Below are 72,089 nucleotides of genomic sequence, written 5' to 3' on the forward strand. Positions count from 1 at the left end.
TAATGTATCGGCTTATTCAGAATTTTGCTGCAAAAAACCTATAATTAAACTTTAGAATTGAAATATAATACATAACGAAGTAATTTTAAACCAAACAACATTGTTAACTTTAACTTCAAAGCAAACTTAAATGTAAATGTATCTACTAAAGCAATAGATATATCAATATGCTAGACAAGCTCTCCATTCCCGAAACTCCAAGATGCATCATGTAGCACCCCGACCTCTAATTATCATTATTAGGTTAATTAGAGAGTCATTAGCAGCGGAACCTAGAGGGTCGGTGCGTTATGGTCGTACTTCCCGAGTGGAAAGTACAAGGCTAACATAAATTCATAACTTAAACATATTATAACGTAAAGCATCATAATTGTCCATTTAATAAAAGACTAAAGTTGAAACTTAGAACCTAACATAGTTTAACATGAACTAAACCATAAGTGCTTTAAGAAAACTTATAACTAAACAACTCCTCACAGCTATGCCATCCCGTTATCATCATCAGTACCTAAAACATAAACAAAACGTCATGAGCCGAGGCTCAGTAACATAGTACTCTAACATCGTAAAACATTTCAATTCATTTTGTTAGCAAACAAGGAGGAGAGAAATAGTAAAACCATTTCATAAACATATATGATCGTTAAATAAATATGTATAAGCTTCTTCATTATCTTTTCATCTTATTTTATTAAATTGGTAACTTGGCGAGTATCACATATAGGGGCGTCTCCCTAAAAACGTACAGATAGGCGGCCACAACATAGGTGACACTTTCGGTACCCACATTTTATCAGAAAGGCGGTCACATCATAGGTGACACTTTCGGTGCCTACATTTATTAGAAAGGCGGCCACATCATAGGTGACACTTTCACTGCCCACATACTTGCCAAGAACCATCTTTCACTTTACTTTGTCATGTTTCGTTCCTTTTACATATCATAATTACATTACATCATTGTAATCATAATCATAAAACATCATTAAAATCATAGCATTATCATACTCATATTTTCATAAACATCAAAGTCATTTCATTTTATCGAAAATCATCATATTCATAAAACCTTCCATATTCCACAATCCATACATCAACAACGTAGTGCGAAATACCATAAGCATCATTAGAAAGGGATTGTGGGTGTTAGCAGTAGACATTACCTGGTACCGTAGTTACGTTTTATTTAGAGCCGGGGGAGGCTTGTAATATTCCTTCCTTAACTCTAATAAAGAATTGAATAATGAAATTTATTACTAATCAATTAGACGTTGCGTTTTTCTTAAACATTCTTTCATTATGCCGTGAGATTACCTATAAAATATTTTTAGACCTTCAAATTATACTTAAGCATGATTAACAATAGTTTTATCTTATAGTTTATACCATTACTTCTAACATCCTTTTATGATAGGAAAATGTTATCATCTTTGAACCTTAATATAATTAAAAGTTAACTAATGAGTAACATATACTATTACTATCAAACAACTCATTATTTCCTAAAGAAGCTTAATTAGGTGATACAAACTTGAATTATTATTATCGTTAATCTAATGACCACTGATATTTTATAATGCTAACCCCTAATATGCTTTAGAAACTAAAATTAATGATAAAAGCTTATCAAATTGTTCATCCATGACCAACCATCAATTTTTGCATGATTACTAAACTAGGTTGTTAGTTATAAAAAATATTAGCATTAACCTCCTACATTAGTAGTTAATAAACCTATGAAGTTATTTATACAAGTTTAGTGTTCTTAATACTCTCTTACAAAAATTTAGATTATAAGGACTAGTAATTAATTAGTTTAACCTAACCTTTTTAATTAATTCTTAGTATAATTATCAACCCAACTAATTTAATCTAAACCAAGTGATTTAATTAAAACCAACAAAACAGTCCACTTAAGCCCAATATATCAAAGCAACAAAATTAACTTAAGTGACTTAATTAAGTAAATCAGATTATAAGCCCAACATTATGTTTAACTTAATAAATTAAACGATTATTTCACCAAATACCCCCGACAAATCGCGAAATTCACAATATACCCTCAATGTTTCAGAAATGCACCATATACCCCTGACTATTCGAAAACGTGCACCAGATACCCTTTTTCGAACTGCCGTTAACTCACCGTTAGCATTATTTACAATTTTGCCATCATTAAACCCTAACCCTAAAATCTAACCCTAATCTCTAACCCTAATCCTTAACCCTAACCCTAACCCTAACCCACCTCCTACCATCCACCCTAGCCCCCACCCCCTCCCCACCCTAACCCCTCCCCCTCCCCCACCCTAACCCCTCCCCCTCGCAGACCCCACCCCCTCCCGTGCCACCGTCGCCGCCACCCCATCCCTTTCCCCTCTAACCCAGCGCAGCCCCCACCCCTCCCCTGCCACCGTAGCCCCTCTCTCATCCTCATCTTTATCTCGAATTTGAAGGGGAATTGAATTTCCGGCAACGGTTGGGGGGGGGAGGGAGGAAACGAATTCCGGCACCATTTGGGGGGGGGGGACTCGCGAATGCACCAGTTGGAGGGGGGACTCGAATTCCGGCAGCAGTCAGAGGGGGAGAGGGACACGCGAATTTCCGGCACTAGTTGGGGGAGGACTCGAATTCCGGCAGCAGTTGGAGGGGGAGGGGACAGGCGAATTTACGGCACCAGTTGGGGGGACTCGAATTCCGGCAGCAGTTGGGGGGGGAGGGGGACACATGAATTTCCGGCACCAGTTTGGGGGGGGACTCGAATTCCGGCAAAAGTTGGAGGGGGAGGGGAACACGCGAATTTCCGGCAGTAGTTGGAGGGGAGAGGGACCGATGGAGGGGGGCCGGTGGAGGAGAGGGGGAGGGGAGCGGTGCTGCGGCGGTGGGGGAGGGGAGCGGTGCTGTGGCGGTGGGGCCGGGAGGGGGAGGGGTGGGGGCTGGGGTGGGTGGAGGGGAGGGGGTGGGGGCTGCCAAGGGGTTAGGTTAGGGTAAGGAGAAGGATTTAGGGTTAGGGTTAGATTAGAATTTGGATTAGGTTAGATTAGAATTAGGGTTAGGGTTTAATGATGGCAAAATTGTAAATGATGCTAACGGTGAGTTAACGGCAGTTAGAAAAGGGTATCTAGTGCACGTTTTCGAATAGTCAGGGGTATATGGTGCATTTCTGAAACATTAAGGGTATATTGTGAATTTCGCGATTTGTCGGGGGTATTTGGTGAAAAAACCGTAAATTAAACTAACATAACTTAATAAAGTACTAAATCAGCTTTAATTTAACTCAATTAGCCCATCTAATATTGAGTAGCTTACTAATACTATAAAAAGTCAGATTTGAGCCCAATTAATAAACATGCAACAATTGAATTGGTTTAACTAAACAAATTTGGGCCTAACTACACTAATTAGCAATTGGGTAACAAGTGGACTAGCATTATAAGACTTGAAATCAGAATTTTAGAGGGAAAATGAAAAGTAAGGAGATGTTATACCTCTGCTCACTTGGAGCAGGGACGAAAAACACACGGCAGGGCCCTCGGGGGAACTCCGGCGAGTGATGCAAGCGACAGAACGGGAGGTCGGCGGCGATGGCAGCAGACCCGCGTCGGCCATTGGTCTTCGGAGCTCCGGCATCGGCGGAAATAGGAGTAGCAGCAGCGCGTGTAATAGAGGAGCGTGCAAGCAAGAGTGGTGGTGCCACATGCTGTGCAGCTCTAGTGAAGAACTGACGTGGGTTCGTCGGTCAGGGTGGTGGTGGTGCGAAAAGAAAGGTGGTGCACACAGTGGTGGTGGCTCGGTGGTGCCGAGAAGAAAAAGTGAGAGGAGAAGAGTTTTGTGATTTTTGTGGTTTGAGTTTGTGATTCAAAGCTCATTTTCTCTGTACATTTATAGACAAGTGTTTGGAGACAAAAATGGAGGTGGTAGATGATGAATGGTGGTTCAAATAGGGGAGGTTGGAGTAGGGAACAAAGAGGGAGTAGAGGGGGGTGGGTGGTCGGTTGACCGTGGGTTTTCTTAGGGGAGGTTTTGCCTCCCTTTTCTTCCTTTTTTTTTATTTGGTTGGTTTCCTTTTGGTTGTAATATAGGTTACTTACTAGTTGTCAATAGTAATCCTACTTTTCATTTACCAATTTTCTTAGAATTAATTAGTTTATTTAAAAGCTCAAAATATAATTCATAGTTAGACTTACTTTACCAAAACAATTGTTAAGTGAATAATTTAACTTTCTTAATCATTTTGTTAATCATGTTTTAAAATTTTGGGATATTACATCCTCACCCCCTTTAAAAAAGTTTCGTCCTCGAAACGTCATAAACGTAATTAGGTACAGAACGTCATGCATTTCATTCATAATATTTCTGAATCACATGTTCACATTTACATATCATTATATAAAGCATATAATAACTTTGCAGAATTGCAACAAGATCATTCAAGAAAATAGGTGAGGGTATTTGGATTTCATTTGCTCCTCAACTTCCCATGTTGATTCGGACGACGAATGGTTAGCCCATAAAATCTTAACCATAGGAATCACTTTGTTCCTAAGTTGCTTTTGTCTATGATCTAAAATCTCAATTGGTTTCTCTTCGTATGTCAAATCATTTCTTAGTTGTAGGGGTTCGTGTCTGATAACATGGCTAGGATCAGGCATATACTTTTTTAACATCGACACATGGAAAACATTGTGCAACTTATCCAAGTCTATTGGTAGTGCTAATGGATAAGCAACTTCTTTAACTTGTTCAAGAATCTCATATAGACCAATATACCTTGGACTTAGCTTACTTGTTTGACCAAATCTCATAACACCTTTAGTAGGTGAAACTTTTAAGAAGACGTGATCTCCTACCATGAATTCTAGTGGTCTTCTTCTACGATCAGCATAATTCTTGATTCTAGCTTGAATTAGGCGTACTTTTTCTGTTGTCTCTTGTATCAATTCAGGTCCAATCATTCGAGCTTCATCAATGTCACTCCAACAAATGGTAGATATTTTAATACTAGCTTGATAGTTGTTGTTGTATGAAAATTCAACCAATGGTAGATATTTTTAATACTAGCTTGATAGTTGTTGTTGTATGAAAATTCAACCAATGGTAGATATTTTTCCCAACTTCGTTGAAAATCCAATATACATGCGCTTAACATATTTTCCAGGGTCTGAATTGTTCTTCTGTATGACCATGACTTGCTGGATGAAAAGCAGTGCTAAAATCCAGTCTTGTGCTAAGAGCCTTTTGCAACTCTTTCCAAAACTTTGCTTGGAATCTTGAGTCACGATCCGATACTATAGAACTTGGCACTCCATGTAATCTGACAATTGTACTTACATACAACTTTGTTAGTTAATTTGTCCAGATTCCAATTGTTTCTGATAGCTATCTTCAACAATAACCCAAATCGAGTTGATGCCTCGAGATGATGGTGGTAATCCCATAATAAAATCCATCGAAATCGAGTCCCATTTCCATGTCGGCACATTTAATGGTTTTAGTAATCCAACAGGCCTTTGATGTTCAATCTTTATCCTTTGACAAGTCAAACATCTTGCCACAAATTCTGCAACTTCTTGCTTCATATTACTCCACCAAAATGTTTGTTTCAAATCTTTGTATAACTTATTCCCACCAGGGTGAATAGAGAAAAGGCTGTTGTGTGCTTCTTCTAGAATTTTCTTCTTTAATGTTTCATCATTAGGGACACAAATTCTTCCTTGAAATTTTAAAGTGCCATCATCCTGAATCCCAAATCCCGATGATTTTCCCTTTTTCACATCATCTTTTATCTTTTCCAACTCTAAGTCTCCAGTTTGTGCATCCTTTATTTCTTCTAACCATGTCGGCCTCAATTCTATTGCATTGCAACATGCACTTCCTGCACGTTGAATGATTTCCACTTCCATATTTCTTAGATCATCACCGATTGTCTTGGGTAGAGTTAAGGTTGTATTTAGGTAGGATTTTCGGTTTAAAGCATCACACAACAACATTGGCTTTACTAGGGTGGTATTGGATATCAAGATCATAATCTTTCAGGAGTTTCAGCCACCTAAGTTGTCTCAAGTTCAACTCTTTTTGTGTGAATATGTATTTGAGACTTTTGTGATCAGTAAAGATCTTACACGACACACCATAAAGATAGTGTCTCCGTATCTTGAATACGACTGCGGCTACTTCAAGATCATGAGTTGGGTAATTATGCTCATGTGGTTTGAGTTGTCAGGAAGCATAAGCTACAACTTTTTCATTTTGCATTAAGACACATCCTATTCCATGTTTAGATGCATCACTGTACACAACAAATTCATCTTTATTAGAAGGGAGTGTAAGAACAGGGGAAGAGGTAAGACGTTTATTTAATTCTTTGAAAGCTGATTCACATTCATCATTCCATTCGAACTTGACATACTTCTTCACCAATGGAGTTATAGGTAGAGCTATCTTTGAGAAATCTTGAACAAATCTCCGATAATAACCCACTAAACCCAATAAACTCCAAACTTCTGTGACATTGGTTAGTCGAGGCCCACTCCATTATAGGTTTTTTTTGTGGATCAACAGAGACTCCATTTTCAGAAATTATGTGCCCTAGGAAGGAAACTTCTTTTAACCAGAATTCACATTTCATCACCTTTGCATATAACTTCTTTTCTCTTAAGAGTTCTAGCACCATTCTCAAGTGTTCTTCATGTTCACTTGAATTTCTTGAATATATCAAGATGTCATCAATAAACACAACTACGAACTTGTCAAAGTAAGGTTTGAAAACTCGGTTCATCAAATCCATGAAAACTGCAGGGGCATTAGCTAACCCAAATGGCATCACTGTGAATTCATAATAACCATAACGGGACCTGAAAGCGGTTTTTAATATACCTCCATGTTTAATACGGAGTTGATGGTATCCAGATCTTAGATCAATTTTTGAGAAGATACTTGCACCTCTTAGTTGATCAAAAAGCTCACAAAATATGGGGCAATGGATATTTATTTTTGATGGTGATCTTGTTTAATTCTCGATAATCAATGCATAATCTCATACTTCCATCTTTATTCTTCACAAATAACACTGGTGCACCGCATGGCCACACACTTGGTCGAATGTATCCTTTCTCAAGTAATTCATCTAGTTGTGTCTTTAATTCTCACAACTCAGCCGGTGCCATTTTGTACGGTGCTTTAGATATGGGAGCAGATCCTGGAATAAGTTCAATACTAAATTCTATCTCCTTTTGTGGAGGCATGCCAGGTATCTCTTCTGGAAATACGTCGGATACTCACATACTATAGGAATGTCACTCAGTGAAGGTTCAGGCGTGCTTAGGTCTTGTACATGACAAAGGTATCCATGACAACCTTTTTCGAGTAGCTTGAAAGTTTTTTAGGTCGAGATAGTTTTTGGTTTAACCTTTCTTCTTTGATAAGAAACTTTACACCCATCTGGTGTTCTAAGGGTTATCTCGTGTTTGAGGCAATTTATGTCAGATATATATTTGGATAACCAATCCATCCCCAAAATTACATCAAAGTCAGCCAACTCAAACTGAACTAAGTTCACAAGAAATTCATAGGTTCCTATAAGGATAAAAGAGTTCCTATATAGGACATTGCATGACAGGGTTTGACCATTTGGCAAGGCAACATTCAACTTAAAGAATTTAAGGCATGGTTCTACTTTCAAGTATTTAGCAAATGTCGTAGACACAAATGAATGAGAAGCTCCGGAATCGAAAAGAACATAGACAGGCATTGAGTTGACAGGAAAAGTACCAGTAATAACGGTATCATCAGCCTCCGCTTCTTCTCTCTGCATCATGAACACTCGTTCTGCTTGTGGAGGTCCACGTGGAGGGTTTCTGTTAGTGTCGTGTGATGAGTCATATTAATATAGGCATTTCATGATGCATTTAGGTTGCATTTTAGGATCATTTAGTTGCATTCTTAGTCCATAATTGCATATTAGTTACTTAAGTTGAGAAGATATCACTCTTGTGTGTGTTTTCGGTGTTTTTGATAGTTTTCAGGTATTGAGAACACAATTGGAGTATTATTGGACAAGCTTAAGCATGAAAAGCATCTAGGAAGGAGCTAAGTCAAATGAGAAGTCCAAAGGGCATCTTCGAGTCAGATTGCAACCCAAACATAGCGGAAACATATTAAAAGAAGTATGGAAATTGAGTCATGTGCACTATTTTGATCCTAACTCATTATCCAGAGATCGGAAGTTAGTGATTCCAGTGGGGTTGGAAACTAGACTTGAAGAGCTTTCCAACGGTATATTACACGCCCCGATACGACTTCTAGTTTGCGAGATATGGTCTTTACAAGTTGACATTGTTTTGCAGGCCGAAAACCCGCGGCCGCGGATTATTCCGGGTTTCCTAGTCGAATAAGGCTTTATCTTTTGACGAATTAGACTCTATTTTTCTAGTTGTTTTAGGAAATAGAAAGGTATAAAGACTTAAGGGAATATTATTAGTTCCTATCTTATTTTCTTTTTTATTTTTTCCATCATTAATTCATTAAAGATTAGAACTTTTTTTTTCTCTCAATTAGTGAAGAACCCTAGTTTTATTTTTTCCCCAATTACATTGAATTTTCAATAGAAGCTTTGATTTTTGCAAGATTGGTTCTACAATTGGTAAATTTCTTTTCTCTTCTTATTCCTATTCAATCCTTGATTATTAATTCATGTTTGCTTATTTAATTATGAATATATTTTCCCAAATTATGATTGAGTAGTCTATTGTCTCTATTGCTCCACCAGAATCAGAGATGGCTCAGAGGCTTACTGACTTTTCCCAACCCTCTTTGGCTGAACTTCCCAAGAGCAATCAAATGCCTGAAATCGAAGCTGTAAATTTCGAGATCAAACCTGCATTGCTAAACATGATCGAAAGAAAACAATTTGGTGGTGGACCTAATGAAGACCCTAATCTACATTATCAGGATTTCTGCCAATATTGCTCTACCATTAAGCAGCAGGGAGTGACACAAGATCAGATTTGGGAGATTCTTTTCCCATTTTCACTTCGAGACAAGGCAAAGATGTGGTACAATGGGATTAATCGAGCCACTCTTGGGATCACTGATTGGAATACCTTGGCTCTAGCTTTCTACAGAAAATACTACCCTCCAGAGAAGACTGCTAGGTTGCGTAGTCAGATTACAAACTTCACCCAAGGGACTGATGAGTCTTTGCATGAGGCATGGGAAAGATTTAAAGATCTTCAGAGAGAATGTCCCCATCATGGTCTACAAAAATGGTTCCTAGTTCAGGGATTCTACAATGGTTTGGGAACAACTCGAGACTTATCCTTGACTCTGCAGCAAATGGGAGATTCATGAAACTAGAAATTGATGCTGCACATGATTTGATCGAGGAGATGGCTATCCACAACTCTCAATATGGTAATCCTCGAGGACTAGCTAACAAAGGTGGTAAGCATGAGATAGATTCTATATCCCTATTAGCTGCACAGATGAATGCAATTAGCAATAAACTTGACAATATGCAGCTCTCCTCTCCTGCAAGTGTTGCTGCCTTGGGTACTACATCCGAGATTATGTGTGATAATTGTGGCATAGTTGGACATTGGGCACAAGAGTGTCGAAGTTCTCTCGAACAAGTTAATGCTTTTCAAACATATCGGCCGAACAACCCATACTCCAACACATACAATCCAGGGTTGAGAAATCATCCTAATTTGTCTTACAAGAGCACTAATGTCCTCAATCCTCCTGCACCACAACCACAAACCCAACAATTGAACCAGAGGTACTACCAACAACCTCCCCAACACCCTCCTGGTTTATTTAGACCACCTTTTAATCCATCTCAACAAGCACCTCCTGCCGATCCAATGATGGTTGAGATGAGAAACATGATGCTCCAAATGCAAAAGGATCGACAAGCTGACAAAGCACAAATTGAGTCCATTCTTGCTCACAATAAGATGTTGGAGAATCAGTTGGCACAATTGGCTACTTCGAACTCTACTCGACAACAAGGTGCTCTTCCAGCACAACCTGTTCAACCTACAGATTCTGCAAATGCCATCACTCTCCGAAGTGGTTCTCACTACAATGGACCACCCATGCCTATTGATGATACTTTGAGTGTGAAAAATGATAAGGAACAGGTCCCAGCTGAAGCTAAAAATGACAAGGAGAACTCTTAGCACACCACTGAACATGAAGAGACCAATGAAGCCAAAAAGCCTGCTATTGAGATTCCTCCTATCAAACTTCCTTTCCCCAATCGTCACCTCAAGAGTAAGCTAGACAAACAATTTGGTAAGTTTTTGGAAGTCGTCAAGAATCTTCAGGTAACAGTTCCTTTCACAGAATTAATTACTCAAGTGCCTGCTTATGCAAAATTTATGAAAGATATCTTGACTAGGAAAAGGGCTTTTAACGAGGTGGAGACAGTTGCTTTTACTGAAGAATGTAGAGCCATTTTACAAAATAAATCTCCACCAAAATTAAAAGACCCTGGTAGTTTCTCTATACCTTGTCACATTGGTAGAGATGGCAATGGGCCGGGTCTGGGTCAGGTCCAGCCAGACCCAGACCCAGACCCGTTTATTTTTTTAAGATCCAGACCCGACCCAGACCCACTGGGTCCAAAATTTTCAAACCCGGACCCAGACCCGCTGGGTCTAGTGGGTCCATGGGTCCTAAATGGGTCCTTCTTAGTTTCTTATTTTAAAACTAGGTAGGCACTAGGCAGTGACTTTGCACTTTCGAGTAGTGACATTTTCTATCAAACTACAACAACAATTTTGAACCAAACTAATTAACAGTAGCTAATTTCAAACCAAACTAATTAACAAAACTAATTAACAGACTAACAGTAGCTAATTTCGAACCAAATTAATTAACAGTAGGTAATTATTCACAAACGCACTAAAATTTCACAATTACAATAAATTTGACAATAACACTATAACAGTAGCTAATTATTCTATCTAAACCAAACTAATTAACAAAACTAATTACCTTGCAACTTGAGGTAAAATAAAGAAAGGGGCTGTTGCAGATTCATAAAAAGAAAGGGGATGTTGCAAATTCAACTACAAATTAACACGCAAGGAAGGATTGTTACTATTAGAGCCATGGAGATGGAGTTAGAGAAAGAAAGAAACGGTTGTTAGCCTTTTTTTTTTGAAGATTGTTACTATTAGATACTCGTATAGTCGTATTAGGGTTTCAGTCTTTTTAGAATTTTTTATTTTTTTAATATATTATTATATATGGGTATGTGGGTTGGGTCTGGGTCGGGTCTGACATTTTGGGACCTGGACCCAGACCCGACCCATGCTCCCTAGGACCCAAACCCGACCCAGACCCATTGGGTCTAAAAAAAATGGACCAGACCCTTATAAATGGGTCGGGTCCAGGCGGGTCTGGGTCGGGTCCAGGACTCATTGCCATCCCTACACATTGGTAGTTTGTTCATTGATAAAGCTTTATGTGATTTGGGGGCTAGTGTGAGTGTTATGCCATTGTCTGTGTCCTCAAAATTGAATATGGGAAGTTTGAAAGTTACCAATATTACTCTACAAAGGGTTGACCATTCTGTTAAATACCCCCTAGGTATTTTAGAGGATGTACCTGTTAGAGTAGGTAATTTTTTTATTCCCGTGGACTTTGTTGTACTTGATATGGAGGAAGATAGGCAAATTCCAATCATTTTGGGTAGGCCATTCCTTCATACTGCAGGTGCCGTCATTGATGTGAAAAATGGTAAGCTTACACTATCTGTTGGAGATGATGAGGTCACTTTTAATCTAAGCATTGCTTTGAAAAGTCCTATGCTAGAGGAAAAGTGTTGGAGTATTGATGTGGTTGATGTAATTTGCCATGATAACATGCCCCAAGCTCTCTATAGAGACCCCTTGGAGGCGGTACTTTGTCTTGAGTCTTCCACAGGTGATGGCAGTATATGGAGCAATGAAGTGGATGCTATAGAGAAAGATGCTAGCAAGTGAAGAATTTGACCTTGATGGATGCCAACAGGTAAAGAGGTTCGATCGATCTGTGTGCAATGTAGCGGTAAACGGTCGTGCGGGACCTGCATAAACCAGCGCTATTCGGGAGGCAACCCGAATCTCTGACTCTTCCTTTTTCTTTTATTCCTAACTTTCAAAAACAAAAACAAAAAAAGAAAAGAACAAAAATATATGCATATTGAAACCCGCGCCCGCAGCCCTCAGGGTCAAACCCGCGCCGGCGGGTTTTCGAGTGCCACTACCCTCCCGCACAAAACAGACAACACAGAATAACAAAAAACAAAAAAAAAAAAAACCCTACCAGCCCTCAACCACTCTCACCACCCATCTCGACCCCACATCAATCTCGACCTCCCTCCTCTACCGACGACCGGCGGGAGTCCGACCACCCCCGACCCGCCGGCGCTGCGCCCCACCCTTCTCGACCCTCAAAACCTTCAACGCCCCTCTCACCCATCCCGACCCCACACCCCACCCCTCTTGATGCTTCGCCGGGCGCAGCCACCCTCCTGAACCTCCGGCGACGCGACCCAGCCATGACCCCTCTCACAAAGCCACCTTTCCCCCTTTTTCCATTCACATATTCTTCAAACCCTAACCCTTCTCATTGAATAGGGGTTTCTTCTTGAAGGTGCTTTGAAATTTCAATTGGGACTCTTGGACACATATTTGGAATTCATCAATCAAGTCTCCTACATCAATCAATCGTGTACTTCACGTGGTACTCGTGTTGAAGTTCTCCTTGCCATCGACACTACTCCTGGGCCATCCTCGATGGACGAAGCTCCCGTTGCATGAGCTTTCTTTTTTCCCTTCCCTTATTTTTTACACAGTGAGACACTGTGTTGTATTTAGCTTGGGGGAGGGATATTCTATCCTTTATTGCTTTCTAGTGTAGTTTTTTATTGCTTTGTAGTTGTTACACGCTTTTGCCTGTTCATTAGGAATAGGATTTTACGTGTAACCAAAAAAAATGTACTGCTTTCTTAGTTGCATCATAGTTGCATTCTAGATAGCTCATTTCATTATAGTTTTCATCTATGGGACTATTGTTGGCACACCTTTGAGAACTTTATGGATATCTCTACTACAGCTCTTCAGCTTTGTTGTATAGTGGTTTCATGATTCTTCATAGCATAATTGTGATACGATTGATTGGCCGTGGTAAGACTGTTTGATCTCTCTGGCTGGCTTTAACTTTACTGTGCAGACAAAATTGACCCATGTGAGCTTCTGTGCCTAATAAACTGACGAATCTGTGTCAGTTATGTTCTTTCATGAGTGATTAGTTCCTCAGTTGATGTATTGATCTTGATTTTGACCTGGTACTCCTTGATACTTGATTGTGTACACTATTTGATATGATTGAGGCGTTCATTTCATGATTTTAGCTCCAGAGTTCTACTTGTTTACACATTTCCCGTCTCTAGCCCCGCTGAGCTTTCTTGACCCTTGCTTGCTACTTTCACCCATATTAAAACCCTTAACCTCATTTGATTATTGTCCCAAGCCTAGCTTGGGGGAGCAAGTGTTAGTTTTGGTCATACTGTATTACATGGATGTAGTTAATGCGTGGTTTTGTTGAAGGAAAGTGTTATTAATGAGCTTTATCATCGAATTCGAATGTGGTTCAAAGAGATTTTGGCAATATGGAAAAAGAATGAAGAAAAAGAAATGAAAGAAACAAAGAAAGTGAACATATTTTTGAAAAAAAAGTGAAAAGGTTATATATGGGTTACTATGCATGAAAGATATTGTGGTGATATTTGGGTAATGATGGTGTTATATGAAGTTGTGAATGTCTTGTTAGGCCGTTTTTACATTGATATTTGCTCCCATTCTTGGCTTTTCCACCACATTTCCCAAAATATGTTCCATACCCTTAACCCTAGCCTCATTACAACCCTTGAAAGTCCTCTTGATCTTTGTGTGTTGCATTTTTCGTGTTGAAGGTGAGTCAAAAGGTCAAAGTTAAAGAGTACTGCTTCTTCTGAGTTGATATATATAGGTTGAGATCGTTGAGTGTCATTGATTTTTGCCCTAAACACAAGAGGGTATTAGTTCACATACCTATAGTGAGGTCTGTCAAGTTTTGTTAAGTCCAGCTTGGGGGAAAGGGTTTGTGGTAAGATTGTTGAGTTGATTGGTCACATGACGTGCTATGCGGCTTTGTTTCATTGATACTCGATGCTTGGTTCATGTAGTATTGATATCTCTCGTGTTTTGGATCGTGTGCTTGACCCTGTTTTAGTCCAATATTGTAGGTTATCATGTTCTTCCCGTGTCTATTGTTTGATTGCTTGAGGACAAGCAACAGTTTAGCTTCGTGATTTGCATTTCCACCATAGCCAGAGTTTCGAGGGTTCCTTTGGTTTTGAGCTGGCCACGATTATTAATGTTTCCGTCATTCCATTTAGAATTTGGGTAGTTCATAACTATATGACCCGTCATACCACATCGATAACACCGATCGGTTCCTCTTCGACAATATCTGGCTACATGACCCCATCTAGTGCACCTGGTGCAGTGAGCAACTGTCTTTTGACTATTATTGTTTCTTGAGAATCTAGTGTTCTGCTTGTTGAAAACATTGTATGATGAAACTTCTTAAGCTTTCCCTTTTCTTTTCCCACTCTCATAAACATCCTTCCTGTATCATTTCCAGTGATTAGTATGCTTCTGTAACTCGATATCTTTCGGTCTTTTAGAATCATATAAATCTTAGGATACGTGATGAAAACATGTAATAATAATCCCGTAACTCAGTAACACATGTTCATAAATCATCATCTCAGTAGCATATTATAAAACGCATTTCAAAGGAATTGCGGGTACTAGCAGTAGTGGTTACCTCAATTGCAGTATGATAATCCTCTTCTTATGTCCTTGATATCGTCCTTACTGAGCTCCGAGGAACGAGTTCTTTTAATTTCAGTACGAGTATTTTATAAGTTAGTAATTAAATAGAAAACATTATTAGTGTTAGTGCTCTTTAAGAACGATTCTTATTTTATACTCCCTCCGTTTCCTAAAGATCTTCCCTCTTTCCGTTTAAGGGTGTTTCCAAAAGATCTTCCCTCTTTTGCTTTATTCCTTATTTGGCAAAACAAATTTCCCTATTTACTCTCTCATGTCACTATCATATGGTCCACCATTACATTATTAATTCAATTTTACTCCCTTTCTCTCTCCTACTTTAACCCCTTTTTATTTGTTTATTTATCTTAACCCCTTTCTCTCTCCTACTTTACTCACACCATGCCCCACACAACTTGATTTTTCTTGGTATCTGTAGGAACAGTAAGTGGGAAGATCTTTAGGAAACAGAGGGAGTAAGTTATGTAGTCGTAACTTATTTAACGTTCTTGTGACTAATTGGTTATATATATATATATATATATATATATATATATATATATATATATATATATATAATAATATATATATATAATATATATATATATATATATATATATATATATATATATATATATACTTGACGTAATAGTTCATAGGAATCTTTTATATACTTGTTCATAAACATAATTTGAAATCAAATTAGAAGTATTATTTATCCTTTAGTCATATTACTATATTATAAGCTTATAAATTGAAGTTGCATTCATATAAGTGAGTTACTTATTAAAATTATAAGTGACTATATTAGGAAAGTACCTACTACAAACATTCCTTGCCTAATTACCCATAAATTATTATCATTAATCTAATGACCACTAATATATTATGATACTTATGAACTAAAAATAAACTCATTTTGCAAACTAAAGTGTTCTTAGTATTCAATTATAAAATTCAGATTACAAGGACTAGAAGGTAATTAGCTTAGCAAAATATTTTTAACTAATATTTAACATAATTATTAACCCAACTAGTTAAAGTTTTAATCTAAACCAAGTGATTTAATTAAATCCAACAAAAAAGTCCACTTAAGCCCAGTATAAAAAAGCAACTAAATTAAGTTAGATTACTTAACTTAACAAATTAGTTTCTAGGCCCAACAATTATGTTTAACTTAATAAACTAAACTAACATAATCCAATAAAGCACTAAATCAGCATTAAGTTAACTCCATTAGCCCAACTATTAGTAGGTAGCTCAACTAACATTATGAGAAAATCAGATTTGAGCCCAACTAATACACATGCAACAATTGAATTAAGTTGGTTTGATTAATGTAAATCAATTTTTAGGCCCAACTTAGATTAATTATCAAAGGGTAGGAATAGGGCTTGCATTATAAAACTTGAATTTAGATTTAGAGGGAAAAATAAAAGAAAGGAGGAGGTGGGTGTTGTACCTCTGCTACTAAGAGCAGTGAAGTACGAGCAGCAAGGGGAGACGAAGTCCCGGCAGAACGATCTGGCGAGGCTCGGCAGTCCACGACGAGTAGCGCGAACAACGGCGGCGTGACGGGGGTCGTCAGTGATGTGGCGCGGGTCGTAGGTGGTGTGCACGGTACAACAACGCGCGAAGAAGAGGAGCGAGCGAGAAGGGTGCGAGGAAGGAGAATAAGCGCATCCCTTCCTGCGCAGCCCTTCCTTTTTTTCCCCTAGTGGAGGGAGAACGCGAGTTGCAGGTGGAGCTCCGGTGATTTGCGGATGGTCGGCGAGTGCCGCGCAAGTGACCGGCGAATGACTTGCATCACGCGAGCTGGCGGCAGACTTGGTGGTGTTGGTGTGTGACCCGAAACAGAGGAGAGAGAGAGGAGAAGAATTTTGTGATTGAATTTCTAATTTTTAAACTGAGTTCCTCTGGGTATTTATAGACAAGTTTCTAGGAACAAACATGGATTTGGTAGATGATGAATGGTGGTCAGGCCCGGCTAAGGCCCTGTGCAGGGTGAGCAACTGCACAGGGCCCCAAAATTTAAGGACCCAATTGTATATTGTTTTGTCCAAAGTAAAAAAAAAAAAAAAAAGTTACTTTCACGCTGCCCAGTACTTTTCTATCCCTTTCAATTTCCAAAACTTAACTCCTCGTCTCCTCCTTTATTGTTCTCAGCCTCCAAAAAAAAAATTCTCTCTTCCCAATTCCCATTACAATTTAGAGCTCTAATACTCAATTTCCAAAGAGAAATAAAAAAAAGGTGTTTTTGAGTTCAATTTAATCTTCGTATTCCTTGTATGATTTTCAGATTATAAAGAGAGGTAAATCATCCATAATATAGATAAGTTTTGATTTGGGAAATCTGAACCCACAACATTAAAACCCAATAAATTTAAAAACGGAGGAAAAGTTAACTCCAACACCTTCTCCAATTCAACAACTTTGGTTTCTCATCTTTCTCAACATTGCAAAGCAATGAATTTTGCTGAAGGTTTTCGTGATAATCCTGCTCCTTCCCACATCAAAAATGATGCCCGTTTCCGCCATTAATTCGGACTTTATTCAGTACAGGTTTTTTTAATATTAACTCTATATTTGTTTTTCCTTTATGGGTATGTAAGTATTTGTTTTTCCTTTATGGGTAAGTATTTGTTTCCCCCTTCAATTCTTCTGAAAACGTCAACTACTTCCCCTCAAAAAAAAAAAAAAAAAAAAAAAACGTCAACTACTTAGTTACTATACACCCATAGTTCAATGTGTTTTAAGTTTCTTGAACTTTATGGGTCGGAACAAAAATATTATTTTTGTGGGTAATTCTTGATTGGTATTCTTGGATGCTTTCTAATTTTATATAAGAAAAAGAAATTCTAAAATGTTGGATTATTGATAGACAGGTAAAATTATATTCTTCTTTTAATATATTATCAAAGCTATTACGACTTTACCAGTAATCTTATGTTTTATGTGTTGCTCATTCTATATTTTAGATGATACTTCTTTTTGTTAGTTGCTGATTTTTCTTCAAATAATACTAATAGGGTTACAATTTTCAAGTAGAATTTGTATATACATTGAATTTTGTATGAAATTTTATTTTTGATATTTATATGATGATCTTTTATTACCCTATGAGACTTCATAATTTGATATAGAACAGGGGCCCTAAATTGTATGGGACGGCCCTGATGGTGGTTCATCATAGGGGAGGTAGTGTTGGGAACAAGGAGGGAGTAGGGGAGGTGGTGGTCGGTTGACCATGGTTTCCTTAGGGGGTTTCCTCCTATTTTCTTTCTTGTTTTATTTGAAGCTTTCAAGCTCAAAATTCTGATTTGGATTTCTTTTACTTGTTTGGGCTCATAGAATAGGGCATTGGGCCATCAGATTTTTGTTATTAATATTTAGGCTCACACCCAAATTTCTTGCAAGGTTGATTATAAGACTTTAGTAATTTAATTTATACGTACACTTCATTAACCATAAATTATTAAGCAAAATACTTAACATTGACTTAGTGATTTTTAATTACTAAATATGGATTACTTTTAGTTTAATAATTAAGATTAGTTGTTATTTAAATAATAATAAAACTTGAGGATATTACACGAAATTTTTGTAGGGTTGCAATAGTTGTCAGTTCTTTGTTTACAATCAGTTGAATTAAATCTAATTCTACTTCAACGCTACATCAGATCAATAGAATCCCTCATAGATGGCTGCATCAAACAAAGATGTGAAATACGAGGATTTTCAGGAGTGTTACATCTACACAACGATCGTGGTTTTGCCATATTAGAATTATGCTGATTTCAATTTGATATGTATTTGTTAATTAGTTTTTTGACTTCTAGTGTAGATGTCGTATGACTTCAAATCAATGGATGATTTTTTACTTGAAAAAAACTACTTATATAATAGAATTTTGATTTTTATGTCTAATTAGCTTGTTTTTGTAATCATAATAAAGCATTCTAGCAATAAAAATATTTTAATATTCACCAAAAATAATTTTGTGTATTCATAATTAACTGATTTTATTACTTAAATATTTTTGTTTCGAATAGATTTTAATATTTGTATATTTAAACTAATTTATAAATTTGTGAAAGATTATTAATAGTTATGTCTTTAAGTTTTAGTTATGTGGCTTAAACGATATGATTTTTTTTTGATATGATACTTGGCACTTGTATGTGCAGATTGCATATATTTATATAGTGCATTTTCTTAATATATAATAGAACGGAAGCTCCAATAGTTTTGAGACAATTCTAGATTTCACCCAATACTTTTTCTAATAATTACAAAGTAGCATGTATAGTTAAAGTTATACTTGATTTCATGCATATGTAAGAAAAGCTAGTACTTCTCTTAGAATTAATCTCTCATATATAACCTTCATTTTAAAGATTATTATTCCAGTTATTTACTAGACATTTAGATGGGGGCAATACATGATGTTCAATTAAAGTGTTGAATGTTGTACCGTAGTAGACTTTAGCTAGATTAAAGTGCTAACGGCCCGTTTGGTAGTTGGTCATAAATGGTGGTAATGGGAATGAATTTGTGTGTAAATTTGTGAAAAATATCATTGTCCATTACCATGGTAATGCTAATTTATCCTAAAGTGTCCACTTTCCTTCTTGAATTTTCATTCCATCCAATACCTTGTAGGGTGGTAATGATGGTAATGAAAATTGCTTCCCCTTGGAGACAAAAACACAAGTTTAAGGGTGAGATTGCTTGTCCATGAAAAAATGCCTCCCCATGGAGATTTTAAGGGTGCTTCCCTAATAAAATTACACTTAAAATTCATTCCCATTACCGCAATTTATTAACGACTACCAAACGGGCCGTAAATGTTGTTTTGTTGAATATGTAGAAAGTATTATTTTCTAGCAAATTGTTTTTGTCTTGAAGTTCGAATTCTTAAGAAGTGGCAAAAGTTATTTGTTTGTTTATAAGAAATAAAACTTTTTATGAAAAGTTGAGTTCTACTTATCTAGGTTCTATATGTAAGAAACTCTCTCCTTTTTGTACGAAATTAAACTTACTAAGAAATGCAATGTCCTATACTTTTGCCAATCAAATGACCACCTCGCCTTAGTTTACTTTTCAAAACATTCTACTTGCTTTTTGTATTTTAACTAAACAACCTCTCAAAAAAACCAAATATAAAAAACATAAAAAAAAAAAAAAAAACATTATCTTTTGATGGAACCATTTGAATTGAAACTCATTAACTCCAAAGACAATGATTGAATCAAACCATTGAAATTTAGTACAGTTCCACGTCAGACTAAAAATAATGCATTCATATAAAGCCAAAATAATAATCCATTAAATTTCCTAGAAGTTCTCTATATCAAACATTTCATTTTCTCCTCTCAAACAACCTTCTCTATTCGCTTCAAAATTATTCCCCCCCCCCCCCCCCCCCCCCCCCCCCCCCCAAAAAAAAATCAAATAGTTGCTTGCCTGTTTTTCTGTGGCTAACATCTTCCTTTCCTCCCTTCGCCCCTATCTATTAAAACAACTACTTCAATTAAGCTAAGGATTTTCACCCAAAATAATTAATGGAGTCTTGGGTAGTTTCAGTCTTTGGGAGCCTAGGTGAGAAATATGATATACATGCGTTATGCATATAAATATTTTAGCAACATGAATTTGATCTGCAGGAATCTGAGTTTAATCTAACACATTGTTTATATATGTTTTATTCTAGGAACTATCTTGTCATTCTTGCAGTATGTATCTCCAGTGTAAGTTTTTTTTAGCACATGAATGACTTTAATAATGCAGCCCTTAAGCTAATAAAAAGCATTAAGGCTCCGTTTGGTAGGGCGTAAAACGTTTTCCTGGAAAACTGTTTTCCTCTATTTTCAGTTTTACATTGTTTGGTTGGCAAAAGAGTGTAAAGCCATTTTCCCTGGGGTAAAATTACTCTCCCAAGGATGGAAAACCATTTCCTTTCAAAATGAAGGGAAAATTATTTCCTTCTCTCTCTTGTACACTCCTCTCACTACCTCCTTACTTTCCCTTTCATTTCCTTTCATTTCATCATTTTTTTTACTTCGAACCAAACAACGGAAAACTAATTTTGGAATTGTGTTTTCCATTGTAAATTGTTTTCCATGAAAATCATTTTACACTGAAAATATTTTACGCCCTACCAAACGGAGCCTAAATACATTTTCTGAAATGGTATTAGTTTAGAGATGTAAGAAGAAACTAAGCGTGAATCAGGGGTTATAATAGCTAAAACATGTAGAAGCCTATATTTGTATTCTATTGTATAAGGATTTTGATGAAGTTCTGTATGTACAGGCCAACATTTTATAGGATAGTGAAGAATAAATCAACCGAAGAATTTGAAAGTCTTCCATACATATGCACCGTGTTGAACTCCGCCTTATGGACTTACTACGGCATCATTAAACCTGATTATTTTGTTTCCGCTGTTAATGGATTTGGAGCTGCCTTGGAAGCCATTTACGTGCTCCTTTTTATCAAATATGCACCACCCAAAAAGAAGGTGTGCATTCTCTACTTTAATGAGAAGTCTTGAATTCGAGTCTCAATTAGTTGTTTTTCCTTCTTTAGTTGGTTACCTTATATGTCCTCAATTTTATGTTAATCTTTTGAAATTATATGTTGCAGCCTATTAAAAAGATTACATACAACTATGTTTTTCCTTGTATAAAAATCACAAACAACGGTAATAACAAAGTATATATGAACAATGTCAAAGTTCAAAAGGTGTAGACTAAAAATAAAATGAGGAAGTATATATTATGACAATCTGAAATAAAGATAATAACGAGATGAACATCATATCTCTTCATTTATATACTCTCAAATTCACCTGAAGTATATATATATATATATAATATATATATAAGTGAGTTAATATGAGAATGAATTTTACGTGCTATAACTCTTATGAATAAGTGATGTAATTCTAATATGTAACTCTAAAAAATGAATAGTAAAAAAAAAAGTTAAAAAAAATATATATACTCTTGGGATCAAGATTTTTTAGGAGGAATGAACAAGTGTTGTAACTGTAATCTAATCGTGTGGTTGAGATTCATTCTCATTTTTCATGTAAGGATCATTCTCATGTGATCTTGCCCCTATATATATGTATACCAAGAACCCTTGGGTTTATTGATATGACTTCTTATTTTGCATATGAAAAACTAAGGTTGAAATCTTGGTGGAAGCAAAATTTCAATATTATTGGAGTAGGATTTGGGGCTTATTGGGCCCCAGGGTGGGTGACTCTGTGCGAGGACAAGCCAAAGAATATATATATATATATATGTATATATATATATATATATATGTATATATATATATATATATGTATATATATATATATATAGTATATATTATATATATATAGTATTATATATATAATATATATGTATATATATATATATATATGATATATATATATAATATGTATATATATATATATATATATGTATATATATATATATATATGTATATATATATATATATATGTATATATATATATATATATGTATATATTATATATATATGTATATATATATATATGTATATTATATATATATATATATATGTAAATATAATATTACATATATATACATATATATATATATATAATATAGATAATACATATATATACATATATTTATATATACATATATGAGAAAGTGAAATGGATGTGATTATATTTACCTTTTAAAATTTTTAGCAACTAAGGAAACAATATCTCAAACGATGCATACAGAAATTTCAATAACTTGAAGAAAGCTGGTATATTATATATTTGCCTTGTTGTTAATATATAGTGCTTGAATCTTTCTTTTGATTTTTGTGGTTTTTATCATAGTAGTAGAGTTTGTAATAAAGTGGTCCATGTCATGGCCAAGTTCTCTCTTTCTTTGTTGAAATGATAGTTTGGATTTGGGATGGAGGATCACCCATTTGAGATTGGTTCCCTTGTCATGTATGACAAAGACTTTTATTACTTAACTAGTTCGTGTTTCGGGTAATATGTTGCGGATTATTTACCAACTGTGCATTTGAAGTCTTAAAAAATAAAATATTATCTTGTCTGTATATGATTTTTCTCCCAAAAAAGACCAACTAAGTATTGTAGTGTAATTGGTTAATTCTTTAGCATATCAAATTATTGGTGAGAGGTTCGATTCTTGAAACACATATTTTTATTATTTAATGTCTCATTTGATTGTATGAAGGAGGGAAGAATACATGTGGAAGCATGACATTTATTTGTCTTGGGTTTTAGATATATGAAATGCTCTGTTCCGTAAAAAAAAAAAAAAGTCCATGGAGCACCTCACATAAAAGAAATGATAGATTTATCTTACAAATTTGTTAAACTTGTATGCATAGGTCACATATGGTCTAGAACATGGGAAACTTTCTCTTTTTAACCTTGCTAATTAAAATAAAAAGAAATCCTAAATATCAGCAATAAAGGACACAAAACTTGCAATAAGTTTTGTGTACCGCCCTACAATAAAGTTATTGTAAACTGTCTCACTTTTATATCACAAGAGGGTCATTTTTTAAGTAAGTAGACTTACTAATTGAACTAAATGGATCACTTATATAGGGTTTTCTCTCTAGGGTTGGGGTCCCCCGTAGTTGTGGTTTCACCTTTCTTCTCGATTTTTCATGCGTTTCAATCCTCCTTGGGATCCGCAGTCAGTCAGATGGCTGATGAAATCATCTCTCGTGTTTCGAACCGGCCTTCACATTATGGCGGAGGAAGACACCATAGTGTCCCTCGATGAAATTCCTGATGACGAAATTGATAACGATATTAACCTAGCCCTATTAGTGGGGAAAGTCTTATCAAACCGGTCTTATAATTTTGAAGCGCTGAAAAGGACTTTGACCTAGATTTGTTCTATCTCAAAGAATGCTCTTTTTCGGCCTATTGAGAATGGTTTGTTTGTGGTGCAATTTTTCCATGCCAAGGACAAGGCAAAAGTTTTGGCGGGTTGTCCTTGGACATTTGATCAAAATCTCGTCCTATTGAATGATTTTGAGGGTAATCAACAACCATCAAATATCACTATGAATCTGCGCCCCTTTTGGATTCGGTCATACAACCTCCCCCTTGGTTGTAGATCGGCGCAACACATTAGATTGTTAGCTGGGAGTATTAGAGAAGTGTTGGAGATGGATGGTGAAGGAGTGTCCTGGGACACGTCTGCTCATTTTCGGGTTCATATTAATGTGACAAAGCCTTTGAGGAGAGTGCAAAGAATCTCTATGGGCAAGGGAGAATCAGCGTTGATCGAGGTAAAGTACGAGAGGTTGCCTTCTTTCTGCTATGCTTGTGGAGTTATGGGTGATATCGAGCAGGATTTTTTGTCGGTTAATGATGAGGAGAAGGCGTACCGTTGGAGAAACAATGGGGTTCTTGGATTCGAGCGTATCCTAGGCGTGGTAGACAAAAATTGGAGGATGAAACGAAGCAATTCCTTAGCTATGCCAAGAGTCTCGAATTTGTTACTCCTAAAAGAGGGAGTGTTTCGGGTGATGATATTTCTAGTGCTGCTACAACTCACAGTGATGGCGTGATGAACTCCGTCCCTAACGTTTCTAATCATCCCCTACAAGATGTTCCTCAACCGTATATGGACAATCCACTTGTCCCCCCCCCCACTGAGATTGTTCTTCCCCCCATGTATGTTGCACGCCACCTGTTATTTTTTCCGCTAGTTTTAGTGATGCTACTGTTAAGCCAAAACAAGTGAAAATAACCTCCCATGCTAAATCAAAAACGCAAAACACCTAACTATAAATGAGATGCACCCAAGTGTGGTGGATGGCTTGGGTGCAAAACGAGAACTCCCGGACTTGATGGTGATTAATGATGATAGTGGTGCTGATTTGGGGGACGCAAAAAAGTCACGAGTTACGATTTCCAAAACCCCCGGCTGTGGGTCTATTACTGGTGAGGCGGAGGTTGGTGATAACGAACCCCGCTGGGAGTTATGAATCTATTATGCTGGAATTGCCAGGGATTAGGAAACCCAACACAGTTCACCTACTTCGTAAGTGGAGTTTTGTAAATAGTGTGGGCCTTTTGTTTGTGATCTGAAACTATGATCGATGGTATTGAAGCTGCTAGTTTGAAAAATCGGGTTGGTTTTGACTGTGGTTATGGTGTTAGTAGTGAAGGAAATTCCGGGGGTCTCTGCATTTATTGGAAAGCTAGTGTTCAGGATTTCACTCTTGTTTCCTTTTCAAAAAATCACATTTGTGGGATGTGGTTGGAACGGATGGAGTGCAATGGAGGTTTGTTGGTGTGTGCGGTTGGCCGGAATCCTCTCAAAAACTTAAGATTTGGGAGCTCTTGCGCTCTCTTCATGATTTTGATGGTCCTATTCTCTATGGTGGCGATTTTAATAAGGTCCTTTGTATGAGTGAGATCGAGGGTGGTGTTGGTAGATTGAGGCGAAATGTTGCTGATTTTCAAGCTTTGGTTTGTGACTTGGATGTGCATGACTTGGCCTATCGTGGTCAGTGGTTCACTTGGGAAAGAGGAAAGTTTGCTCAAAATCACATTAGGGAGCGCTTGGATCGTTTCTTAGCGTCTCCTAGTTTGTGCTCTCATTTCCCGGATGCAGCAGTCACTCATCTCCTCCGACAGAAATCAGATCATACCCCTATTCTTGTTCGTTTGTTGGGCCGCCCTCGTAGGAAACGAACACGCAAAAAACCCTCCAAGTTCGAATCTGCATGGCTGTTGGATGAGGAGTGTGAACCACATGTTCGTTCAGTGCGGATAGTGATGTGGGGTCCCCCTTTGGTGAGCACATTTCTTGTGTTGCGCGTGATTTAAAGAGCTGGAGTGCGAGTCGTTTCAGAAATCTGGATAAGAAAATTGCGAAGGTTGAAGCGAGTATTTAAGATGTTCAGCAGCGGGACGATGCTGATGATTGCGAGTTTCTTATGTCTCTGCAGTCTAGCTTGGATGATTTGCTTGAAAAATAGGAGGCTTTTTGGTTTATGCGGTCTCGTGTATCTGATATCCAGAATGGGAAAAAAATACCAAATATTTTCATCACAAAGCAAGCCAGAGAAAAAGGAAAAATTGTATTCATGGCTTGTATGACTCGAGTGGTGTGTGGAGGGAGGATGTGGATGATATAGAGAAGATAATTACTGATTATTATAGCTCTCTTTTTTCTTCTTCTTCTCCTTCTGATGAGAGTGAGATGGATGTTGTTCTAGAGGCTGTTTCCTCGAAAATCTCTGTTGTTATGAATAGAGAATTGTCAAGGGACAGTTCGAAGGAAGAGGTGTTGGAGGCCCTCAATCAGATGAAGCCTTGCAAAGCTCCTGGCCCTGACAATATGCATGCTCTTTTTTATCAAAAAATTTGGCATATTGGTGCTGATGTTACTTCTCTGGTCTCTGGCATTATTCATGGAACAAGACCCCCTGATATGTTGAATAAAACAAATGTAATTCTCATCCCTAAAGTAAAATCCCGTACTCTTGTCTCTGAATGTCGACCCATAAGACTTTGTAATGTTATTTATGAACTTGTTTAAAAAGTCCTTATAAACAGGTTGAAAGTTATATTGCCAGAAGTTGTTTTTGAAAATCAGAGTGCCTTTGTCCCTGGAAGACTTATGCACCACTATAGTTGATATTCTCAACAAATATGAAGCTGCATCTGGACAGAAGATAAATATCGAAAAATCGGAGATTTCTTTTAGTAGAGGGGTTAGTTCTAATTAGGAGGAGCTGACGGATCTTTTAGCTATGAAACTAGTTGATCGATATTCCAAGTACTTAGGCATTCCCACCCTCCCGGGTCGGTCTAAAAAGAAAGTTTTCAATGATGTTAAAGAGCGCATTTGGAAGAAGTTACAAGAGTGGAAGGAGAAGCTTCTTTCTCGAGCTGGAAAAGAGGTTCTTTTGAAGTCAGTTATCCAAGCAATTCCGACCTAGTTGATAGGAGTTTATAAGTTCCCATGTGCGGTCATTCAAGTCATCCATTCTTCGATGGCTAGATTTTGGTGGGGTTCCAAGTATGATCACAGATCCCTGCAATGGAAGAGTTGGGAGGTGTTGTGTTCACCTAAATGTTTCGGAGGCCTCAGCTTTCGAGATCTATCGGTTTTCAGCGAAGCACTCCTTGGTCGCAATGCATGGCGTTTGATTATTCATGGTTCCTCCTTGTTTGCGAGGGTGATGAAAGCTAAATACTATCCTAGAATTTAATTTCTTAAGGCATCAAGTGGACATCTAAGTAGCTTCTCGTGGATAAGTATTTTGGGTGCCAAAGATTTGGGGAGTAAGGGGGTGTTGTGGAGGGTAGGTAATGGCACTAACATTCGAGTGTAGGATGATCCTTGGATCTGCGATGAGGGTAATCGTTTCATTACTAGTGAGAAGGTTCCGGGGATTGAATGAGTTTGTGATTTGATTGAGTTTGGGAATATGGATTGGGAGGCCGATTTAATTCAAGAGACGTTTAATTATGATGATGCTCGTGCTATACTTGCGATACCCCTAAGTGTAAGGTTGCTCGAGGACTCTATCTCGTGGGCTTTCACTGACGGGGGAGTATTCCGTCAAAATGGCGTATATGGTTGGTAAAGCAGGTAATTTAGATCTCTTTCATATGGTTTGGGTAAAGATATGGAGTCTCCCTGTGGCACCAAAAATCCGCCACTTCCTATGACGTCATTGCTCAAACTCTTTGCCTGTTTGTGCTTTACTTAAATTCCGGCACGTTATGGATGATGATTGTTGCCCCATGTGCCGTGTAACCCTGGAAACTACCTTTCATGCTTTCTTTTTCTTCCCAGTAGTGGCAGAAGTGTGCGTGTTGGCTGGTCACCCAAATATTTCCCCAAATGATCATAGTTAACATGGCTCGATGTATAGAACGAATGGGAGGACTTTGATGATGATGTATTATTTACCTTCAGCTATGTGGCTTATAACTTGTGGTTTCGTCGGAACTAAATGGTCTTTGAGCAGCGGCAAAGGCATAACGTCCATGTAGTGGATTCTTCCATGAAGGCTCGCAAGGACTACGGTCTATATTCACAGAAGATATATAATCTTCCTCGTTGCGTTGCTGCCAAAAGCTCCAATGTATTGATAGCCCCCCCCCCCCCTGGATTGCGTTAAAATTAATATTGATGCCTCATTGTCGGATGATGGTTGGGTTGGCATTGGGGTCGTTACCCGAGACCATCGTGGCTCGGTTCTCTTCGCAGCTTCTCGTCGGGTTCGGGCACACTGGCCTATGGAAGTCGTTGAGGGTAAGGCCATCTGCCTCGCCCTACAACTTGCTCGAGTTCATGAGTTGAAGGACGTCATTATTGAATCAGACTGCCAAGTTCTCATTAATCGAATTTCCAAGGGTGCTATCTTTTACTCTGATTTTGATTCTATCCTTGAGGATGCGTTTTTGTTAAGTAAATGTTTTGCCTATGTTTCTTGGTCTCATGTGCTTAGGGATGGGAACTCGGTTTCCCATCACCTAGCTAGACTAATTCCCTTTGGTGTTGAACAAAGATGAGAAAACCACTATCCTCGGAAAGTTAGTTCTTATGTACGTATGGACTCTTCGTCTATCATTTAATATATGTTACTGTTATTTTTCCTAAATAATTAAAATAAATGGATCACTTATATATAAAGGATCATCTATTATTTAAATGATTAACTTCCACCATAAATAACCCTTTAGCATCAAAATTATCCCCATTTTATAGTCATTCATGCTAAAATGGTCGATTTTGTAATAAGTTTAACCTAGAGAAAGTTTTTTCTTTTCGGTTTTCTTCTTAAAATATGTTCAATTAGGCTGAATTACCGTTGTTGCATGCAGGCTAAGACAGCCACAATGGCTAGCATATTAAACATAGGCGTAGTCGGCGCAGCAATTCTGGTAACATACTTTGGAGTGCACGGTCAATTGCGAACCCAAGTGGTGGGCCTAATATGCTTGACCCCAATGGTGGCTATGTATGCTTCTCCTCTTGCTGTTCTGGTAATCATAGACTACACTGTTAATTTCACCACTTGCCTCCTCATATCTATTTTTCGTTTATTTTTTTTGGCAGCCCTTTATCTTTGATTTTATCCTCTATCTCATCATGTTTAGTCCCTTTTCATCTGCCTTCCATCATTAGTCCCAATTTATAGTACGCTTATTATTTGTTGTGCTTGTGCAAGCAATTTGCACAATATGCAAGATACACCAACCCATCACACGTACGATCATAATTCAAAAGACAAATATGAGATAATAACTTAATTTGTCATATATAGAAGTAGGCCTGGTAGTCGGGCAGGTCAGGTCGTAAAGACTGGGTCCATGTGGGTCCGGTCATACCAGTTCGGGCCCATGAAGGTCACGAGTTGATATACAGACAAGAAAAATAGTGAATCAAGAGAGACAAAAGCGAGTACAATTAAATACGAATCCGTACAAGTAATTTTTTTTCTACAGTAACTATTTTATTTTTCAAAGTTATTGGTATATTTTATCGGTCCTATAATGACCCTTCCAATAATAAGGTTTTATCCGATGACTTCAAGTTTATATACGAAAGTCTCACCCACTAGACCAAACGATATTTAGTGTTATCATTTAAAGTATAATATAAATAAATAAAAATTTTCGTTACTCGAAATATAGATTGGACCTAATAACTAGTTTTGAAATCAAAGAAGTAGGTATTACATTATACATGAGAAAAGGCAGTAAAATCATATATACGGCATTAAAATTCGACTGATCTGCTTAAATAAAAAATCGATTAAGGTAATGGCCATGGCCTATGGCCAACTAGCGCCTTATAAGTCTAGAAAAGTTTGGCTGCACGTGTATACAAGAAACAAGACAGCTTAATAATTGTTGGAGTTGCATGTAATTATTGAGCATGCTATCAAAGTAGCCCACTATTAGCAACTAGCAAGTCGCAACTTTCCAATAATGACAAGATGTTGTGATTACTGATTGGAATATGAATGTGATATATAGAGATACATCTCCACCTTTTTTCCCTCAGCCACGTATGAAAGATAATAACGTTGTTCTTCTTACATGATTAAGCCAAGATTAATAGATTATCAATACACATCAAGAAAATGAAAGTAAGATTTCAAGTCATCAACTTGCGTTTTTTTTTTTTTTAAGGGAGGCATCAACTTGCTTTATATTTTTTTTTTTGACAACATAGGAAAAGCACACCGTAGAAGTTAATTGTGAACAAGTATGAACACATTGCTTTGCCAAAAAATGTAAATCACCAAGTATCAAGCAATTCGGAAGAGGCAGATGAAATTAAGTAAAGAAGCCCAGACTTGAGGTATGTCCTCTAACACTAGAGCCATAGAGAAAACACACATATCTAATCTTTTCACTAGGTTCAACTACATTACATATGATAACGTTTTGACAAGAATGGATGACATAAATAACATTAGAAGTCCACCCCAAAACTAAAACCCCCTTTAGTGCCTAAAGCATCACACCCCGCAACAAAAGAAAGATTTAGCGACTTAAACTTGTCCTTAGAAAAACTAACACTAGACTTAGTTTCTAATAGAAACAAAAACAAAGGACAATGCGTACAATAAAGTCAAAATACATACACAAAAGCAAGGGATTGCTCATTATTGAGGCCCCTTGAATCCCATGCAACTAACTTCATAAGCACCTAGGTGGCTGTCCATGGCCAGACACCACACCAGAAGGTGGAGAGAGAGAGAAAGAGAATAATTGAAAATTGCATTTCCATTTCTAGGTCATCAAACACTGCCCAGATTTTCTAGATGATGCTTCAATACTTTTGAGCTGCTTTATAGTTGGAGGATCAGATCTAGTGCATGTATTCTGGGAGAGCACTTTGATGTAATCTCTTGCCAGGCTCCACTTCAAGCCCGTCAGCCATCTCAAGGCCAGTAATGTCCTTGGGATGTAACTTTATCTCATACTTTTCTTCCCACCACATATTAGAACCTCCTCTACTCTTCCATTTCTACTATTTCATCCTTCTTCTCTTCAGGGCCCAATCCGTCATAATATACAAAGGATGAGTATTAGATATCTCAGCACCCATCGACTTACAACGAGATAAAATTGGTAACCTTCTCTTCTTATGAAGCCAAGAAGAAGAAGATATGTGAAACCTTCAATGATCGTCATTGTAATAGGAGATTGCGGGGAATTTGGAGGGTCATTCTCTTGATTAACTTGAGCACTTGATGGATAAGAACTCGATTACGGCGAGAAATGCGAGTTTGGTGAATGCCGAAAAGGTAACGGGTGCACACGCGAGCTAGCTTGGATAAAATCCATTAGATTTATTAGTTTATGCCTTGCTTGAGCCATCGAACCAGCTTGTGGAGTAATTTAAAAAATGATGTTGTGTGTTGCTATAAATATGTCTTGAAAATGGTGCGAAAGCTAACCTATATTGTACACCTGAGAGAGTCATGTAACTTGATGCACCACATCTTCAAGGAGACCAGAATTTCTTAGATTGGATGACTAGTGTAAAAAGATTGATTGGCCAATTCAGTAATTCCTAAAACTTCAAAGAGAGTTTGGCGGTCGTTCAAAGTTTGATGTTGGGATAATTCACTAAGTTTATAATTAGAAGGGTTATTCGACATACGTTGAGAGATAACGACTATTTAGATAGAACGTAGCATTAGAGGGGTGAAATTGACATATTGATCCGAGGAGAGCCTAAACCTTGAACCTGGATAATGATGTAGATAATTCGCCACATTAGATGGCTCATTTTGGGGTTCAGACTGCTCTCCCGCCACATGCAAGTCCTCGTCGTCAGGAGCAACCTCATCAAAATCCTCTTCTCCCGAATAAAATGTATACGGAGAGCTTGGGTGTGCCGTAGGAAAGCTAAGATTATCCGAATTATCATCATCACTAAAAGATGAATATCTTTTCCTCTAAGGATATTCATCGTATCGTTCAATATCTTCAAATAAATTTAATTGAGTGTTTCGATACCTGAATCTATCAAGAAGTCCCTCAATTAAATTTGTATAATAAGCAACATTCATCGGACCGTACCATATAAAACCCTTCTCCCTAATTATTCAAGATTAGCCACACGAGTGTGAATTCGCCTATTTGCTTCATGGTTTGATATGACACAAGCTCTAGTACAGTGAGTAACACATCCAAACTTCTTACAAAATCTAAATATACCCTCATAACTTGAGAATCATAGAGTGGTAGGAAACAACTTGGGATGAGAGGTTCAGAAATATCCAGGACATTTGTGCTCGAAATTATTCTGGTTCACGAGGTAGATCTGATACTTCATCATCTATTTTCACGACAAAATTCACATGATGAAGGGCTTGTCATGCCCATACATTTTAAAGGTAGTCCAAAGGAAAACCTGCCACTTGTACCATAGACGACCATATTTAAAGTTCATGCTTTCTGGCACGCATACCAATGACAACGTCTGAATATGATAATTAATCCTTCCGTTTATGATGGTTTTATATTGTTGTATTAATGCTTCAACATCTAAAACAAACGTGGTTTTCAACAACTTTTCCTTCTTAAAAGGTGGTTTCATGCCAAAACATATATAGGTGGTTACTTAGCTTACAGAAATCGACATTTAAAACGAACGTGGTTGTCAACAACTTTTCCTTCCTCAATTAATGGTCTTATATGAACATAGTGAGAACCCGATTTACACCCAGTCTAAACTTCGACCTGAACTGAATCCGAGAAGACATATAACTAACTTTCCCCCGATTCGAAATTATCAAACTCGACCTGAACCAAGTGATGTCGTTAAAAGTGACTCAACATCCAAAAATTATTTGACTTGGGATTGAGCTAGATACCCGAAATGACACCCCAGTGTAATAGGCATAAAAATATATTCTATGATGCTTAATAAAATTAGAATAAAGGTCTTGTTCATTTCAATTTAAAAAACTAAGTGGTTGTTTGGCATATAGAAAATATGGAGGTAATATAAATTTCTATGATTTTCTGATAGGGTAGTTGTTTGGTTTACAGGAAGTGGGAAAAATGAGGGCAATGAAAATTTCTTGGAAAATTGAAATTCCCACAAAATGTGGGAATCTATCCACCCCCATTGGTCATTCAGTATTAATTCCTACATCAATTCATGGAAAGTGCAAATTCCTTAATGTCAACCAAACAAATTAAATCCATATCTTAGGAATTACATAAGGAAAATAACTTCATAAGATCATAGAAAATGAAACTTTTCATTGGGAATTAAATTCCCATGTATACCAGACAACCATTAAATTAGTTAAAGATATTTTTTAAATACTGAATGACAGTTTATGTCAATATTTCAAATGTTTATATATATTGAAAGAAAATCAATATTGTGCTTATTGCTAATTACTTTCCAATTAATTTGATGTGTTAAAATTATTTTTTAATTTTTAATAATGGTTTTTTTTTAAAAATGCATATTTAGGAAACAGTGATAACAACCAAGAGTGTAGAATATATGCCCTTTGGTCTATCATTTGTCCTCTTTGTGACTGGAGGTGTTTGGACGGTTTATGCAATTCTGGTGCATGACTATTTCCTCGGGGTAAATACTTAAGCTTTCCCTCCAAATTTTCTTTCAATTTTTCATTTTTACCCAAAAAATACTTAGTTTATGTAAAATAATGATGGCTATGTACAGGTACCAAACGGGATAGGGTTTTTGTTTGGGGCAATACAACTTATTGTGTATTGCATATACAGAAATCATAAAGGTTCACACGGGCCTTCCTTGCAAGCATCAATTGAAGAGGGGACAACACAAGATCCTCTTCTTAGGCATCAAAATCAGCCAGAAACATAAAAAAGTAGTTATTGAAAGAAATGAAATTTGGACGCGTTTTTTTATAACCATAGTAGATTTTTGTTGTCTCTAAGATAAATATAATACCGATAACTAGTTTTTGGCAAAGGGATGTTCTTGACCATCTCATGTAATTGAAGTGAAATATTATTTCACATAATTCGAGATAAAATTAGTTGCATGCAATTGAATATGGACACGTATAAAACCAATAACTAGTTATTGGTTAAGGTAAATTTCCAATCATCCCATGTATTTGAAGTGAAATATAAACTTCACATAGTTCGAGATAAAATTAGTTTCATGCAATTAGATATAATAATTACCAATTTATTTGAAGCATTCTCACTTTCATTGACTTTAAAAAAGTGAGTTAATTGAAAAAATAGTGTAGTATTCTATTTTTTTATTTATTTTTTTTCTCTTTTTTTTTTTACGATAGTTGTACGTATGGGTAGATATAGAGAGTTGAGGTACAATTGTATTTTTCTAATACATTAGTTTGAACACTTGTCCTGGAACAAAAGATACGTTTTTAATGGTGTTACAAATTGTTATTTATTAGTTATTAATGTTATATCTGTCAATATATAATCATTAGCCAATGCATTTACTATATCTAATCCTTAACCATGAATTTGTTTTCGTGGTAAAATTTTTAACTATACAACATCTCAAGCGTCTTTTGCGGCATTGTTTTAGATTTTGTACATCAAATGGGGAGTGTTATAAAACATATATTATAATATATATGTATGCCCATCTTACCTAGAGCTGATTATAACTATAAGTCGGATTCGACGGGATACAAATCGGGCTTACTCCAAAAATTTTGTCCAACGAGTCGGGACTCGCAAAGCATTTTCGCTTTAGCATGCATATCTATATAAATATATTAAAAGGCGTTCCTAAAAAGAAACAGTGTCACGTTGTGCTCTCCCTAAGGGAGTTTTGGTTCATGTAATCCATGTACTATGAAAAAAATTAAAAATTGCATAGTATAGGTTTTGATCCCGTGACCTCAAGTCCATATAATAAAGTTTTAAGCACTAAATCAAGTTGTATTTAGTGTTATCAATTCTAAAGTACAATATTAATAAATGAAAATTTTTTCTTACCGGAGATTGTCTGAACCTAACAACTAGTTTTTTTGCCACTACCGTCCTTTAATTTATTAGCGGACGGCCCCCGCAGGTAGGTTTCAAAAGATTTTTTTATGGGAAAATACATGCGACATAATTTTCTATTAAGCAAAAGTTATACTCAAGAGAAAAAATGAAGCTCTTTAGGCAATAACAAGTGATGTTAAAAAATTATGTAATGTTATGAAAGAAGATATTGGTTAAAGTGAAATGGAAGACATAAGAGTCGAATTAAAATTTGAAATATAACCAGATGAACAATCAAAATAATAGAACTTAAGTTATGCTTTATTATATGTCAAACACTAGTAAATTGTAATGGTAGTAATATTTAATATTCTTATGAAAAAATAAATTATTAAAAGTTAAAGCATTGGACGGGCTTGTCCGTCGAGTATTTTTTTATTGCCGCTACCCAGTCGTCAAGCCTGCCCAAATTTTCAATTTGTTTTAAAAAAGCTACACCCAAGTTTGCGAGCCAAATGACAGGCCTAGCCGACAATTCTGCACATCATTAGCTCTAATTGTACTCGAGACATCCTCATACTTTATAATGTATGTGTGTTCCCAAATATTCTATTTTGTTCGAAGTAAAAAACTAGATGTTATCATGAGCAGGGCTTTGCCCAAAAAATGCATTCTATTTCGGCCAATGCCTCAAACCAACTTTTTTGCATCAATAACCACTAATTTGGGTTGGGCCAAGTGGGATTTCTAGGCCTTTCATAACCAGGCCAAAATTTAGCTTAAAGTTTCAAATTTGAGTTGCTTTAGACCATCTATTTTACCCAAAAATCAGATTGGTCCCAAATCACGACCTAGCATATAGCTTGTTTAATTGGTTCATTTTTAGTAAAGGAAACAAAGAGAAGAGAAGATAAAGGAAAAGAAGGAAACAAAAAGGAAAAAAATTAACTTCCTGTGTTTGTCTTAGATTTTCTCTTTCCTCCTAAATTCCTCCACTTTTGGGAAGAAAGGAGAGTGAAAATTTATTAACGAGTATTTTCTTTCAATTCCTTCCATTTCCCTCCATTTAAATTTACTAGCACTATATGCACGCGATGCGTGCGATGATATATTAATATTAATAGTAACATTAGAAAGTGTTAAAAAATTAACTTAAGAGCGTAATATTGGTGGATATTGGTGAGCACTATGGTTTTGTACCTGCATTACTCTAGTGTAAAGAGTAATGTTTTCCAGGGATGACTATGTCGAGGTATGATTTGTTATTTTGTAATTGGTAGATAGTTAAAAAAAACTCTCCTATTGACCCAATATAGTTTTGATGATGAGTTGATGACAAATTAAAGTAATAACTAACAAGGTGTGTAAGTTTTATGTGTGCAAGATTCATAAATTAATACCGATGCTTTTATAAAGATAATAAGTGAAGTTCCTGAGTTGGAACTCCAAGAGAATAATGGATCGAGTTCTTGAGTTGGAACTCCAAGAGAAGAAGTGCTAAGTTACATAAGGGTGTAATTAGGTTTTTTATGTAAGAAACAAATATCATCATACGGTAATGAATTGGGCCTGTGGGGTTGTTCCTTTTGAATAAAGGAAATGTTCCTATGGAACTATGTTAGTTGAACTAGTACATAAAACATGTGTCTAAAACGATGAACTGACTAAATATTGGTAAGCACCTATAAAATTATAAGATATTGTTTATTTGCTCCTACCGATGACTTGGCACTGTTAAGGAACTAATGAAACTAAAGGAACTAAACATGTATTATATGGTGCAACGCTTAGAATGTGTCAGTTGAATTGTTAAAGGTTAAAAATTAGGAAACTATTTTTTGTTGGTTAAAAATCTGATTTTAAGGAAAATATTTTTAAAGGAAAGATTTTATCTTTATAGAAAATAAAATCCTTTTTGATTTTTAGAGAAAAACATTTTAAAAAATATTATTTTGTTTAAATGATTTTATTTTGGTTTTAATAATTAAAAAACGTTTTAGTTAAAATTAGATTCAGGATTTTTGCATAAGTGGTTGCTAAAAAATTAAGGAAACAGTATAATTTCATAACACACGTTCAACTAAAATCATGGAGATCATGGGTAACAAAAGGAACATCATGGGAATTAAAATGGTTTATCCACTAATATCTAAACCACGTTCATTAAACTTACTGTTATTTTAAGACAAGCACCTAACTGAGTTCCAAGGGTGTCTGACTTTTAGCACTCACACCAAAGTGTGTCTGGCAAAGTGATAATTAATCTACAAAGGTATTAATTTGAGTCACTACCATCAAAGTTCAAAGTTCCGAATTCCAAGTTTCGTAACCATATGAGTTTATTATTTCATTAGTACTTTCTATCATTCTATTATTCTATATTTTGGGTTGAGAAAAGACTTGAGAAGAGCTCTTATAGTTTGAGTTTGGGGAAGGGATTTGAGTGAAATCATGTAAAGTGTGAGGCATTGAGTGAAGTAAACAAAGAGAAAGGAAATTTGAGTGAAGTTCGAGAGGAACAACAGTTAGAGGGAACTGTTGTTGGGACTTGAGTTTGTATCAAGGACTGACCCGAGAGATAATAGGTAACACATGTGTTTTTGCCTATTATAGTTAGGGGCAAATCCAGGATTCCGGATGAGGGGTAGCGTAATGTTGGAATAGTATAGAATAAAAATAGGAATAGATTTTTTAGCTATTGTTACCGTCATTTTTAGATGCATGATACCGTTTATTATGGTTATAGACCTCAAAAGGTTTAATCTCGCTTTAGTATGAAGGCCCAGTTACAGTATAGAGCCCATGGGATAAAGTCAATGTAAGTCAAAGTTAAATCAAGATCATCAGGAAATGAAAATCACGGAAGGACAAAGGTACAAGCAGTTAGAGAAAAATCTCGAGATGAATCCACATAAAGAAGAACGTGCAAAGCTACGGTTATTCAGCGTCAGAAGACGGTTGAGATTTGAATTAAAGAGGATTCAAATTTTTCCCTCCAAGGATGCATGGAAGTTACGTATCACGTTGTTTTATAAATAGAATAAGGATCATCAAGCAGAAGACAATTAACACAACACAAAACAACTTGCAAATTACTCTTTTCTTAGCGTAGCCTAGTCTTAGCCTAGCCAACCCCCTTATGGGGCTATAGTTTAGTTCGATAGATTTAGAACATGTCCTGACGTCAAGTTCTATAATTATCATGTTGAAGCAAGAAATCATGGAGGTCACAATCTTCGTGTTTTCTCTTTAGTTATCCAACCTGGCTTATCCTCATATGTGCTGTAAACTTTAATCTTACAGTTTGTGAATGTTTTCCTATAATTAATAGATTAATTATTGCTTCTTGTTGTATTTATTGCGTTTCGCCCGAATTTAATAAGCGTTGTAGTTAATCAATTAAATTGCAACAAAGTACGTTAGCAAGGTTTTATCTAATTAAAATCGGTAACCCCCAGGGACTAAGCCTCCCGTGGCATTCAGTATCAAACTATTGGATGTGCATTGACTTGTTTGCAAAGTCAATAAACTGATTTTGCACCAACAATCTCTTGGCAACCACATTGGGGGAGAAAGATTCATAATCAAATTGTGATATTTCTTCTTTGAATTTTTATAATTTAACTGTCTAAAACAGTTATTGTCATTTTCATAAAATGTCGGACACACATTCTAGAAAGAATAAAGAAGTTGATCAGGGTGAATCAAGTTTCCAAAACATGGAAACTAGTCATTTAATTTCTTGGACTGGACGACTAGTGTAAAAAGATTGATTGCAAACTACAATAGCTCACCTCATGCACATGTGCCTCTTAACCAACCAAATATGGTTGGGATTCCTTTTACACCTTACGCTTATATGCCTAACCAACCAACTATGGCTGGTATGCCTCCTTATGGGAATACTCCAGGTTATGGTTAAACCCAAGCTCCATTGTCCAAGCCGCTGGTGATTATCGACAGGGGATGCCGACAAATGGGCATACATTCCCACCACAAATGGCACAAGGAGGAGCCAATCCTAATTTTATGCATTGGTAGGTGATCCTTATGGGAGGTTATAAAAATAACCCTTTCATTCCTAACCCTAGTCTTGTGTATGATCAAGCAGGAGGTACGGGAAATGGGAATATAGGATACCCAGGGAGGCATCAGGATCCATTGGCGGTACAAGTTGAGGCACTGGTACAAAGACTAGTAGGAGATAACTCTAGGAAAAATTAGAGACAAATAGGTCAAAAGCCTTACCCTGAATGGATTGATAAAGCCAATCCATTTCCTAGAATGTTTAAGATACCTGACTTTACCTTGTTCTCAGGCAGTGATAGAGTTTCTGCTAAGGAACATTTAGTTAGGTTCAATTGTCAGTGTAGGGAAGTACGTAGCTGACAATGATTTCTTAAAACTGAGAATGTTTTCCATGCCTCTAACTGAGACAACATTTTGGTGGTATACTAATTTACCACCAAATACTAGCCACTCCTGGCAAGACATGCAAGTGCAATTTATAAATCATTTTGCATGCAGTGAACTTGGGGTGACTCTAAGTGATCTGACCAGAATTCAACAAAAGTTAGGAAAGTCTGTAGAAGACTACCTATCTTGATTCAAAATGGCTAAGATCAGGTGTCATGTTAGCATTCTTGAAATAGAGTTTGTACAAATGGCTCAGGAGGGAATGTTAATTCAATTTAGAAAAAGGTTTGATGGTCATGCCTTTGGCAATTTTGTTGAACTAGCAGAATTGACCGTAAGATATAAGAGAAACCTATAAGCTGAAAGTGCAAGAAGACACCAAAGTTTCTTCGCTCAGAATGAGGAGCTTTTCCACTTTGAAACAGCACAAGAAGTTGATGTGGCAGAAATCATTCATGGAGTACCTTATAAGTGTTCTCCTCTAAAGAAGGAGCTTCTGGCGCCAAAGGATTTGAAATCTGGGCAAAAGAGGACATATACCTTTGATGCTAAGAATCCAATGCTATTTTCGATTGTTTATTATCTAACAAAAAGATAAAACTGGTAGGAACGCATAAAGTAAGAATTTCTAATGAAGTTAAGGGTAAAAAATAATTCAAGCAACTCATGACACTTTTTTTTTTTTTTTTTTTTGATTAGGAAATTAAGTTAGCCCAAGAGCTAACCCCTACAAGGCTACTAGCCTGTAGGAAACACCAACACATTGGCTGGTAAGGCATGCATAGCATGCTAAGGAAATACCCCAACATATGCTGGGGGTAAGGATCGAACCCCTGACCTCAAGGGCCAAGGGGGAGCGCTCTACCACTTGAGCTAACTCCCATCCTTAACTCATGACACTTTTGAATGCAGTGTTTTTAGAAATAAAAATTCAGGATACATTTGATAAGAAAATATCATGTTTTCTGATGATGAAGATGTTAATGTAGTTGGAATGGACGAACTATTTGAATTATTATGTGGTATGGTAGAAATTAGCAACATTTTTACTATCCCTTTGCAGGCATCTCAAGCAACCGAAATAGGTAACCAACTCTTCAACAGATTACTTGATGAAGCAATCTTGGTTATGCCAAAGATAGCCAACGAAGAAGGTTTAGAAGATATGTGAAGATGGCATATGAATGAGTCACATACAGCATCCCAATGCCAATTATTCAGAGGGGTCCTAACTAGACAACTAAGTCTCAAAAGACTAGTTGTCTGAGAAGTGGAACAACATGCCATAGAGCTAGAAGCCTATAGGGCCAACTTAGCCAAAGCTATGGCGCCTGTTAGTTCCGACCCAGCTCCAAGTCTAGCGATGCCTAAGAAAAGATCTAAGACCCATAAAGAGGCTGCTCAAAAACTCCCATTGCAAACCAGGGCAATAGAAGGGTTGAAGGCTTTAAGAGGTGGGATGTGCTCGTCATGTGCAAATGGGCTAACCTTTAAAATGGTTGGAACCCAGATCATCCCAAATAATCCTGCCTATGTACCTACTTATAAGCGTTCCTTCCAGAAAAGGTCTAGAAGTCAAGGACCAAGAAAAACTAATGGCCCCGGGTCACACCCTTCCTCAAAAGGAAAAGAAAGGGATCCAAGTCAAACTCTTGTACCCAAAATTCTTAAAAGAAGGGTAAAGCCCCATGGGCATCAAGGAGATATACATCTTAAGTTGGTAGTGAGGGCAGCGCCACTACAAGATGTCCAAAACATACATTAAAGTAAGACATAAAAAATGAAAGAGCTAAGTACAAAGGCTGCTGCAGCAAGGGCCCGGATTAGCACTCAAAATGTGCACGAGTCCCTGATAGAAAATATAAGAATTGATGAAGAGGCTCTACAAGCTGGCATCACTAGATTGTTGCCTTTAGAAGACGAACATTGTGATACATCATCTACAAAGAATGATGGCCAGCAGCCTCAAGTAGGTGATTCTCTAATGAAAGACACGTCAGGGAATGACTTTAGTGGAGACTATGATTCAGAGTTTGGATATGAGGATTTGGACTTACTGGTGTCAGACGGTGACTTAGTTTCGGATGGAGACCCACTGGTGAATGAGCCTCAGACAGAAATGGGAGAGGGTCAAAAAATGTAGTGCAACGTGGTCATGCTACCAACAGAGTTTAAAAAGTCAGAAGACAAGCCAAGATCCCAAACCAATACTACATCATGGACAAACGAAGTTGATAAGGAAGAGAGGACAGGTAAATTTAAAATTACTCTTTCTCAAAGCTTGTCATCTTACTTGAATGGACCTCAGAAGAAAGTTCCTTATAAAACATCTTTAAAGGCTAAATTAGAGAAATTAATTATAGAATAAACCTTTAGGTTAGTTGAATGTTGATAATAAGCACACTAAAACTCTATTCCTAAATGTTGATTTTGAGGGAGTTTGTCTAGGCAAAGTATTAGTGGACATTGGAGCCACTGTTAATATTATGCCACTCTTTGTATTTAAGAAACTAGGAAAGACTAGAAAAGATTTGCATAACACTAGTAGAATAATTGCTTATTGCTACGGTGATATTGATGCGGTTTTACCCATACGCAGCAATATATTACGTAAAAAGAAAATGAAAAATATAAAATAACCATATTGTTGCGGTTTCGATCGAAAACCGCAGCAATAGTTTGAACGGAATTTTTTTGACTATTTGACCAAAAATATTGCTGCCTGGCAAGAACCGTAACAATATATTAAAAAAATATTTTTTATATTATTTTAATATATTGCTGCAGTTCTTTTCAAAAACCGCAGCAATATATCCTTAAAAAAATATTTAAAGATGTTAGGGTTTTTTCATCTTCCCTCCTCTTTCAACTGACGCCTCTCCTCCCTCCTCTCTCAACTCACGCCTCTCTCTCCTCTCTCTCTCCTCTCTTCCTCTTCTCTCCTCTCTCAATTCACGCCTCTCTCCTCTCTCAACTGATATCAAAATCCAAACTTGTTCTTGCCAGAAACTCGTTCTCTCAACTGATACATGTTTGACACGTTAATGTGGTAAATGCAAATATCAAAATCCAAACTCGTTCGTCCTTCAATTGATATTTCCACTTCGTCGACCTCGTTCGTTGGTTCATCTTCGTACACTTCGAATCCTCTCAAACTCGTTCGCCCTTCGTTCTTTTTGAGAATTTGAAGCGCCATCACTCATTATTCTTCGCCGTTCATCTTCGTCGGTCGTTCATCTTCGTCAACCTTTGTTCTCGTTCATCTTCGTCGACCTTTGTTCGTTCGTTCATCTTCGTGGACCTTCGTTCATGTTCGTCCTTCGGTCGTTCCTTCGATTTTTTTTTGTTCCATTTTTTTCCTTTTTTTTTTCCTTTTTTTTTTCTTTTTTAAGATCTGTATGTAGATTTTTGGTTTTAGGATTTTTTTATTTTTTTCGTTTTATAGATATGTATGTAGATTTTTTGGTTTTAAGTTTTTTTGATTTTTTTTAAGATCAGTTTCTTATTTTTTTCTAATATATTTTTTGTTTTTATTATATTTTTTGTAATTAGTCAGTTAGTGGTAACCGTTGTTTTTTTATGTTTGCTTTTTCATTTCAGATTTGCTGTTTTTTGTATTATACTTTTGATTTTTTTATACTCTACCTTAAATATATTGTAATAATATATTTTAATTTGTACTTTTTATATTTCTAAATTTTAAATAATAATTTTTTGTCATTAGTTTCAACCAGTAGTGTTTTATTTTCTTTTAGCATAGCTTTTTTGTCTTTCAAATTTGATGACAAAATCCAAAAAAAATAATTTTGACCCTGTACCAGTACCTATTGCTACGGTTTTCCATAAAAATTGCAGCAATATGCCTAATTTTTTTATTATTAAATACAATTAATTGCTGCGATTTCTGGAAGAAAACACAACAATATGCTTTATAAATCTAATATAAAATAAATATATTGTTGTTGTTTTATCTAGAAACCGCAGCAATATATTCAAATATTGATGCGGTTTTAAACCGCCGCAATATATTAATTACCTATTGCTTCCCCCTTAATTGTTGCGTGGCCAAAACCGCCGCAATAGGCCACTTTATGACCGCGGCAATAAGCATTTATTCTACTAGTGTAACATACAAATCAAGATAACTGGTTTTTCTAGTTTAGTAGAAAAAGTGGAAGGAATGGCTATTTTAAAGATAAGGGTAGGAACTAAAACTACTTATACTGGTTTCTTCATAGTCTAAAGTGGTACTAACTTTAATGCCATACTAGGAAGAGGTTGGTTACATCATAATTATGTTATTCCATAATCACTCCATCAGGTGTGTTAATCCTATGGAATGGTGACACTTATGAAATGGTTCAAGCAGAGGAGGAGGTTTGTGTAATCACATCTCCTGATTCTCTTTTTATCAGGGACTCTCTAAAGTCAGTTCCCACTATCAAAATTGAGGTTGCTCTACAACTTCAGTCACACACTCACCAAGAGATATAAGACTTGAGTGCATTTCTCATTGAAGAAGTTGAGGACGTCCCATAAGTTGAAGACATTCAATCAAAATATGAATATATTCAACAAGCGTCGAACTTTGATCAACCACTAGCTCTTGTTAGCTTCTAGATTTAGACTATATTTTTCTTATAAGAGTTTATTATGTATGTAAACCAAGAAGAATGTTGTAAGGGTTTTACCCCTACTGTTGATCAAGTTATGAAAGATTTAATTTTAGAAAATATCAAGAGGATTTTCTTATAAACTTTAATACATGTTGCACAACTTTACACGAGTTCGAATCTTTAGAAGAAGAGTATGAGAAATTATGGGCTAAAAGTGAGGATATTAAATAGGAAGTTCATGATCCACTAGAGGAGATAAATTTGAGGGATAGTAAAAATTCACGTGTTACTTACATAAGTAAGCTCCTCATTAACCAGAAAAAACATGAAATAACAGAAATTCTAAAAGAATTTAAGGATTGTTTTTCTTTGAAACATCATGAAATGCCTGATATTGATAGAATAATAGAACATAAACAACCTATCAAGGAAGACTTTAAGCATGTGGCACAAAACCCTAGAAGACTAGCGCCTGAACTAAAAAAGCCTATACAAGAGGATATAAACAAACTCCTTAAGACAAAGTTTATAAGGTCTTGCCAATATGCTGATTGGATTTCTAATATAGTCCCTGTAGTTAAGAAAAATGGCAAAATACGAATTTGCATTGACTTTAGGGACCTAAATAAAGCAACAACTAAGGATCAATATCCCATGCCTAAGATGATCTCCTAATAGATGCAACATCAAGATATGAATACATATCTTCTATGGATGGATATGCAGGATATCACCAGTTAAGAATTGCACAAGAGGACTATAATAAAACAGCCTTTAGATGTCTGAAATCATTCGGCTTGTTGGAATATGTGGCAATGCCATTTGGATTAAAAAATGCTAGCGCTACGTACCAACGAGCAATGGACGCAATCTATAAAGACATGATTCGTAAGATCATCGAAGTATATGTGGATGACATACTCGTGAAATCAAATGACTTTTTAAGACATAAAGAGCATTTGGTTAAGTCGTTCAATATAATGAGAGAATATCACCTAAAAATGAATCCACTCAAATGTGCATTCGGAGTTAAAGCCAATATATTTTTAGGATTTCTCATTAATAAAAATGGAATGAAAATTGACTAAAACACTAGGGAAAAAAAAGGAAGGGTTGCGCTGGAAGGGCTGCGGTTTTAAAGAAAACCGCAGTCCTTTTAGTGAAGGGTTGCGGTTAACTAGAAAATGCAACCCTTCTTACTATAAGAAGGTCTGCGGTTTTCGGGATAACCGCAGCCCTGAAAGTTAAGGGCTGCGCTTATCCAAAAAACCGCAGCCCTTCTTTTACGAAGGGCTGCGTTTTGGGATAAGCGCAAACCTTCACTTTCACTTTCATTTTTTTTTATTCTAATTAATTGCGCGCATATTGTACAGTACCCCCATTTCTATTTCCCTCCCTTAGACAAAATTTACGAGCGAGTTGAAGTTGCACCACCTTCTTGCGCAAACCCTACCTCCGCCACCACATTGAACCACCACCAGTGCGCCACCACCACGTCGCTGCACCATCTTGCGCACCACCTTCTCTTCTCTCCTCCACTACTGCATTGTTTGTGGAGCATCACTTCTCTCATTCTCTTTCGGTAAATCCACTCTCGCTCTCTCTCCTCTTTTACATTTCTCTAGTTTTTGTTTAATTTGAAATAAACTTCTTTTTTTTTTTTTTTTTTTTTTTGATAAAGGAAAGAAAAACTTAGGGTAGGCCTCTAATCCGGAGGCCAGCCTAAAACATCCTTACGGATGAGGAGAGAAAAATCAATATCATAGGGGGGGAAACTATAACACAATGAGGAAACTGAATGCCCCTGACACGCCATGAAGTCCGCCGCACGATTAGCTTCCCGAAAGCAGTGCTTCACCGTCACCGAGTTGAACTTCCGAAGCTCCTGACCTATATCACAAATAATATTATCAATTTCCCATGGAGTCCGCCAAACAGAGTTAACCGCATTGATAACCGCAAGGTTATCGCCCTCAATCACGACATTCGAAATATCAAGAGAACGAGCACCCCGCACGGCTTCGAGCAGGCCCCAAGCTTCTGCTTGTAAAATAGACAGAGAGCAACCTAGCGAGTTTGACCCAGCTAGGAGAACATCCCCCAGATGATCTCGAATCACAAAACCCAGAGTGGCGTGGCCCGAACTGAGCTTTGAACCATCAAAATTAATCTTGGCCACACCACTAGGAGGGGGGGACCAAAGACAACTCGGGCCCGAACGTGGACTACCTTTAGCCCCCTTCCCACCTTCTTTTGACTTGGGCCGAAGGGCCTTAGCATAGATTTCAGCAATCGCAAAGCTAGCTGATCTTGAGGAGACACTCTCCTCATTAAAGATCAACTTATTACGAAAAAACCAAATAAACCACCAGACAGTGACGATCATTTCCAAATCTTGCTTTAACAAACTAGCTTTCAATAACCTTAGCACATCAAGAAAAGAGGAAGAGGCCGAAACATTGGCCAAACCAGGAAGGCACGGCCACCCCTTGGAGGCTTGTAAATGCAGAAACACGTCACTAGTAAAAGGACACAAACAGAAGAGGTGAGTGGCAGTTTCACAATGACTCGTACACAGAACACACTGCTGAGGCAGGAAAACATGACTTTTCTCAAGTCTATCCTTTATTGGAAGACCATCATTACAAAGTTTCCATAAAAAAATTTTAATCTTCGGAGGTACATCCACCTTCCAAATCCACCTGAACTCTACCTCCTCAGGAGGAGAAGGAAGTAACCCCTGAGCTAACAAGGCACCCGTCTTAACCGAGTAATCACCATCCGGAGACAGGCCCCAAACCAATTTATTCTGTTGATCATTCATCGGAATATAAAGGGAGGAGATAGTTGTAACCATATGCTCAGGCACATTAGCTCGTAACAAAGACACATTCCATTGACGATTATCCAAGAAACAATCACTAACTTTAAAGTTAACGGGATATGAAGCACGATGCACAACAGCTTTCAGCGGAAATTGGAAAACCCAATTGTCATGCCAAAAACTTATCTGAGATCCAGAACCTAATTGCCAGCGGAGACCTTTTTTAAAAGTTTCCCTAAGCCTCATCAGTTGTCTCCATTGCCAAGAAGCAACCCCCGTCGGCTTGTACTCAAAAAGAGACTTATTTTTAAAATACTTATTTTTAACCAACTTAACCCACATGCTATTGTTATCCTTAACTAACTTCCATAACAGCTTCATTTGTAACGCAACATTATTAACTCCAGCTTTGCGAAAACCAATACCACCACAAACCTTAGGCCTACAAACACGATCCCACCCAATTAAATTAGGCGATTTACTAGAGACATCTTTGTTCCAAAAAAAATCTCTGTAAATCTTGTCTAACCTAGACAACGTAGTCTTAGGGAGAAAAAAACTTTGCATTTGAAAATTTGCTTTTGTGGCTAAATTAGCCTGAATCAAAACCGCCCTACCAGCTTGGGAGAGCGAATTAGCCTTCCATTTAGTAAGCTGAGAGTTGGCCCTAGAGACAACAGTAGCGAAAGTTTCTTTAGTCACCCTCTCTTGAATTATTGGACAGCCCAAATAGCTGCCCAAATCCTCCGACTCCGTCATTTGTAAAATACTTGCGAAATTTCTCTTAACGTCATCAGAAACATTATCCGAGACTTGGAATGCAGATTTATTAAAATTAACCATTTGACCTGACATTGAACAGTACTTATCTAAAATTTCTTTAATGCGAATACAGCTACGATCATTAGCCGCGGCGAAAATCATAGTATCATCTGCAAACATAAGAAAAGGAATACGGATACCCGACCTCCCTACAGAGACACCAATTAATCTATCAGACTGTTCGTTAGCGGCTGCCAGTTGCCTAGCCAGCAATTCAGCACACAGAATAAATAGATATGGCGACAAAGGGTCCCCTTGTCTAATCCCCCTAGAGGGGAAAAAACTTTCTCCAGGGATGCCATTAGCCAAGATAGAGAAAGAAACGGACTCAATACAACTTCTAATCCAAGAAATCCACTTAGAATCGAAACCGAGCTTTTGAAGCGTAACCAAGACATAATTCCATTCTAGCCGATCATAGGCCTTCTCCATATCAAGCTTAATCGCCAACCAGCCCCCCACACCTGTTTTTCGTTTGAAGGAGTGAAAAACTTCATGGGCTATTAAAATATTGTCCTGAATCAAACGCTCTGGGACAAAGGCCCCTTGCAAAGGATGAATAATTCTACCCAGGACCACTTTCAATCTGTTAGTGATGACTTTGAAAATAACTTTATATATAGTTGAGCACAGGCTTATAGGCCTAAAGTGATTGGCTGTAGAAGGGTTGTCAATTTTGGGGATCAAAGCAATAAAGGTATGATTGATCTCCTTTAGAAGCTGGCCTGAATGAAAAAACGCTTGACCAGCACGAATAACAGAGTTACCCACCAAGGTCCAATACTTTTGGAAAAAGAAAGGAGGGAAACCATCCGGACCCGGCGATTTATCCGGGGCCAAATCATAAACTGCCACTTTAACTTCCTCCCCAAGCACAGGAGCACATAAAAACTGATTATCTTCATTCGAAATAACGGGTTCGAGAAGATGAAAATCCTCATCCACATCAAAAGAAGAAGCATCATCATGCGAAAACCGCTTGCCAAATTCCGACGTGAGATCCTCTAATATCCTGGTGGGATGAGAAATAGTCTCTCCCCTACCAGAAACTAATTCTTTGATTAGGTTCCTATTGCGACGGATAGAAGCATGCGCATGAAAGAACTTAGAGTTTGTATCTCCCTTAAATCTAAAATTGGATTTGCTACGTTGTTGCCAATAGGCAGCATCAAATTGAAGTAATTTCTCTCGTTTTAACAAGAGACGATTATATTGTTGTAACAAAGTACAATCATTCGCACTATGCAAAAGCAAATTCTGGACATTTTTTAGCTTTTGATCCACAATACGCAATTGACGGAAGATATTACCAAACGAAGTTTGATTCCATTCCTTTGATTTTTTCTTTAACAATTTACATTTTTGGACTAAACAAAACATACGAGATCCATTGAACCTTGTACACCATGTTTTCCTAACTAACGTATCATAATCTTTCCGTAAGCACCACATTTTCTCAAATTTAAAAGGAGGAACTTTAAACATATTCAAAGGCAAAAATTCTAAAGATAATCGACAATGATCGGAAGAAGTGAATATATGGTGATGTACACGAGCAGACGGGAAACAAGACAACCACCCAACACTTGCTACACCCTTATCTATGCGTTCATAAACGTTGTTAGGACCCGAAACTTTTTTGCCTCCAAGTATAAGGTGAACCCGAAAAAGGAATTTCCGTAGTACTAGTTGCAGATAAAAATTGTTGGATTATATCCCCTCTTTGAGAAACAAAAGGTATCCCCCCTTGTTTATCATTGATATTACTTAATTCATTGAAATCACCAAGAACTATAAATGGTAAAGTTTGTAAGTTTAAGTAGGAGGTTAATTCCTCCCAAAACCGAGCCTTCTGATTTTGCTGTGCTGGAGCATAAATAAAAACTATAAGAAAAGGTACATTAACCTTTAGGTAATTAATAGAACAAACTAAAAAACGCGAAGCTTTATAAATTATAGCAAGATTAAAAGGATTACATTACAATCTCGCCAATAGACCCATAATCCACCGGAAAAACCCATGGTAGGGACAAAATCAAAATGTTCATAGCCACATTTACGCGCTATAGCTAGAGATGGGGGGGCTTGAACCTTAACTTCACAAAGCATCAAGATTTTAATCTTGCTGCTTTTACAAAAATCCTTACATTCAGAGAGAGCATTTTTTCTATTAACTCCCCTGATATTCCAGAATCCAATTGACATTAATCAGACAAAAGCGAAAAGAAAATATACTAAACATGAACTGACCAAAGAGACTAGGTAGCAACAAAAGCTTTCCATCATATACATCCACATCTTAAACCCTTTTCCTCTTCAGGGCGGAGGACACATCATCATCATCCTCCCCCTCATCAATCCCACGCTTGGCAAAGCTAGTCTGAGAAGAGAGAACCAATGGCAAGGAAGGATCCACCCCAAGGCTACCAATCTGCCTAATAAAAGAGTTGTCTGAATGATGAGAAGTGAAAGAATCATCCGCACCAGGGGATAAATCCTCAAAGCCCTCCCCCAACTGGTGATCCAGCAGAGGAGTACTCATATCCAAAGCATGACCAAACTCCTCACATAGAGGAGACCCATCAGAAGAAGATAAAGGAATGTACTTACTGGCATCAATAAGAGCAGAAGATACAAACACACGAGTGGGGGCAGGAAGAGCCAACAGGGGGGGCCTCCTCACCAGCTTCTACAACCTTCTCAGACCCATGCTCAATGCCAGGGTAAGAGATAGGGGGAATGAGAACCAATGCCTCATCATCAGAGGTGTCATCGGGAAACGAACCAGCAGCAAAAAGGGCTTTACCCTTACCTTTTCCAGAGAGAAACGACTTTTTGGGAGCACTAATAGCATACACTTGATCAGGGACCTGTTCCACATCAGAGATAGTAATCCCCTTAGCAGGGACTTTAATAAAAAACCCAGATAATTTCGAATTCCTTTTCTTTAAAGGGAGAGAGTGAGTTTTGTTCTTAACAATATGCTTAGACTGAACATGCACCACATTAGCCTGCTCGATTGTGGATGCATGAGATTCTTTACCAACTGCTTTCGCAAGAGCATCATACAAAAATTTTTGTTTAGGGCTTTTAATGAGCTGCACAGTAACTTCTTTCTTAGGAGAGGTAAGAAGAGGACAAACATCAATGGCATGCAGAGAGTCACCACAAAAAGAACAACCAACAGAGAAATCTTCATACCATACAATATAGCCATTCACTAAAGAACCTTCACGACTAACCTCAGCAAACTCCAACAAGGGAGCTTGAATATTGACACGAATACAAGCCCTCGCGAACCTGATTTTGTTCCTAAGTAAGGAACGTTGATAAAGCTTAATAAGAGCACCGATATCATTAGCACTCAACAAGTTAGCTATAAAATCAAAGTTCATAAGCTCAGCAGGAAGACGAGGGATCCTAACCCAAAGATCCACCCACTTGACCTCTTCTAGATATGGATCAAAGGCTGGTTTCCAAGGGTACAGAACAAGCAAATCACCCTGAACATGCCATGGGCATTCAAACCATACTAAAGAAAGATCTTGAGGGTTAGCAAAACGAAACATTATCCAATGATTACCCATATCCAGATAATCTACCTCACCTTTAATAAACTTCCAATCAGCCTTAGTTTTAGTTGTAATAGTACGAATATCCAGAGGGACCGATAGCATCTTACTAATTAAACACATTTTAGTAAGTTCAGTAATGTCTTGTTGCACCTGAGGAAGGCTATCAAGAATGATAGTCTCAGGGAAACAAGGACCAGCAGGGGGATCAGCAGACTCAATAAGACCTTCATTAATAAAAGAAGAGGGGGGACACTCAGTAGAGACTGGCACAGAGGGAATAACAAAAGTAGAAGATGAACTAGCACCATCACCAGAAGAAGGGTGAGGATTTGCTATTAATGCTTCCTTAAAATTTGGAAGCAAAGCCATTTGAACAACTACCAAATTTAATAGAGGAATGTTAGAACACACTGACTTAGAATAAAAAGAGGGAATAAAAGAGAATGTGTTCCAATGATTTACCTGAAGTTCCCTTTTATAGCAATAAAGGGAGATACCTGGTCTGAATTGAGAGACTTCAAGACTGACCTGCTCCATCACAATTAATGCAATAGAGAAATGAATAGGTCTACTCAGAAGAGTAGAGTGGGCTAGGAGACCATTAATCTCCTCTAATAACCTGCAAAACTGTCTCAAACCACCACAAATCAACACGCCGCGCCAATTAGGCAAATTACGCAACCCTAACCAATTATCACTCGCATTAAATGCTCTGCAGACCATCCCAACGAACCGTCGCTCTCTTTTGTACTTGAACTGCAACAGGAAAAACCCTTTCCTCCAATTAAATGTCTTCTGAGATACTTTAACTAGATTCGCCGGCTTCCAAGTAATCTTTATTGCGAAATTGGAAGAATTTTGGGAAGATTGGGGCAAGCAGCCATCTGAAAAGCCTATAATTTTAGGATTATAATGATTTGAGTAAACCCTAATAATTGGGGAAACCAGCTGGGTAAACGCAAATAGACTAAAACAAATAATGAACAGACACAACCATTGAATGATTACGAAATTTTTATGAACTGGATGTTGCGAACTAAGATATCTTGAAGATTTGGGGATTTTTTCTTTGTTTCGAGAAACTAGGGTTCGAGTTTTGGGGATAGGGATCGTTTGCTACAGAGCACTTCTCTCTAACTTTTTCTCTCTCTTCATTTTTTTTATAGGACATTCACTCCTGCTTTTGTTTTTTTTAAAATGTGCTTGTATTTGCCAGAGAGTGATTGTTTGGGGTGGGTTGGGGGGAGGGCTAGGGAGGGTGGGTTGGGGGAGGGCTAAGGGAGGTGGATTGGGGTGGGGTGTTGGGCAGGTGGTGGGGAGGGCTGGCAGGGGGTGGCGAGGGTTGTGGATGTTGGGCAGGGGGGGGGGAGGGCTCGGGAGGCTGGACAAGGGGTAAGGTGAGGGCTGCCAATGGATGGGGAGGGCTGACAGGGGGGTAGGGGAGGGTTAGGGATGCTAGGCAGGGGGTGGGGGAGGGATAGGGATGCTGGGCAGGGGTGGGGGTGGGGGAGTGCTGGCAGGTAGGAGTGTGCAAAAATATCCGATCCGAAAATCCGCCGATCCGATCCAAAATTTCGGAGATCCGATTCGATTTTAAGATTTCGGATATTTCTGGTCGGGTATCCGGAAAAATTTTCGGGTTTTTGGATCGGATACGGATCGGGATTTTTGAAAAATGTCGACGAACCCGATCCGAAAACCCGGTGATCCGATCCGAAAAGTTCGGATATCCGGATATTTCGGATCGGATTCGGATCGCAATTCCTCCGATCCGAAATTTCCGGATATCCGAATTTTCGAATCGGATCCGATCCGGTATTCGACATTGAACACCCCTACTGACAGGGGTGGGGGATGGTTGGGGAGGCTGGCAGGGGGTGGGGGAGGGTTGGGGAGGTAGATTTTTTTGTGTTTCTTTATATGAGATTGTATGAAAACGCAATGTAATTTAGCTATGAAATCTATAAGTTGTTTGAATCGTCATCATATGCTTAGATACCCGTTCAAGACTTACTCATTAGGAGTAAGTCTTGAATAGTGCTCGGTTTGGGACTGTTCTTGAACGTTTGATCTCACTTAGGTGGTGAATGTGTGTCTTCTTTCAATTCTGAGGAAATTCTTGGCTTATCGTTTCTCTACATTATTCTCTAGTTACATATGTAGATAAGCAATTATCTACATTGTGTACTTGGAGAACTGTAGGGAAATGCTGCCGGATTTTCCTTAGAATTGAAAAGTTGGCATATATTCACTAGTGAGATTAGACGTCCAAGGATGGGTTAGGTTAGAGTGATAAGGACCTTCGGTTGCATGCATACAGTTGAACATGTCACTATCTTAGCTTGCTCTATACATGTGTGATTTGAATATATGAGTGTATGTACTTAAATAATGATTGATGCATTATAATGAATGGTTGTGTTTAATTATTAGAGGTCTTCTTGAATGAGATGGATCGTACTTGGATGTATGGTAGTTGTGAATCGATTGAGTTTGTGAAAGGGGTCTCAAAATTCTGTACAACTGCATTACAATATCAAACATCCTCTGGAGCAATTAACTTTTATTGTCCTTGTGTGATTGTAGAAATGTGAGCAAGGTTAGTAGTATACATGTGGTTAGGGAGCATGTCTTTCGCCGCGGGTTTAAGCCTTAATACCACGTATGGGTTTGGCATGGTGAGCAGGGGAGGTATATAGGAAGCTCTAGAGTAATGAACGATGTATGTGAAGAAAAGAAGGATGATGAGTTAGGGGATGAGAATTGGGATGATGAGTTTGGAGATGATTATAGGGATCGGGTAGACGAGATGATACACAAGGTTGAAGATCAGTCGTGTAAACGGCCTCGTATTTTTAAGTCTATGTCTGAGGCTGCTGAAAAGCCGTTGTATCCAAGTTGTACAAACTACACCAAACTTTCCGCGGTGATAACACTGTTCAACATTAAGTCGAAAGCTGGTTGGACGGACTCTAGTTTCACATCGTTGTTGGAAGTTTTAGCTGATATGCTCCCTGATGGAAATGAACTGCCAAAGTCGTAATATTATGCGAAGAAACTGATGTGTCCTTTCGGTTTAGAGTACGAGCAGATACATGCTTATCCTAACAATTGTGTGCTTTATCGTAATGAGTATGAGCATTTACATGAGTGTCCACGTTGTGGATTGTCGAGGTACAAGCGTGAAGGAGCTGGAGGTAGTGAAGGACCACCAACTAAGGTGTTGTGGTATTTACCCATAATACCTATGCGAAGAATTTGAGGTGGCATGCAGATTGTAGGAAGAAAGACGGTCTACTTAAGCATCCAGCTGATTCGCCTGAGTGGAAAAGTATCAACAGGGTGCATCAGGCATTTGGTAATGAGGATAGGAATCTGAGGCTTGGATTATGTACGGATAGCATGAACCCTTTTGGCAATCTCAATTCGCAGCATAGTACATGGCCAGTAGTTTTAGTGGTTTATAACTTGCATCCTTGGTTTTGCATGAAACACAAGTACATAATGTTGTCGCTTCTTATATCGGGGCCCAAACAACCTGGAAATGATATAGATGTATACCTCAAGCCGCTTGTTGAAGATTTACAGAAGATGTGGAACGAAGGAGTGTTGGTATTTGATACGTATGCTAATGAGATTTTCACTCTACGTGCCATGCTTTTTTATACTATGAACGATTATCCAGCTTATGAGAACTTATCTGAGTATAAGACTAGAGGAAAACAACCCTGCCCAATTTGTTTAGATGACATGAAATCTACACACCTTAAGGGCTGCAAACATGTGTATATGCGCACATGAAGGCTCCTCAGACGCGACCATCCCTATCGGTTTAAGAAGAAGGCATTCGATGGGACGGTTGAAGAAGAAGTTACTCATAGACCATTAACTGGTACTGAAGTTTATAATCAGGTGAAGGGCATTGAAACAATCTTTGGTAAACTTGATAATGAGGTTGATCGACCTACAGGATTATGGAAAAAGGAGTTCATTTTTTGGAAACTCCCATATTGGAAAGTTCTAAAGGTCAAACATCGTTTGGATGTCATGCACATAGAGAAGAATGTTTGTGAAGCTATTCTCGCGACACTTATGAATATTCCAGGCAAGACAAAAGATGTTAAGGCGTCATGAGTTTACATGGAAAAGCAGGGGCAACGACCAGAGTTGTGGGCTCAGAAAAAGGATGGAAGGAACAAGAAAGTAGGGGAGGAAAGGTTTGATGATGAAACTCAGAAAAGTAAAAAGAAGGTGGAGCATTCAGAGAAGAATTATTTGTCACCAGCTTGCTACACGATGTCGCGTGCAGAGAAACAAATTTTTTGCGAGTCATTGTATGGAATTAAAGTCCCAACTGGCTACTCATCGAATATGAAGCGATTTGTTACCTTAAATGGTGAGTTGAAGTTATCGAGTATGAAATCTCACGATTGTCATGTCATGTCATGATGCAAGTATTCTTACCGATTGTAATTCGTGGGATACTTCCAAAGCATGTGAGGCAGACCATTAAAGAACTTTGTTCATTTTTTCATACAATATGCAGCAAAGTCCTAGAACCGTCGACCCTCGATTCCTTGCAGGCCAGAGTAGTTGAAACTCTATGCAAATTTGAGATGCCCCCCCCCCCCCCGCATTCTTTGACATTATGGTCCATCTCATTGTCCATCTAGTTCGAGAAATAAAGTTCGGAATCCTGCACAACCAGAAGGTAGTATAATTCAAGGGATTGTGGGTCAAGAGATCCATAATTTTGTGGCTGAGTATTTTGCTAGTGTTGATCATGTTGGACTTCTGACATCCCGACACGAGGGCAGACTTGAGGCAAGGGTACAATTGGTTCAAAATTGATCATACCTTCCGTAGAAAAGCGTAAAAAAGCTCACTTATTTGTATTGCATCACGTACCAGTTGTCCATCCTTATTTAAATGAACATATGGAGGAATTACGTGTTAGAAATCCTGGAAAAGGAGTTAGGGCATTGACGCAAATGCATAACAAGAATTTCATTGATTGGTTTCATAAATGAGTAGTGAAAGATTTGGATGGAAGTGTTCCTGAAACAGTCAAGTGGTTAGCATTTGGTCCTCGTGAAGCTGTACGCTCTTATGAGGGTTATGATATTAATGGGTATACGTTTTGGACTGAAGGCCAAGATGTGAAGTCAAGATTGCAACAAAATAGTGGTGTTTCACTTATGGCGTCATCTACACAATACGCAAGCTCGAAGGATAAGTCGCTTGTACATGCTGAAAGCAATTATTATGGGCGAATACAGGAAACATGGGAGATAGACTACTATACTTTTAATATTTGTCTGTTGTGTTGCAAGTGGGTTGACGATAATCGACGTTGCGTAAGAAAAGATGATCATTACGGATTCACTCTTGTTGACCTTAGTCGTCTACGTGAAACTGAGGAGCCGTTTGTAATTGCATCACAAGTTAAGCCAGTATTTTTTGTAACTGATGCTACTGATAATAAGTGGTCAATTGTTGTACCTGGTAAAAGGAATATCCTCGGTATTGGTGATGTTGATAATGAGGAAGAATATGATGCATTTGAGGACCTCCCCCCTTTTACCTATCCTGAAAATAGTGTGGAAGATGATGTCAATATGTCGGAGAACTATATGTGTGTAGATCACACGGAAGGGATACATGTACTTGAGGATCCTAAGAAACGGCGGAAGGTCAATAAATCATGAGACATAAACTCAAGTCTGTGTAATTTCTCCAATTTGTAACTATCGAGTCATTTAAACCAACATTCTCTTTGAACATGATTATATGAGGTATAATATAACTTGTGTGTAGAGTTATATGCTTGCATTTGTTGTTGGTTGCATTTCGAGAACAAAAAGGTCATTTTATGCCTATTTTTGCCTTTTCGCGTCCAAATCGTACTTATCATGTCATTTAACCCCAAATTCTCTTTGAACATGATTATATGAGATATAATGTAACTATTATGTAGAGTTATATGCTTGCATTTGTTGTTGGTTGCATTTCGGGAACGAAAAGGTCATTATATGCCTATTTTTGCCTTTCCACGTCCCAATCATACTTATCAAGTCATTTAACCCCTAATTATTTTTTAATATGATTATATGAGGTATAATGTAACTATTGTGTAGAGTTATAGGCTTGCATTTGTTGTTGGTTGCATTTCGGGAAAGAAAAGGTCATTTTAGGCCTATTTTTGCCTTTTCGCGTCCAAATCGTAATACTCGAGTCATTTAACCCCAAATTCTTTTTGAACATGATTATATGAGGTATAATATAACTATTGTGTAGAGTTATAGGCTTGCATTTGTTGTTGGTTGCATTTTGGGAACGAAAAGGTCATTTTAGGCCTATTTTTGCCTTTTCACGTCCAAATCGTACTTATCGAGTCATCTAACCCCAAATTCTCTTTGAACACGATTATATGAGGTATAATGTAACTATTGTGTAGTGTTATACGCTTGCATTTGTTGTTGGCTGCATTTCGGGAACGAAAAGGTCATTTTAGGCCTATTTTTCCATTTTCGCGTCCAAATCGTACTTATCGAGTCATTTAACCCCAAATTCTCTTGGAACATGATTATATGAGGTATAATGTAACTATTGTGTAGAGTTATAGGCTTGCATTTGTTGTTGGTTGCATTTTGGGAAAGAAAAGGTCATTTTAGGCCTATTTTTGCCTTTTCGCGTCCAAATCGTACTTATCGAGTCATTTAACCCCAAATTCTCTTTGAACATGATTATATGAGGTGTAATGTAACTATTGTGTAGAGTTATAGGCTTGCCTTTGTTGTTGGTTGCATTTTGGGAACGAAAAGGTCATTTTAGGCCTATTTTTGCCTTTTCATGTCCAAATCGTACTTATCGAGTCATTGAACCCCAAATTCTCTTTGTAACATGATTATATGAGGTATAATGTAACAATTGTGTAGTGTTATAGGCTTGCATTTGTTGTTGGCTGCATTTCGGGAACGAAAAGGTCATTTTAGACCTATTTTTCCCTTTTCGCGTCCAAATCGTACTTATTGAGTCATTTAACCCCAAATTCTCTTGTAACATGATTATATGACGTATAATGTAACTATTGTGTAGAGTTATAGGCTTGCATTTGTTGTTGGTTGCATTTCGGGAACGAAAAGGTCATTTATTTTACGCCTATTTATGCCTTTTCGCGTCCAAATCGTAATTATCGAGTCATTTAATCCCAAATTCTCTTTGAACATGATTATGTCAGGCATAATGTAACTATTGTGTAGATTCTTAGACTTGCTTTTGTTGTTTATTGTATATCAGGAATATAAATGTGATTTTGGGCCTAATTTTACGCTTTGCACAGCCCCCCTCCCCTCCCCCCACTGTTTCCCCTCCACTGCACAGACCCCCACATCCCCCCTCCCCTCCCCCCACTGCTGCCCTCCCCTCCCCCACCTTGCTGCACTCCCCCACCCTGCTGCCATCCCCCCACAACCCCCCTCCCCTCCCCCCCACTGATGTCGTCCCCTCCCCACACTCTGCTGCCATCCCCCACTGCTGCCCTCCCCCACACTACTGCCCTCCCCTCCCCACAGCACTGTGATGTGTTTTAAAATATACCGCAAGTGCTCGGTGTCTGTTTAGCATAAACTGGCAAATACGGGTCGATCCACAGGGAGAGCAGTTCTACAGATTTATGCTCAATTATCTAACTACTTCAAGAGAGGAAAATAAATGAGGAATAAATATCTAAACTAAAATAAACTAGAACGCAGAAAAATGGAAATTTATCAAATAATTAAAAACCTAGGGCAATGGATCGGTCCACCATGCTTATACCAATTTAATCAATATAATATAGTTCAACAATACTTGGATTGAGATTCGAATAAATAAAGTATGTCGTTAATCCTTGGTCGGGCATTAACGATTCTTAGATTAACATATGCCAGTACGGTCGCTCAACATAATCAAATCTACCTATTGTAACAAGCCTCTAATGAATACGATCTTTCGATTCTAATTGTTATTAGCTAAACATAACTCATGATATTGCGCAATTACATGAATTAAACAAGTATAACAAATCAATAGGAATTATTCTAATTCAATCCAAATATCAAAGAACATCAAACCACAATCAAAAAGGTATAAACATGGCTTCCCTCTCTAAGCCCTAGAAATAGACTACTCACTCATGATGATATTAAACTCAATAAACATGATCAAAGTAAAAGAATTCATTAAATTAAAGAAAGTAAAGAAGAATACCGAATGATTGAAGAACAATGAAAAGGGAATCAACGATCTCTATAATCTTCATATGTAAAAGTTCAAACAAAACTAGAGAGAGAAAAAACTAAGTGTTTGGCCCTAAAAACATAGAAAATAAGATAGTCATAGTCGAAAATACTAAAAACCTATTTATACTTTTTACAAAACCGGCTAAAAAAAAGCAAAAAAACCCGTCCCGAGAAACCGATCGGTCGACCGGGCTAACATGCCTTGCATCCTGGTGAAATTTTAATTTCGCCCCGCCCGGTCGACCGGGCGAGAAAACTGCGATTTTGCGTCAACTTGCAAAGGCTGTATCTCTCAAACCAGAAGTCGGATTGGGGCGTGTGACCTATCATTGGAAATCACTTGAAGGCTAGTTTCCAACCCAACTGGAATTTATTGATTATCAATTTTCCATCAAAAGTTATGTTCAAAATAGTGAACATGTGTTAGTTTTGATACTTCTTTCACTAACTCTTTGCTTCATTCTAACTCGAAATTGTCCCGAAAGATGCATTGTGATCCTTGTGCAAGATATCTTCATCTTCAATGATTAATAGGCTTGATCTTAGGTAATCATAATCAATTTGCATCAAAGTAACCTGAAAATGATCAAAACACGCAAACGGGGAGTAGTAGAGCACAACTTACGTAATTCATTCCATTATGCACCTAAATGCTCTAAAAGGAGTTCTAAATGCAATCAAAATGCATCTAAAAACTATATAAATGTGACATATCAAACTCCCCCAAGTTAAACCTTTGCTTGTCCTCAAGCAAACAGGACATGAACATGAATATGATTGCTTCACCCCTTTATATATGAAAACAGAGATCAAAATCTTTGTAAAGCTCATAAATCATTCAAGCACACAATTCAAGTTCAACTGTTCATATTACTCTATTTACCAATCCCCAAATAAGCATCAAATGCGCTGCCTTATATGACATGCAAATCTCGAAAAGGCACTCACTAGGGTGTCACTCCTCTCAACATTTTTGTGGCAGGCAAAAGATGTGCCCGATCACTCACCATCCCAACCATAATAACCCTTCCCACTCACACTCTCATGTGTTTAGAAAGGTAATAATGCCACTCATCCTAACCATGTCGACTCAAGTAGCGAACGTACTCTTTAACCTTGACAAACTGAATCCACATCAATCCAATAAACAATGTAAGCACAAGCTCAAGAGGACTTTTTCAGGGTTGTAATGGGCTTAGGAAGGTAGGGAATATGTATGGAAATGTGGTGGAAAAACCAAGAAGGGGAGCAAAAGTCACTAGAAGTATCAACCAAAATAGCAATAACAATGTCCCAATTCTATATAATCAACAAAATTTTCAATAAACCATCCTTGAAGCAGTGTGATGAATTTTTTCTTTGCAAGCAATTGTGAAGAAAGAATTTTTAACTTTTTGTTCATTTTTTCAATCTTTCTTTTCTTTTCTTTGCATCTTTTCAATCCAACAATCACATGATTTCACTTTGTTATTCTTTTCTTTTCTCAATTTTGAAGACTTAATACAATCATCTCCATCCAAAGTAACTCAAAAAACATCTCAGATACTAACTAGACAGATGCTCCCCCAAGCTAGGCTTGGATTAATATCAAAATAAGGGCCAGGCATGTAATGAGGTTTAGTAAATGAAATAGTCATTAGGCTCAGCGGGGCTAAGGAGGATAATAGTATATCAAAAAATCACTTGAGGCTCAGAATCAACAAAAGAACGCCTCTATCACGCAATTGCCACAAGTCATCACAGATATCATAAGTACGTTGTCAAAGTCAAGATCAGGCAACTAATGAGGAACTAACACACAAGAAACAGAATGGCCATAGAAATAAATCCATTGGCAAGAATGAATCCTCACAGTCTAACCGTGTTATCATTTAAGGTCAAGGCATTTAAAGTTCACATTTCAGCATCACAATCTCAAGTGCCCAACTATCCAGATAAAGAGCCCAAATATACTTTCAAAGAACATCATGGGGCACAGGAAACAATCACACCAATCCAGTCAAATGTATTTTTGTATTTTTTCAGCAATCTTTTTTTTTTTTTTGTTTGAAAGCAAATAAAACTGGCCTAAGAAAGCAAAAAATCTACATTAAAAGGTAGTAAAATAGAGAGAAAATACATACAAAAATCCTCCCCCAAGATGAACGTGGCAATGTCCTCAGTGCCGCACGATGAACTATAGGACGATGCTTAGAAGAAAAATTAATGTTAGGACTCTCTCGCTCTCTCACTCTCTAAAAGGGAAAAAATGAAAAAATAATAATAAAAAAAGATAAGAGAAAAAAAACTACGGGTTGCCTCCCGCACAGCGCTGGTTTATAAAGGTCCCGCACGACCATATTACCTCCTCAATCTCAAATCGGAGGGGCTTGGCAATGAGTGCCCCCCTCTCAAACATTTCCTCCTGCAGCAAGTTTGCTCAAGCATAGGAGACTTAACAGCATTGGTTAGTTTAAAAGTGACATTATCATCACCAACACTCAAGGTTAAAGACCCAGACTTGACATCTATAACAGCACCAGCAGTACACAAAAACGGCCTACCAAGAATAACAGAAATTTGGGCATCCTCCTCCATATCAAGCACAACAAAATCAATAGGAATATAAAACTTTCCCACCCTAACAGGGACGTCTTCTAAAACACCTAGAGGGTATTTTATAGAACGATCGGCCATTTGCAAAGTAATTTGAGTGCACTTAAGTGCTCCCATATTCAGTTTCTTAAACAGCAAAGGCATGACAGACAGAGCACCTAAATCACACAATGCCTTATCTATAAATAATGCACCTACATGGCAAGGGATGGAAAAACTACCAGGATCCTTCAACTTAGGTGGGTTCTATTTTGTAAAACAGCACTACACTCTTCAGTTAGAGCGACTCGATCTACCCCACCAAAGTCTTTCTTTTTAGTAATCATGTCTTTCAAAAACTTAGCATAAATAGGCACTTGAGAAATAAGTTCAGTAAATGGCATTGTTACCTCAAGGATCTTGACCATCTTCACGAACTTACCAAATTGTTGATTGACCTTCGACTTCTTCATCCTATGGGGAAAAGGTAGCCTTGGTGAAATAGACGTTTCAGAAACCTTTTCCTTCCCCTTTCCTGTCTTATCTTCCTTAGCTAGTTCGACCTCAGACATCGAACTCTTCTCCGTTTCTTCCTCTACCACCTCTTTCTCCTTGCTAGGAGAAGCATCATCAATGGGCATGGTAGGAGCATCATAAATGGTGTCGCTACGAAGTGTAACGGTATTGACAGTCTCCTTGGGGATGGGTTGCCCCGGCAAATGACCTGGTTGCCTTTGTGCATTATTTTCGACCACTTAAGCAAGTTGAGTCTCCAAGTGTTTGGTAGTGTTCTTCAACTCCTTGATGCTCTCCTCATGATTTTTCTGCATAGAAACCATCATTTTCAGTAGATCAGACATTGTAGGCTCTTGAGAGTTGACATTCTGAGAAGCTTGCTGCTGATAGCCTTGATGTGAAGGCCTAATGAAACCATGAGGGGGGTTCTGAGGAGCCCCTTGATAATATTGTTGTCTAGCAGCATGTGGTGGTAGGTTTTGATGAGGTGGTTGGTAGGATGTTTGCGACATAGGTTGAGGGTTCTGAAGATTATTATTTTTATAGGAAAAATTAGGATGATCTCTCCAAACTAGGTTGTATGTGTTAGAATATGGGTTGTGTGGAGGTCTCTGCTGAAAAACATTTTCATGCTCCATCTGATTCGGATCACGGTGATTGTAGAAACAATCATGACCAAAGTGGCCTTAAACACCACATGCCTCACAAAAGGAATAAGTAATAGGAGCCATGGAAGACATCGAATTAATACTCATAGGAGGAGTACTAGACTGCAAAGATTTCAGTGAGTCCATCTTCATGCTCAACTAGGCTACTTGTGAAGACAACACGACATATGAATCAGCATCCAACTTTTTCTTTGTAATAGTCCTGGAAGAACTATGATCATTTGCTGCTAAGTTGGCCAGAAAATTATACCCTTCATCCACCTCCTTATATAAGAAGACTCCCCCTGCAGATGATTCAATTGTACTCTTGATATGGGGTTGTAGACCATTGTAGAATGCTTGGGTGATGAACCACTTGTCCAGATTGTGGTGTGGGCATTCTCTCTGCAGATCCTTGAACCTATTCCATTCTTCCTTTAGTGTTTCATCGAGTTCTTGTTGGAAGGTAGCAAGCTTATGTCTTATTTCTGCAGTCTTGGTGGGAGGGTAGTACTCTTTTAGGAATGCGTCAGATATAGCACTCCACTCAGTTTCATTAACATTGTTCAGCCATTTCTGTGCCTTGTCCTTTAATGAAAATTCAAATACCATGACCTTCAACTGATTAGAAGTGACCCCTTGGTGCTTAACGGTACGACAGAGTTGTTGAAACTGTTGTAAATGATTTGCAGGGTCTTCAGATGGATGCCCGCCAAATTGATTCTGTTGGATCATATTAATGAAAGCAGGCTTGATTTCGAAGTTGGTTGCCTGTATATCAGGCATAGTAGGGCCCGTGGGAACATTGCCAAGAGAAGGTACCCCATAAGACTTCAATGACTTAGGAGGCATGGTTTGTTCTATTGGTTCTTCCGTGGTTTTTCCTTGATTAGCAGACTGGTTTTTCTTCTTTTGTGTCTTCTTGAGTTGCCGGAGGATTTTTTCAAGATCAGGATCAGTTGGAACTGGAGTACCTATTCTTTTAGACCTGGGCATAAAAGAAACAAAGAAAAATGTGCACTGAGATGGCCTCAATTGGAACTGGATGTGTTTTAAATATACCGCAAGTGCACGGTGTCTGTTTAGCAGAAACTGGCAAATACGGGTCGATCCACAGGGAGAGGAGTTCTACAGATTTATGCTCAATTATCTAACTACTTCAAGAGAGGAAAATAAATGAGGAATAAATATCTAAACTAAAATAAACTAAAACGCAGAAAAATGGAAATTTATCAAATAATTAAAAACCTAGGGTAATGGATCGGTCCACCATGCTTGGATTGAGATTCGAATCAATATAATATAGTTCAACAATACTTGGATTGAGATTCGAATAAATAAAGTACTTCGTTAATCCTTGGTCGGGCATTAACAATTCTTAGATTAACATATGCCAGTACGGTCGCTCAACATAATCAAATCTACCTATTGTAACAAGCCTCTAATGAATACGATCTTTCGATTCTAATTCTTATTAGCTAAACATAACTCATGATATTGCGCAATTACATGAATTAAACAAGTATAACAAATCAATAGGAATTATTCTAATTCAATCCAAATATCAAAGAACATCAAACCACAATAAAAAAGGTATAAACATGGCTTCCCTCTCTAAGCCCTAGAAATAGACTACTCACTCATGATGATATTAAACTCAATAAACATGATCAAAGTAAAGAATTCATTAAATTAAAGAAAGTAAAGAAGAATACCGAATGATGAAGAACAATGAAAAGGGAATCAACGATCTCTATAATCTTCAAATGTAAAAGTTCAAACAAAACTAGAGAGAGAAAAACTAAGTGTTTGGCCCTAAAAACGTAGAAAATAAGATAGTCTAATCGAAAATACTAAAAACCTATTTATACTTTTTACAAAACCGGCTAAAAAAAAGCGAAAAAACCCGTCCCGAGAAACCCCTCCCCCCTGTACAGTCCCCTCCCCTCCCCTCCCCACTGCACTGCACAACCAAGAAGAATGTATTTATATCCGCGGTTGCCCATAGATTCAAAGATTTCACGGCTAAGTTAGTGTCTGGGTGGATCACTAAGCGGAGAAAAGTAGTAGGTACAAAGAAGAAGAACATCTACGACGGAGAACCACAAGTTGGTTCTGAGGCTTCACCGAAAATATCATCTGCACCATCCAAATTACCATTTCAGATATGGAGGACTATCAAACCTGAAGAGTGGGAAGCATTTGTTGCCAAAAAAAACAACACCAGAAGCTATTATAAGAATATTTTATTAAGACTTAATACACTTAAATCCAGTATTATTGTATAATACCATACCTAACCTTTGTTTATAATTGTGTGTTTTAGGCAACTCGTAAGAAAACTAGCGCGAGTGCAAAAGTAGAAAGTATTATCATCATTTGGGTGCTCATTTGTACAATGAGGCGAGATAGAATAGGATGTTCAGCCATTACCCCACAATAGGGTCAACAACGGCAACGGGGACTAGCTCAACGACGACAATTGCACAACCTCGGCAACCAGATAGAGTCTTCGATTGGTAGTGTTCGATGCATGGGGTTGATGCAAAGGGAAAAAGAGTCTTGGCTGATCCCGGAACACAACAGATAGCCAACGCCTTTGTAAGTACAGATTATATGGTTATATAAGGTATATATAATATAACTTGTGCACTCACGAGCATTTCTCTCTTATCCTTATGTAGATTGGCTTGAAGGAAAAAGAGGCAACTAGTGAGTTCACTCCTAAAGGACATATTGAAGCATTGCACGAAACTTTAGGAAAGGACCACAGTGGACGCGTGAGGGGCGTAGGAGGTGTCCGCCCCGGTTTGAGAAAGGTATATGGTGATCAATACTCTACAACGATAAGATCGAGTGCAAGTACTGTGAATTCGGCAGCGTCAGTAGATGTGAAGGCTATGAAAGCTGCAATTCGGGAGGAGCTCAGAGAGGAGATGACATAGAATTTCAACGCCATTTGGAGCAAATGGGTTTACTGACTTTTGTTGCATTCAAGAAGGGTAGTGTTATTACACCTAGCCAGCCTGATCCACCTGTAGTACCCGAGTTGAAAATAATCACTTAATCTCTTTGCTTTGTTAAACAACTACTGTTCTTAAATGCATGAAATTCTTACTATATGTTGTTTCATAGACTAACTATAAATAGGGTTTTTTTGTGATGTGAAGTGTAAACTCTATCCAAAATGTAGTTGGAAGCTCAGCGCAAGATATACAAAAGAATATGGATGTCTGCAGATTCGATTTTTCAAAGACATTCACAATTACACACCTATTAAGGTTAATAAGCAAGCAAATGCTAAGTTTCTTGCAAAAGAGTACCAGGAAAAACTCCTTAAACATCCAACATGGAAATTGGAGTTATTCATTAAGGATGTTCATGATACATATAATATAAGTATCGATAGGTGGCAAGCTTCTACTGCAAAAAAACTCTCATTGTCTGCATGTGCAAAGGTAGTTGAGAAACAATATGAATCCTTAAGAGCTTATCAACACGAGCTAAAGAGATCCAATAAGGGGACAAGTGTGTTTCTAGTTTTGAAGCCCCATATTTCTAGTTTGTCCTCAATTTCACATGATTTATATCAACTTTTCAGCTTTAAGGAATGGGTTTTTGAACGGATGTAGGAGGGTCCTTGGCTTAGATGGTGCATTCCTCAAAGGTTATTGTAAGGGTGAGTTACTTTGTGCAATTGCAAGATATGCAAATAACCAAATGTTTCCAGTGGCATGGGCTGTTATGGAGTCAGAATCCAAAGAAAGTTGGTCTTGGTTTCTTGAACATCTCATTGATGATTTAGAGATGCAAAGTGGTAAGGGTTGGACGTTATTATCCGATCAACAAAAGCTATTACATTAAGTTTGTTTAAATCTTCTTTTGTCTTTTGTTTCTCTCTCGTATACATACATGATACCACATAAACACACGTCATGCTAACTATTTCCCCCAATTCCCAAATGAATTATGTTAGGGGTTGGTGCCTACAATATCCAAATTGCTTCCTGATGTTGAGCATAGGCTATGTGCAAGGCATATATTCACAAATTGGAATAAAGTAATCAAGGGTGCTCCCTTACACAAGTTGTTTTGGAAGGTAGTAAATGCATATACATTGGAAGGGTTCAATGATGCCATGACAGAGTTGAAAAAACAAAGCCCAAAAGCTTACCAAGAAATGTGTGCAAGATATGTGAAAAAGTTTTGTAGGTGCTTCTATAAGACTTGGGAAAACACATGAGTCACTTGCAATAACATGGCCGAGACATTCAACTCATGGATCCTTGAAGCTAGAGAGAAACCAATTCTTACCATGTTAGAAGAAATTAGAAGGCAAGTTATGTCTAGGATGGTGGAGAAGAATGCACAAGTTGCTAAATGTATTGGCACTATTACACCTAGAGTTCGAACAACATTACATGACCACCGTCAAGCTACTAAGAACTGGAAGGCAATAGAAGCGAGCAAAAATGTATATGAAGTTCAGCATGTACATAACAACAAGTTGACATTTGCCGTGAGGTCAGATAAGAAGGTATGTATGTGTAGATACTGGGATGTGAAAGGGATTCCATGTTGGCATGCAACAACAGCCATATGCTCTAAAAATGAAGATGTAGAGGACTATGTGGCAGTGTGGTACCACAAGGAGACTTATGAGGCTTCGTATTCATTCTCTTTAGAGCCTTTGAATGGACAAAGCATGTGGAAGCAAATAGATAGCAACCTCATTTTACCAAGTGATCATAGGGTTAAGTACGGGAGGCCTCCAAATAAAAGAAAGAGGGCATATGGGGATGGTAAGCGTCAAACATATAAATGTAGAGTTCTAAAAAGTGGGAAACATATGTGCTCTAATTGCAAAGAGCCTGGTCACAAAGTTCGCACGTGCAAATATAGAGTACATGTGGGTGAGCCACTTGATAGTCAAAATTCAGAAGTGTAGCAGTTTTACAACCTTTTCTAGAGAAGACAATATTATGAGTGTTTAGATGGATTTTCTATTAGACGATGCTGATTTTTTAATTAAACTAAATTTAATTGTTTTGCTCCTCATAATTTCCACATAGTCATGTGTGCTTATATGGTTTCTCATTGATTAGTATTTGGTTTATTTTTTCTTCCTTCCAAGTTATAACAATTATGTCGCAAAAGTTGAAAAAAGGATTCAATTATTAGACTTTTTTTTTTAGATGAAAGATACTTTCCACTAAACATTGTACAAACAAGCTCTCTATATATACCTTTACATAATCATGACAAACGAACTCTACAGTTGAAGATGATTAAATATCTAGCAGATTATAGTGCTTTCATGCTTAGCAATAGAATATGTGTTTCACTTCAAGATGATAATTATATCCAGCAGATTCTGGTGCTTCATACTTTGCTTATGACAGGTTATATTCTTCTTGTTTCATTTCTTTTTCTTTCTGTGTGTTTTGATTATTGTGTCTAATGACCATACTTGAATATTACAATTTACAAGCAATATATACAGTCTCCAACATTGCAATTAGAAATATAGCTTATGACTAGCATTGACCAGATTTAGAGTACCCAACTTCAAGCATTTAAAAATTAAAACTAAATCACCTTCGATATTCTTCACCAAAAAATTGAACTTCATTACTCTAATACATTCCAATTGCAATTAATAAAAAAAATGGATAATTACAATAAAACTTTATCATCCTCAAGTAAAATCCCATCAAAATTAAAGATCGAATTTTACCTGCTTGTAGAGCGTTGGATGATTCAGTCTTCGCACAGGCGTCAAAATGAAAGCCTGATCCAGAATAATAGCTTCAGTAGATCTGAAATTCCAAGGAGAAAGACAAGGAGAGAGAAGAGGAGAGAGAATGGTGGAAGAAAAGCTTGAGCAGACATAGAAAGACAAAGAGGAAATGGAGCTTCACAAAAAAAATGAGAGCTGGGGTCCTACGGAGCTAAACCGACAAAGACAAGACAACAAACTCAGGAAGAACAAGTTGCACAAGAATACTGTATAATATGATATATTACTATTTTTTTTTAAAAATACATACTTCCCTCTAAAAAAATACTTACTAAAATGAAAATAGCTAAATATACTAAAAAGGGTGTAATCTCACATTTGAGTAAAGTTATGGGGGTTAATCACCACAAGTGAAACTTAAGGGGTCTAATTTCACTTCTGAACAAACTTAGGGGGTTATTTACCACTTTCGCGAATGAAAAAGTGAAAAAGTTTCAAAAAGTTTGCCAAAAATCAAATTTTGGTGGAAAAGGTAAAGTTCCCTCCTTTTTTGGTGGGCAAAGTAGGCGGGTACTTTTTTTTAATAACACCCCACGTGTTGTTGCTTAAAACATCTAATTGGGTCATTTGAAGGTGGTCCCAACTTTGTCTTCCTACCCACCTTCGTCTGTGTGCCTTCTCTCTCTGTTTCACTTATTGTGAAATAGATGAAGTATATATATTAGTGATGATATTTGATCAAAGATTTTAAAGTTTGATCACTAAAATGAAAAAGTCAATATATTGTGAGATGGAAAGACTAATATTTTATTGAAAATCCGGAACAATTTTGATGTGAGATGAACGAGATTTGAAGAATCACGCAAAAAGTCGAACACTGAGTCGACAATGACGTGGTTTACCAAGATAAACATGAAACAGAAAAAACATTGTCAAATACGAAAACTCCCAAAATATAGCATATAATCATATAAAGATCTTCATCAGTCATCACAATAACAAATTAAATTTAGGTAGTGTTCACCAAATCATCTGTCCAATCTAATCCAATTCAACCTCTAACGTACATTTGACGTCTCTATATTTATTACCATAAAATGCTAAAATTCACACCATTTCTACTTCGAAGAAGGTTTCTAGTACATTGCCCTAAACTAAAACAATGATCTCAATTCGACAATTATGGCGGAAGAAATCTCTCAATTCTGGCCTTCCATGGCTTTATTCTTACTATTCTACTCTTCCTGCGTCATCGCCTGTTGTTTGTCAGCTACGACGTCGTCTTACTCAGGCGACATTTCCTAGAATAATTAAGCCAAATGATCAAGTTAGATTCTAGCTCTTTTTTAGCTTGGTTGTTTGTTTTTGCAATATTTACTGTCTAATTTGAGTGCATGATCTTGATTCTTTCATGTTGATTACTGTTTTCTGAAATTATGGTTATAATACTTAGAATGGGGATGATTTTGGAGCTTTTTTCTTGTTAGGAGCAAGATCATGTTTTGAATTGTATTATATGAATTGATATTTCGTTGACAATGTTTCTTATTAAGTTTTGATAGTATAATTTTGGATATGTAGTTGATACAATTCTGTAGATCAAGGTTTTCCTTACAATTGTTATGTTCTGAGTTTATAACCCGCAGGTCAGGGATTGTATTTAAAGTTGTTTCCGCTGTGAGTGAATGTTAATACAATTTTGTAATTCAAACTTGGTCGAGGGGGTTTTGTTTTGGTGGGCAGAGAGGTGGGAAGACGCTGAATTTAACTTGTAGGATCTGAGACACTCTCATTTACTAGGATCTTTGGCTGCAGCGTGCTTGTATTATCAGTCTGGGATTGAAATTAAGGTTGTTTCCGCTGTGAGTGAATGTTAATACGATTATGTAATTCAAACTTGGTTGTGGGGGGGGGGGGGGGCTTGGGTGGGTAGAGCAGTGGGGATACGCTGAATTTAACTTGTAGGATCTGAGACTCTCATTTAGTAGGATCTTTGGCTGTGGCGTTCTTATATTATCGTTCTAATTGTAGTGAGAGACCATTGGAGATTATTGGTTGGTTATTTGATGGAGATTCTTATTTGTAGTTGTCTACTTTTTCAACACTGGGGAACATACTGCCAGCTCATTTTCTCTTTTTCTTTATTTATGTATGCTAGCCGAGTCTGCACTATTTATTCAATGGTTCTCGCTTCACAACTCATGACGCTGTTGAGCATACATCGGGTGGGATGGTGGATGTACCTCTAGCACAGACAGGTGAAGGTATTGCTGAATGTGAGCTGCTGAAGTGGTTTGTGCAGGAGGTGAGTACTTGATGTTGATTTAATGAACAACTGATAGTTCGTAAGATATGCATGTTGATATGATGTTCCTGAACTCTTGTACTTTGGAAACATGGTCCGTCTTTCTTGCCATTAGGGAGCCATTAGCTTTTCCATTAAGTCGACACATGGAGGCAAAAATGATTTTTTGCACTTATAAGCTGCTGTAGTCCTTTTGGAATATTCTGCTGCTGTGTAATGAGTCATCCCTGTGAGTCCTATTTTTTTCAACCGACATTTGAATTTCAGGTACAAACACTCGAACCATGACACAATGTCACTAGATTCTTTATATATAAAGCAGTTCCTCTAACTTTGTCCTTCAACAACATGATTTCTCCCCTCATCTGACGTATCTCATCTTAATCGTTTGGCCTTCTTTTTCTGTAGATAACAGTTCAGGACTTAAAAAAGGTTTTGATATGGGGAAATCTTTTGTCAGAAAAGTTAAACCTTTTATTGGTTGCCACATGAGGCGAGTTAATGACAAGAGAAGCACTTATACATTTTATTTAAGGAGGCACTGTGTATTGATATGAAGCATAAAAGCCATAGGCCACAACATAGGAAAACCCAATTGAAAATAATTTAATGAAAGTAGTTAACTCATTTTCAATTTTGATGCTCGGACTTTTATAATGAATAGGTGAGTTATCTGTCCCTTAAATAATTTATAAAGGATTGGGAATTGAGAAACAACAAAACGAATAATTATTGATGATTGTATATAACTGGTTATATATAAAATAATACTATTAGGATAAAATTGTTATTAAAGAAGTTATGTAAACACTGATTTTCTCCTGCATATAACACAAAACCTTAGTTATTGCCTTTTTAACTCAAAATTGATCAATGCTATCTGTAAACGTCGTTGAACTGCTTTCT

The 72,089-nt window shown here is 37.4% G+C and overlaps 3 protein-coding genes and 2 non-coding genes across 6 annotated transcripts in view; 3 read left to right on the forward strand and 2 right to left on the reverse strand.

Moving 5' to 3' along the window:
- Positions 1-4,430: 4,430 nt before the first annotated feature.
- On the reverse strand, positions 4,431-4,955 carry LOC109136367 (uncharacterized). Its single transcript, XM_019252403.2, has one exon. It carries the CDS (start codon positions 4,953-4,955, stop codon positions 4,431-4,433), a length of 525 nt encoding a protein of 174 aa, XP_019107948.2.
- Positions 4,956-9,150: 4,195 nt separating this feature from the next.
- Positions 9,151-9,257, reverse strand: LOC125496134 (small nucleolar RNA R71). Its single transcript, XR_007272836.1, has one exon. It is a non-coding gene; the product is annotated as a small nucleolar RNA R71 (small nucleolar RNA).
- Positions 9,258-20,295: 11,038 nt separating this feature from the next.
- Positions 20,296-34,009, forward strand: LOC104906531 (bidirectional sugar transporter SWEET17). Of its 2 annotated transcripts, none has more exons than XR_002041301.3 (6): positions 20,296-20,471; positions 20,584-20,620; positions 21,186-21,393; positions 28,750-28,911; positions 30,107-30,235; positions 33,380-33,499. XR_002041301.3 is itself a non-coding variant. In XM_010695299.4 (6 exons), exons 1-6 carry the CDS (start codon positions 20,435-20,437, stop codon positions 33,755-33,757), a joined length of 726 nt encoding a protein of 241 aa, XP_010693601.1. In that variant the 5' UTR covers positions 20,296-20,434; the 3' UTR covers positions 33,758-34,009. The 2 variants fall into 2 exon arrangements, 1 of the variants encoding a protein (XP_010693601.1); XM_010695299.4 differs by lacking the exon at positions 30,107-30,235 and adding an exon at positions 33,596-34,009.
- Positions 34,010-63,520: 29,511 nt separating this feature from the next.
- On the forward strand, positions 63,521-63,627 carry LOC125496159 (small nucleolar RNA R71). Its single transcript, XR_007272861.1, has one exon. It is a non-coding gene; the product is annotated as a small nucleolar RNA R71 (small nucleolar RNA).
- A 6,196-nt stretch (positions 63,628-69,823) lies between these two features.
- Positions 69,824-72,089, forward strand: part of LOC104906530 (lipoamide acyltransferase component of branched-chain alpha-keto acid dehydrogenase complex, mitochondrial) — a 15,070-nt gene continuing 12,804 nt past the window's right edge. Inside the window, exons 1-2 of the mRNA XM_010695297.4 lie at positions 69,824-70,205; positions 71,037-71,183. Of these exons, the coding sequence (XP_010693599.1) occupies positions 70,041-70,205; positions 71,037-71,183 (312 nt within the window). The 5' untranslated portion in view covers positions 69,824-70,040. The remainder of the gene's footprint in view (positions 70,206-71,036; positions 71,184-72,089) is intronic.

This window comes from Beta vulgaris, chromosome 3 (assembly GCF_026745355.1).
Source record: "Beta vulgaris subsp. vulgaris cultivar EL10 chromosome 3, EL10.2, whole genome shotgun sequence".
Classification (NCBI taxonomy): domain Eukaryota; kingdom Viridiplantae; phylum Streptophyta; class Magnoliopsida; order Caryophyllales; family Amaranthaceae; genus Beta; species Beta vulgaris.

Coding starts and splice junctions, on each gene's coding strand:
- LOC109136367 (XM_019252403.2), bottom strand. CDS start 4,955: ATGATTGGACCTGAATTGATACAAGAGACAACAGAAAAAGTACGCCTA.
- LOC104906531 (XM_010695299.4), top strand. CDS start 20,435: ATGGAGTCTTGGGTAGTTTCAGTCTTTGGGAGCCTAG. Junction 28,912..33,379: donor CTTCTCCTCTTGCTGTTCTG/GTAATCATAGAC, acceptor ATGCATATTTAG/GAAACAGTGATAACAACCAA. Junction 33,500..33,595: donor TGCATGACTATTTCCTCGGG/GTAAATACTTAA, acceptor GGCTATGTACAG/GTACCAAACGGGATAGGGTT.